Raw genomic sequence first — 72089 nt, forward strand, 5'->3', positions numbered from 1 at the left:
ATTATTTTGGAGGAAATTAGATATAATATGATTTATATCAAGTAGGAGGAGAAAATACTATAGTAGATATGTGATATCAAACTATAGGATAAAAATATAATATGATTATAATTATTAATTAATTAGTTGGTTAATTATATGATAATTAATCCAAAATTCACGTTCAGACGTGGGTTAGTGGGGCAACGTCGGTTATTGTAACCGATGAGTTAAAATGAAAAATGTTTTCATTTTTGAATCGTTCAATCAATCGCCCGAAGAGAAAAAGAGAAAGCGTGCGTTGGTGAACATCTAAACAATCGCTTATGTAAAATGAGAGCCTATACGATAGCTCCTTTCCGCCTAAATGATCGTCTACCTCGCGCCTAAACGATCGCACATTGTTAACTATACGATCGCATAGCTTCTCTAAAAGATCATATAGTGTGCTGATTTTACTAAACGATCGTATACCTTTTCCTAAACGATCGTTCAGTAAAACCTGCATGATCGTGTAGCTTCTCCTAACTGATAAGCATTTTGCTATGCGATAGCGTCTTTTTCCCTCACACTTGCTTATCGCCTACAAAATTCGTGTTTCCTCCTTTCTCTATCAAATTCACCAAAGACCACCCTTTGGGTTTTCTCTCCGAGAATATTCGGGGCTCTTTAGTGGTGGTGTCATCCCCATGGCGTTCATGTTCGTGCGGTTGTTCGTGCTGCTGTTGTTGACGCTGCTGCTGGGCGTTGGTAGATCGCGTGGAGGTTTCCGCTGTGTTGGAATTCCGAAGTGTGAAGAACGTCATTAACTGGTATGGAACTCTTTCCTTTGCTATTTTCTTGTTCAAAGCATGCCGATAATTAGTGTTTTTTTGCATAACTGTTCGTATGAATGTATAATGTTTGGGATCGGAGCGATCCGAACGCACTCATGGAACTCTTAGAAATGAGATCCTTCAATTGGTATCAGAGCCAGGTTCTGATACTCAGATTTCATCTGTTGCAACAAAATGAGATTTACATTCATGGTGGGTCCATTTCTACGTTGTTTAATGGTTAAACTTGTTGTAGATGTGCAGATTAATGGATGTTTTTTGGATGATTAGCCTCGATTTTATTTAAATCCTTTTACATTTTTGGTTGTTTGTAAAGGCCCCTGCATTTTTGGGCAGTAATAATCGTTATAAAATCTGTATTCAAAGTTTGTTTGAAGTTTTGAGTCATTCGTTGAAGAAGTAGATCTGTGCAAGCGTTGCATAAGGGTGGTATGCGATCTGGGCAAATGTTGCAGTTCTTCGAAGAAGGAGGCAATCTAAGGTTGATCACATCGTGCAGAAGATGTGTTATGCGATCGTTGTTGATCACATGGTAAAGATGAAGGCGTACACGATTGCTGTTGAACGCATCAGTTAAACGATGGGGTATGCAATCAAGAGTTGATCGTATCGTTTTGACGATCGGGTACGTGATCGCTAAGTATGGCATCGTGTAGATAATGAGATGCTCACAGATCGATTAACGCACGCGCGCGCTAGACGATCGTTTAAGTCAGCAAGCTTCATCGCTTAGTAACTAACTAAACGATCGCTTAGCATCACAAGGTAAATCGTTCACCTAGTTGCACGCATCGTGTAGATGATGAGATGCTCGCATATCATTTAAAGTGTGCGCGCTAGATGATCGTTTAGGTTAGCAAGCTTCATTGCTTAGTAACTGACTAAACGATCGCTTAGATCGCACAGTAAATCGTTTACCTATTGTTGCGCTACACGATCGCATAGACGACCAGACTTCGCAGTCTCATTGTCGTTTACGCGATTGTTTACTTATGCTTCTATCGTCTAGTGCGTGTTAAATGATCGTATACCTACTGGAGTTTACTACACAATGAAGACCTCATGGCGGTTCAAGACCCAGTTCGTCTGTGAATCGGTTTGCTCGATAAAAAATGTAATAGATAGGGTTTTTCATTCCGATTTTTGTAAAGGCTCATCTCGGTCCATTAATCCTTTATTTATTACATGCGATGTATGTTTTTATATGTCATATGATATGCACATATAGTAAATCCCACCTTAGGTTATGCAATGGTCATGCGTCATCTCTTTATTGTAATTGTTATAATTTAGAGAAGCATGATTTAATTTTGTAAGAGCATGCCCATGCATCATATAATATAAAAGTTATATTTATGCATGCATAAAAAGCATTGACAAGCATCATCTTTATATTATAAATATTATAGTATAAGAGTAAATGAGAGCTTGTTTGCTTGGTTGTTACACGTTATATAAAAGTTATATATAGTAATGATCAGACATTGCATGAAGCATGACACATAGGTTATTTTATAAATGTTATAAATGCCTCGTTGTGCGCAATGGTTTTAGTTGTTTCTTTTTAAAAGTTAAAAAGAAATTAGAACTAAAAGAAATAAGAAAGACATGCATGCTCACTTAGGTTTAATTCATGCTTTTAAAGTGTTTAAAACTTGGATCATATAGACCTAAGATCACGGTTTTAATACGATTAGCAACCCTAAGGCTTTAATCTTCTAATCAGTTTAATAGGATTAAATTGGCTAATAAAAGGTTAAAGTGTAGTAAATCTATCTATAAGGGACCTTTTGTCTAAGGCGGGTTCTGTCTAGGGAGGGGTATTTAAGTTTACAGAAATGTAACACCCCTACCTGGGAACTTACCTAAAAAGGTGAATTAGATAGATTTGATGCATGCATGCAAGTTAAGGACAGTCCATTAAAGTATTTAAATGTGACTACTTAAACTTGTTCATAATTTAAGACAAAAGTTGTTTATGAGCAGAGTTTAAAAAGATTACTTAGACTAAAATCAGTAGCCGGATTGTCTAGGTTAATGAATCCCTAGGTAGAACATTCAGTGGGAAGTACTTGGGGCATAAAATGCTTCACTTAAACCTTTCATGTTTCTTCTAAATAGTCCACATCGTGAGATCTACTCTCGGCCTCGCGGCACCTTTGGCGTGTCCCCCCAACGGATGGTGTTCGTGTAGGTCAATATCAAGGTGAATGGAGAAAGTGTTCATAATAAGTGGGAGCGAGAAGTGTGATAGCATATCCCTCGGTCTCCCTCGTTAGGTTGAATAAAGTTATTACACATCGCCTCGAGGCACCTTGGGAGTGTCCCCCTAAAGGATGACAGTTTTGCGCGTTTCTTTATTTGATCTCTTGTAAGAGGATAAGGTAACTTAGTCTCTTTTCCTAATCTACTTCTTCCCTAAGGTGGGCTCATTAGGGTGGGACTCTGGCACCGAAAGCGAGGGGTTACACTTACACGGAATAGTTAAAGGTTAATGATTCTGGACCGAAAAATGGTGGCTGTTAGGTACAGTTCCAAGAGTTGGTTCTGCCTAATGGTTGAGAATGTCTCATCCCAGCGAAGGGGCAACTGATCACCCCACCGGTGACGTTTGTCCTGCCTCACTGGGGCATCATTGCAAAATAGAAGTCTATAACTTAGGGTACTTGAAACTGTTTTGCAAAACTGATTGGTTTAAAAGTGGTTTAGTAAATTCTAATAAAGTTTTGTTTGTATTTTCAGCAACATTTTCAAAATGGAAACAGCCACGTTGGCATTGCTAAGCACCCAAAAACTTACTAGAGATAATTTCGCAACATGGAAACACATGATCACGACAATCCTGATCATCGAGGATCTTATGTTCGCTCTCACGGAGGCTTGTCCTCCTATTCCAGCTCCGAATGCCGCTCGAAATGTTCGGGAGGCATATGAGCGATGGACAAGAGCGAATGAGAAGACCAGAACCTACATCTTAGAAAGTCTTTCTGAAGTCTTGGCCAAGAAACATGGGCCTATGGTCTCAGCGCATGAGATCATAGAGTCCCTACGGGGGATGTTTGGACAACCGTCTGAGTAGTTTATGCATGAGGCTCTTAAATACATATTCAACTCCAAAATGGAAGAAGGCACCTCTGTTCGTGAACATGTGCTAAACATGATGGTCCACTTTAATGTGGCAGAGTTGAATGGGTCTACCCGATGAGGGCAGCCAGGTTAGCATAATCCTGCATTCTTCGCTGGAGAGCTTCCTGCACTTTGTTAGCAATGTGATTCTTAACAAAGTGAAATATAACCTTACAACTCTCCTCAACAAGTTGCAGACTTACTAATCTTTACTGAAAAGTAAGGAGAGCCAGAAAGGTGAGGCAAATGTTGCTTCATCCTCCAGGACATTCCATAGAGGTTCGACCTCAGGAACAATGTCTGCACCTTTTGCTTCTAACTATGCAAAGGGGAAGAAGAAGAAGGGTGGTAAGGGAAAAGGGAAGACACCTGCTAACCCACCGCCTGTCGCTCAAAGTAGGCGTTCACAGGTTGCTAAGGAAAAATGTTTCCACTGCAAACAAGATGGACACTGGAAGAGAAACTGTCCTCGATATCTGAAAGAGAAGAAAGCAACCAAGGCTAAGGCCAAGGTCGATAAAGGTAAATGTGATTTACTTGTGCTTGAAACTTGTTTAATGGAGAATGATGATTCTGCTTGGATAATTGATTCAGGCGCCACTAACCATGTTTGTTCTTCCTTTCAGGGGATTTGATCTTGGTGACAGCTGGAGGTTGGTGAGATGACGATGTGAGTAGTCACCGGGCACGTTGTCTCAGCTGTGGTAGTAGGAGGACTCTAGTTAGCTTTACATAATAGGTTTCTTGTTTTACATGATGTATATATTGTTTTCGAACTAAAGAGGAACCTTATTTATATCATTTAATGTGGATAAAGCATTTATTCATAAAGATGGTGTTTTTATTTGCACAGCTAATCTGGAATCGAATTTATATGTGCTAAGGCTGTTAGCCATTAATTCCCTTCATAATACTGAATTGTTCAGAACTGCCGTAACTCAATCAACATGTCAACGAATTTCTCCAAAAGAAAATGCCCAACTTTGGCATCTTTGTTTAGTGCATATCAATCTCAATAGAATTGAGAGATTGGTGAAGAATGGACTTTGAGTTAGAAGAAAATTCTTTATCAGTGTGCAAATCTTCCCTGAGGATAAGATGACTAAACGACCTTTTACTGGAAAAGGTTATAGAGCCAAGGAGCCTCTTGAGTTAGTATATTCTGACCTTTGTGGTCCTATGAATGTGTGAGCCCGAGGTGACTATGAGTATTTTATCAATTTCACTAATGATTACTCAAGGTACGGGTATGTTTATCTTATGCAAAGGAAGTCTGAATCCTTTGAAAAGTTCAAAGAGTTCAAGGCTGAAGTTGAAAACACATTAGATACAGATTAAAACACTTTGATCGGATCAAGGTGGAGAGTTTTTGGATTCAGTATTCTAGTACTATTTGATAGGACATGGAATCTTTTCTCAACTCTCAGCACCGGGTACACCTCAGCAGAATGGTGTACCGAAGAGGAGAAATAGGACCTTGTTAGACATGGTTCGCTCGATGATGAGTTACATTTTTTTATCGGACTCGTTTTGGGGTTTTGTAGTGGAGACTGCGGTATACATACTCAACTGTGTTCCCTCCAAGAGTGTTGCCAGAACACCTCTAGAGTTGTGGAACGGGCGTAAAGCTAGTTTATGTCACTTCCGCATTTGTGGTTACCCTGCACATGTGCTTGAGGCTAATCCCAAGAAGTTGGAACCGCGGTAGAGGTTATGCCTCTTTGTAGGCTACCCCAAAGTACACGAGGGGGTTATTTTTATGATCAGACGGAAAATAGGGTGTTTGTTTCAACACACACTACTTTCCTGGAGGAGGATCATATAAGGGAGCTCAGTCCACGAAGAAAGTCGTTTTGCGTGAGCTTTCCAATGAAACTACTGAAACTTTAACAAAAGTTGTTGAAGAGCCTGTTACATTAGCAAGAGTTGTTGATGGGAGTTCATCCAGTGGATCGGTTCCACCTCAAGAGTTGAGGGAACCTCGATGTAGTGGGAGGGTTGCGAACCCACCCGTTAGCTATCTGGGTTTCAGGAAATTCTTGCTATGGTAGCAGATGACGACATTGAGGATCCGTTGTCTTATAAGAAGGCGATGAAGTATGTTGACCGGGATGATCATCAATGCTTCAGTAGTCTTCTTAGTGTTGTATGTAGACGATATCCTACTCATTGGAAATGATGTAGGTCTATTGACTGCAATTAAGAACTGGCTAGCGTCCCCTATTCCAAATGAAAGATTTGGGAAAGGCTCAGTTTGTTATAGGTATACAGATCTTTTGAGATCGTAAGAACAAAGTGCTAGCACTGTCGTAGGCATCGTACATTGAGAAGATGTTGCTCAAGTACACAATGCAGGACTCCAAGAGGGGCCTACTGCTGTTTAGGCATGGAGTCACTTTGTCTAAGGACATGTGTCCTAAGATGCCTCAAGAGGTTGAGGAGATGAGACGGATCAGTCTAACCCAGGCCAGTTTAATGTTGCTAACCCGTTTACGATGGCTCTCACGGCTATAGTGTTTGAGGGTCACCTACGAAGCATGGGTCTACAGGATCGCCCGTGGTTGGACTAGGGAAAGTGGGAGATTTTCTTGTATTGGGCTTTTATGCCCTAGTTTATTGTTTTGTACTAGTTTTTTGTACACCCTACTTCGCTTTAAGACAAGTGGGATATTGTTGGGGTTGATTCCCTAAAGTCTTGTATCCTATAGTTTGTAAACAGTTTGTACGAATGCTTGTGTTGTTAATATACGATATTTACTTCGCATCTTATATTTTTTCTCAGTTACTTGTTTTATTTGCTTTACCAAAAACCAATAAACATAAAATCCCTGGTTATCTGTATATGACTCAAACATGTATGTGGTGTCATACAAGTGGATCATGTCTTGAGTGATAACCAAAACGGTCTGTAGTATATGGATATAGGAGGGAAATCTTATCCTGATAACACTACGAATGCAGCCCGCTTTGTGGAATGGTCATAAATGTTGTGACTTGTCACAGATGGTCTGATCCTGATCATTCGTGTTGAGGACATGCGAGCGGGGGCGTCTTATACAAAGAGTTTGTATAAGACCTGACCATGAAGTATTAACGTTTCATTATATAACATCGTTCATGACAGAGACTTCACTTCACTAGGATGACCATAGGTAACATGACCTCAATCCTGAGTGAGTTGGGAACTCCTGCAATTGAGGTGGTCCTTTGATTTGTATGGGTGCGAGTGGCCAGGTCACCGATTCAAACCTACCATTTTGGGGATTCGTCTGATTTGGAGCTCGAAACTCAGCTACACAAGATAGAATTCACTCCTTCCCCAAGGCAGGGGTAAGCAGATAGATAGCCTCCCTTAAGGTCTGATTCTGGGATTTGAATGATGTGGCGCCACACACCTTCTCTTGGCCCGAGAGATGTTCACACATATTTGGACTATGTTGTATTGTTCATTAAGAGGAATCAGTGGTACTTAAGGAGTGAGATGTAACTACAGAGGCAAAATGGTAATTTGGCCCAGCTGTACTTACGAGCATCTGTGAAGGGTCATCGTACTCATGATTGGTTATATCCGATGGACACAGAAAATATATCTGTGGTAAGAAGAGTTCAACTATTGGTCTTTAGTGGAATTCCTGACAGTTAACGGATGGTGGATCTCGTGGCTAAAGAGTTTAGTCAGCTATTCACGGACCGTTGGAGCTTCGAGCCATAGATCCATTAGGTCCCCTAGGTAACTTGGATAAAGTTGAAAACCAGTATTTGGGTTATTTGAAATGTTCAAATTGACAAGAGGAAGTTCGATTATATATGATATAATTGGACTGGTTAATTATGTATGATATAATTGGCTAAATGTATGAGATACATTATTTTGGAGAAAATTAGATATAAATATGAATATCAAGTAGAGGAGAAAATACTATAGTAGATATGTGATATCAAACTATAGGAATAAAATATAATATGATTATATTTATTAATTAATTAGTTGGTTAATTATATGATAATTAATCCAAAATTCACGTTCGGACGTGGGTTAGTGGGGCAACGTCGGTTATTGTAACCGATGAGTTAAAATGAAAAATATTTTCACTTTTGAATCGTTCAATCAATCGCCTGAAGAGAAAAAGAGAAAGCACGTGTTAGTGAACATCTAAACGATCGCTTACGTAAAATGAGAGCCTATATGATAGCTCCTCTCCGCCTAAACGATCGTCTACCTCGCGCCTAAATGATCGCATAGCTTCTCTAAACGATCGTATAGTGTGCTAATTTTACTAAACAATCGTATACCTTTTTCTAAACAATCGTTCAATAAATCCTACACGATCGTGTAGCTTTTCCTAAACGATAAGCATTTCGCTATGCGATAGTGTCTTTTTCCCTCCCACTTGATTATCGCCTACATGAATCGTGTTTGCTCTTTCTCTACCAAATTCAGCAAAGACCACCCTTTGGGTTTTCACTCCGAGAATACCCGAGGCTCTTCAGTGGTAGTGTCATCCCCACGGCATTCGTGTTCATTCGGTTGTTCGTGTTGCTGTTGTTGACGCTGCTGCTGGGCGTTGGTAGATCGCGTGGAGGTTTTCGCTGGGTTGGAGTTCCGAAGTGTGAAGAATGTCTTCAAATGGTATGGAACTCTTTTCCTTGTTATTTTCTTGTTCAAAGCATGTCGATAATTAGTGTTTGTTTGCATAACTGTTCATATGAATGTATAATGTGGTATTTCGGTCACTGTTAAATCGGAGCGATTCGAACGCGCTCATGGAACTCTTAGAAATGAGATCCTTCAGTTAATGCAACCAAAATAGCACATATTTATAGACAAAATGAGTAAAATATTATATATTTTATTAATCACATAATGATTTGTCCATACAATATTTACAAACTATAGAACCCTATGAGATTTAGGGCATCAACCCCAACACGTAGGGATAACCCCGAAAAGGTCTAAACAACCTAATCATACCACTTTTTAATCCACGTAGGGATGATCTCGGAAAGGTCTAACAACCCTACTATAACACTTATTGATCAACATAAGGATGACCCTAAAAAGGTCTAAAAACTCTAACATACCACTTCTTGATCAACGTAAGGATGAACCCGGAAAGGTCTAAACAACCCTACTATAGAACTTCTTGATCAATAAAGGGATAGTCCTAGGAAGGATTAAACAACTATATCATATCACTTTTTGATCAATGTAGGAATGACCTCGGAAAGGTCTAAACAACTCTATTATAATACTTATTGATCAAAGTAAGAATGACCCCAGAAAGGTCTAAACAATTCTATTATATCACTCCTTGATCCATACAGGGATCACCTCAAAAAGGTCTAAACAACCCTATTATATCGTGTACTAAGGATGATGATATTATAAGATTAATGCATGTTTTGGTGATCGCGTCCATTAGTGCTCTTCATCTACTTGGACTTAGAATATAATAAAGGTGTATGGAGCTCACCATATTTTTGGTCTTTCATGTCTAATTTCTTTTGGATTATGCTGTCAAGATTCATTCTTTAAGGGTGATATTTTTTATAGAACAATGGTTCACTTTTCCAAATACATCTTGTCTGGTGAAAGACACCCTGTGATTCTTGCAGATAGAGGTTAATTAATAAAAGATGAATTGAGTTTTCTTGTGAAAAAGTCATTAGCTGGCTCTTTTGCATATCATTGCCCAAGTTTAGACAAAAATCTGATTCTTTCTAAATTATCAACAAAAGTGTCTTTGACACAGGGAGAAGGCGTGTGGATCCTACAATCTTCTATTCATGACGAGGCCTCTAATCCTAACCAAGTGTTAACTCTCAGACATTGTATAATTGAGGGCTAGACTCGCTGGATTATCATAATGTAGGTCCCTAGGGAATTTAGCTTTACAAATTTCTATTGAGAGTGGCTTGAGTTCGTAGTTAGCCAAAACGAGTGATTCATTTATGATGTCTATTTATTTGGCGTGGTGATGGCTTCTCTGTACACATATGATCGTAATAGTGATGTAGTTCAAGCCCCTTTTGTGAAGCTTGATGTCCTATTGACTTCAATCTTGGTATATTGTTGGCTTGATCTCAGTGTTCCATTGGCTTCGATCTCAGTCCACGACCTGAGGATTCCGTCGATTCTGGCTTAAGTCCTTGACTTGAGCGTTTCGTCGACTTCAAGCTCAGTGTTCTACCGACTTTAATCCTAGTGCTTCGTCGACTTCGATCTCGGTGTTTTGTTGACTTTGATCTTGGTGTTCTATTGGCTTGAATTGGCTTGATCTTAGTGTTCCATTCACTTCGATCTCAGTTTGTGACATGAGGAGTCCATCGATTTTGGCTTAAGTTCTTGACTTGAGCGTTCCTTCGACTTTGTGTTCTACCAGCATTGATCACAGTACTGACTCTGATCTTATTGTTTTACTGGCTTTGATCTTAGTTTTATGTTGACTTCAATCTCAGATGATGCAGAGCTAGGAAGACCAAACCTAATCCCATAGGTAAGGCAGAGCTAGGCAAACCAGATGCAGAGCCAGTTAAATCAGACTTGATCATGCAATTAAAGTGAAGCAAGGAAGGTCGAAATTGATCGTGCAGATGAGGCAAAGCCAAGTAACCAGACTTGATCTCGCAGATAAAGCAGAACCTTATAGACCGAACTTGGTCTCGCATATAAGGTGGAGCTGATAACTTGTAGAAATACAAGTTATTTATACTGCTTTATTTAGATATTGCGGCTAAAAGAAAGGAAAGTTGCATCAATTATAGAAAAATTAGCTAAGAAATGCAAGAATTATAAATTGTCGTCAATACACCCACTGATACCATTGCGATGGTAGAAAAGAATATTTCAAGTTTGTTTTGTAGGAAATCAAGTCACCACATGCGTTCATGGCTCAAGAGAAAATAACAACGCATCTACGTCGCATTGTGCCCATCATTCAGAAATGAATAGACGATCAACGCAATGACGGCGTATGCGACAATCGATCAAGAGCTTTGCGATCAACACAACTTCAACCGCATGTGATAATAAAAAACAACACCGCATGCGGATAAACGATCGAAAATGAAAAAGAGCAATGCAATTGTGGAGGATTCAGACACGTGTACAGCTGACCGTTGTGCATTTCTGAAGGGATTGATCACGTAATAGAAGGAATATTCATTCCACCATTTCCGGAATTGCCATAACAATAAAGTGGAGTCCACACGTCAGAGAGTCAAAACTGAGCCTATAAATAGCCTCTGAAATTCCATTGCAAAATATATTTGAGACGGGCATATTTTGATACTTGTATATTGAGAGAAAGACTGGTCTAAGTGTTGATCAAAGAAGATCTGGGGACATGAGCTTGTATGATTCATTCTTTTGCCTTACAACAGCATCCACATTCCATTTCCAAGTTTCCAACATGAGCTTGTATGATTCATATTCATCATTGTCCATATGCTTTAAAGCCACACATCATTTTACACTGTTATAAGTTTATGGCGCCGTTACCGGGGAACATGAGCTTGTTTGATTCATTCTTTATACACATTCATTATTTTGCATTACAAGTTTATGGCACTGTTGTCGGGGACATGAACTTGTATCATGCATCATATATCGTAGTGCGTGTGCTTAAAATAGAAACAATAAAAATAATGTCACTAGGAGCCAAGTGGACTGAATTTGATCTCGTATATGAGGTGAAGCCAGGAAAACCAAACTTGATCTTAAAGAGATTAGAATTCCCTACAATGGAAGCAATTGGACACATTAATCTCTAAACTTCATTTTACATAACGTAGAAAATTCAGAGTGACTAAAACCATGGGAAAACATAAATCTAACATGCTTTCTACAATGCAAATTAGAGAGGAAGGGATTAAGAAATCACTTACCCATTGAAGACAATTCTTTGCGTTTCTTTTCAATTCACGTCGTCTTCTCCCAATCCCACGAACACTGCAACGGGACACCACCACGAGTTCTTCCCCTTATTCTCAGGGACGAGAACCGTGTAGAGTTTTGGGCTTGCACATAAGTTTGGTAGGAGAGAAGGAGAAAAGAATTAAGAGAAAAAATTTTCTCTGTAAACAACACATAGAGAAGGAGAAAAACCAGAGAGAGTGAGAGGGAGAGAACTTTCTCTCTCTTCATTTGTTACGTGAGAGAATGAGAGATTAAAGGGGTGAGAGAGTTGACTCCCCCCACGCACCCCCCCCCCCCGGCAATTAAATTTAGATTCTAAATTTGAATTTAATATAAAACTGTATATTATATCACATATAATATATAATCTATAGTTAATATTGTATCACATATAATATAAATTATAGTTTATTGTTCTCTCAAATAACCTAAGATGTTAACATGAATCAAATTCATTTTAATTTTAATCTATATGAATCACATTCATATAAATAACGATTGAATTATATTCATATAATTAATATTTGAATCATATTTAAACATTTATTTCTCTCATAAAACTATATAAATTTAATATGAATCATATTCACATTAAATTATAATATATAGTTTTTATATGAATCATATTCATATAATTAATATTGAATCATATTCAAATATTTATTTCTCTCATTAAATTATATTTAAATTTAATATGAATCATATTCACATTAAATTTTAACATGTAGTTTTTATATGAATCATATTCATATAATTAATATTTGAATCATATTCAAATATTTATTTCTCTCATGAAAATGTATCAACATACATTATATTATATAATGTATCAATATACACTATTTAACTGTATCTTATACAATTAATTCCCTTTAATTAATTTGAACAATTCAAATCACACCAAAATTAATTTGATTCCTATCAGTCCTCATTGAGCTAACGAAGGGACCTTATGGACCTATAGATTGAAGCTCCAATGATACGAGATTAATTGATTAAACTCTTTTAATCAAATTAATCAACATTCATTAACTGCCGATCACTCCATTAATGACCGACAACTGAACTCTTCGTACTATAGATATATTTTTGTGTCAATTGGATAAAACAAATCAATAGTGCGTTGACCCTTCACAAATAGTTCGTAAGTACAACTGAGTCAAATTATCGTTTTACCCCTGTAGTTACATCTAACTCCTTAAGTATCACTGATCCCTCTAATGAACAATTAGTCATAGTCCAACTATAACCAAACCCCTCTCAGGCCAGGAAAGGGTGAGATGCCTCATTGTTCAAGCCTTGGAATCAGCCCTTAAGGGAGCATTTTATCTTCTTACCTTAACTATAGGGAAGGAGTGAATTCCTTTTTGTGTTGTTGTGTTCCCAGCTTTCCAATTAAACAAATCCCTAAAATGGTAGGCTTATTGATTCGAATTTGGCCACTCTCACCCATACAAATCAAAGGATCGTCCTCATAGGAAAAAGTTTACAATTCACTTAGGATTAAGGTCAAGTCACCTATGGTCATCCTAGTGAAATGTAAGTCTTTTCTAAGAACGAAGTTATAAAGAGAGATTTAACATTTCATGGTCCGATCTTTATACAAACGCATTTCATGGTCTGATCTTTATACAAACTCTTTTGTATAAGATACCCCCGCTCACATGTTTCCACAAGAATGATCAGGATAAGATCATTTATAGTACTTTACAACAATTGTAACAACTACAAAGCGGGTCGTATTAGTAGGGTTACGAGGATAAGGCACCCAACATTATCCATATACGACAGACCATTTAGGTTATCACTTAAACATGATCCACTTGTATGTCTCCACATACATGTTTAAGTTACATCAGATAACCTTGGATTTTAGGTTAATAGATTTTTGCACAAGTAATATAAAATTAATCAACCATTGATTCAACTAACATAAAACTACAAGGCTTTAGGGCATACACCCCAATAGATCTCGCATATGAGGTGAAGCCAGAAAGATCATATTTGATCTCACATATGAGGCGAAGACAGAAGGACCAAACTTGATCTCACATATGAGGCGAAGCCAAACAGCTTGAACTTGATATCGCATATGAGGCGAAGCCAAACAGCTTGAACTTGATCTCGCATATGAGGCGAAGCCAAGCACATTAAACTTAATCTCTCATATGAAGTGTAGCTAGGTGAATCAAAGTTGATCTCACATATGAGGTGGAGCTAGGAGGACCAGACTTGATCTCACATATGAGGCAAAACCAGGCAAACTAGACTTTATTAAGCAAAGTCACATCAAACTTGTCTTTCTACTAGTTACATCGGACTTTATTTTCCACCTTTTGCATTAGATTTGACTTTTCGCCTTCCGCATTTAGCTTGACTTCGCGATTTAAGCATAAAGATGGCATAAAAAAGCCTCCAAACTTGATCATGCAGATGGAGTATCAACGAATCCTCTACATTTTAGCTTGATGAAATGTTAGAGAATCCTTCTCACTTGAACTTGAAAAAGCTTCGACGAATCCTCCATACTTGATTTTGAAGAAGGCTTTGGTAAAGCCTCCGAGCGTGCATTTGAATAAGCCTTGACGAAACCTTCAAACTTGAATTTAAGGAAGCATCAATGAAACTTCTGAACTTGATTTTGAAGAACTTTTAGACTCAAAGATGAAACATTAAACTTTAGATGAGTGATGCCCTTATAAGTATCTAAAATGCATTGTCTTGCTCCTAGTGTTGCACTTCTTTGATTTATTGGGTTGCCCCTAATAAGGATGAACATCTTCAATTCTTAATGACATTCTTTAATACAGATGAACACTGTCAATCTTTTAGCATCACAATTTAGGTGGTGGTGACTTTTTCCTTGGACTGAACTTGAATTTCTTTAAGTTGTCTACGTACCCTTTAAGAAAGGGATCAAGCCATAACATGGTTCAACTGATTTTTTTTTTCCCTTTTACTAAACCAAACTTGAAGTTTCCTTCAATTTGCCTACATATCCTTTATAATGAATAAGAATCAAGTCATAACGTAGTTCAATACAAAGTTTTTTTTTTCTTTGTTGGACTGAACTTGAAGTTTCCTTCAAGCTGCATATGTACCCTTTATAATGAATAGGGATTTAGTCATAACATAGCTCAATCGAATTTTTTTCTCTACTAGATTGAACTTGAAGTTTACTTCATGCTGCCTACGTACCGTTTATAATGAATAGGAATAAAGTCATAACATAGTTCAACTGAATTTTTTGTATGGGTCGTTTACCTTTTAAGCTCATGCGGGTTAGGAGCACCATGCAGTTTAGGCTCTTGCGATAATGAGTTTTTTTTTCACATTTAATCTTTAGCAGCTTTAATTTCATCACGACATAGATCATCTTATTCTCTTTTTGGATTCATTAATATGATGAGTTTTGGCTTTACCATCAAGGATTCTTCTGAAGGAACTCTTATACAAGAGTACCTCTGAGCGGAAGAAGATCTTTCCAAAAACATTGAGATAAAATTACCACATTCACATTCAAACAAATAGATATGCTTCAAACTATAAATTACCGGCATGCTTTAGAAAATAACCAATACGAGAACAAGAAAACTTAACAGTTGAAGACTCTCTTCACAACAAAATCACTCTTTCCACGAACAGATGCTCTCGCTCTCGTTGGAACGACAAGCTATCGTTTAGCAACACCCAATTGTCTGCCACAAACGGACTCCACACGAACAGATGAAGAGTGGGATGACACCACCACTTGGAACCCTTAGTATTCTCGGAGTGGAAATCCAAAGAGTGGGCTCCGTTTGGATTTGGTAGAGGGGAGGAGGAAAAGAGATCGTATACAATGATCAAGTAAGTGAAAGAAAGCAACGTCTATTGTATAGTAAAAGCTCGATGCTAGGAAATCGTTTAGCAAAAGGTAGGCGATCGTTTAGTAGGAAGCGCGCGCGTGTAAGCGATCGGGTAGTAAAGAGTGAGCTATCGTATAGTCTCTCAATTCACTAAGCGATAGGATACAAACACCAAGTGAGCAATTAACCGTGTTCTATGCAAAATGAAAACAATTTTCATTTTATTCTTCAGTTACGAAAGCCAAATAGAACTTCCCACTAGCGCACAGTTTCAGAGAAAACGGCGGCCAATTATCCCATAATTGACAAATTAATAAAAAATAAATATAATCATATTATATTCATTAACCTATAGTTTAATATCATATAACAACCATAGTGTTTTCTCCTCCACTAGATATAAATCATATTTATATCCCTTTTCCTCCAATTAATGTATCTCATACATAAAGTCAATTGCATCATATATAATTAACTAGTTCAATCATATCATATATAATCGAACTCCCTCTTGTCAATTTAAACATTTCAAACTGACCCAAAAATTGGTTCTCAACTTGAATCCAAGTTACCAAGGGGATTTTATGGACCTATGGCTCGAATCTTCAATGGTAAATGAATAGCTGACTAAACTCTTTAACCACAAGATCCACCATCTGTTAACTGCCAGGCATTCCACTAAAGATCGACAGTTGAACTCTTCTTACCACAGATATATTTCTGTGTCCATCGGATATAACCAATCATGAGTATGATAATCTTTCACAGATGCTCGTAAGTACAACTGGGCCAATTTACCGTTTTGACCTTATAGTTACATCTAACACCTTAGGTACCACCGATCCTTCTAATGAACAATACAACATAGTCCTACTATGTGTGGACACCTCTCAGGCCATGAGAAGGTGTGTGGTGCCACATCGTTCAAGTCTTGGGATCAGCCCTTAAGCGAGCAATCTATCTACTTACCTCTGCTTCGGGGAAGGAGTGAATTCCATCTTGTGTAGTTGAGTTCTCGGCTCCCAAATCAGAAAAGATCCTCAAAGTGGTAGGTTTGAGTCGGTGACCTGGCCATTTGACACCCATGCAAATCAGAGGACCACCCTCAATGGAAGGAGTTCCCAACTCACTCAGGATTGAGGTCATGTTACTATGGTCATCCTGGTGAAGTGAAGTCTCTATCATGAATGATGTTATATAACAAGATGTTAACACTTTGTGGTCAGGTCTTATATAAACTCTTTGTATAGGACGCCTCCTGCCCCCCCCCCCCCCCCGTGCATGTCCCCACACAAATGATTAAGATTAGACCATCTGTAGCAAGTCACAGCACTTGTAACTATTCTACAAAGCGAGTCGCATCCACAGCGTTAACAGGATAAGGTTTCCCTCTTATATTCATATACTACAGATCATTTTGGTTATCACTTCAAACATGATCCACTTATATGTCACCACATACATGCTTAAGTTACATAATGACAACTAGGGATTTTAGTTTATTGGTTTATGGTAAATCAAATAAAACATCCAATGTGCAAAGTCAAGTAGTGAAGAAAATATCAAATATTATATATCACAAGCGTTCGTACAAACTGTGTTTACAAACTACAGGACACGAGACTTTAGGACATCATCCCCAACAATCTCCCACTTGTGCTAAAGTGAGTAGGGTGTACAAAAACTAATACAAACAATAAATTAGGGCACTAAGGTTTAGTACAATATAATTCCCACTTGCCCTAGTCCAGCTGCGAGCGGTCCCATAGACCCATGCTCTGAAGGTGACCCTCAAACACTGTAGCTGTGAGAGCCTTCGTAAACGAGTTAGCAACGTTGTGCTTCGAAGCGATCTTCGTGACGATCACGTCCCCTCGATGCACTATCTCGCGGATCAGGTGATACTTCTGCTCTATGTCTTGGTCGCGCATGTGACTCCTGGGCTCTTTGAAGTTTTTCACGATACCACTATTATCACAATAGAGGGTGATGGGCCTAGACATGTCTGGAACAACATCCAGCTCTGTCAGGAACTTCCTGAGCCAAACGACTTTCTTAGCAGCTTCGCAAGCCACTACAAACTCGGCCCCCATCGTGGAGTCGGTAATGCACCCATGCTTAGTGTTTTGCCATACTACAGCTTCTTCGTTAAAAGTAAAAATTGACCCTGAAGTGGACTTGCGTGAATCCCTATCAGTTTGAAAGTCAAAATCTGTGTATCCAGTAAAGATCAAATCCCTAGATCCATAAACGAGCATGTAGTCCCTCGTTTTTCGAAGATACTTGAGAATGTTCTTAACTGCGGTCCAGTAACCCTGGCCTGGGTTAGATTGATACCTACTAACTATTCCCATAACATAGCAAATGTTTGGCCTAGTACAGAGCATCGCGTATATCAAACTGCCAACGATAGATGCATATGGGACCCGTCTCATCTCTTCAACCTCTTGAGGCGTCTTGGGACACATGTCCTTAGACAAAGTAACTCCATGCCTGAATGGTAGTAGGCCTCTTTTGGAGTCCTACATCGAGTACTTAAGTAACATCTTTTCAATGTACGATGTCTGAGACAATACTAGCATTTTGTTCTTATAATCCTGAAAGATTTGTATACCCAAAACAAACCGAGCCTCTCCCAAATATTTCATTTGGAATTGGGTCACTAGCTAGTTCTTAACTGCAGTCAGTAGACCTATATCATTCCCAATGAGTACGATATCATCTACATACAATACTAAGAAAACTACTGAACCGTTGATGATCTTCTTGTAGACACAAGGTTCATCAACATTTTGGTCAAAGCCATACGATTTGATTGTAGTATCAAAGCGAATGTTCCAAGATCGAGATGCCTGTTTCAGGCCATAAATGGACTGATTCAGTTTGCAAACTTTTTTCTCTTGACATTAGGACATGAATCCCTAGTGTTACACCATGTAAATGGTCTCCTTAAGATTGCCATTCAGAAAGGACGTCTTGACGGCCATTTGCCAAATCTCATAATTATAATAAGTGGCAATGGACAGAAGGATGCGGATCGACTTTAACATGGCAACAGGCGAGAAAGTCTCCTCATAGTCGACTCTCTCTACTTGGGTATAAACTTTTGCCACAAGTCGAGCCTTGAAGGTTTGCACCTTCCCATTAGCTCCCCATTTTGCAACCTATAGGTCTTACCCCATTAGGCTGATCTACAAGATCCCATACTGAGTTGAAGTGTATCAACTCCATCTCGAGATCTATGGCTTTGACCCATTCATCTTGGTCTATATCCACAATTGCCTTCTAAGAAGACAACGGATCCTCAACATCGCCATCGGCTACCATAGCATGGATTTCTGTGAAACCCATATAGTGAACAGGCGGATTTGCAACCCTCCCACTACGTCGAGGTTCCCTCAACTCTTGAGGTGGAACCTACCTACCAGATGAACTATCTCCAACAATTCTTGTTGGTGAAGCAGACCCTTCAATAACTCTTGTTGAAGTTTCAGTAGTTTCGTTGGAAAGCTCATGTAACACGACTTTACTACGTGGACTGTGCTCCCTAATATGATCCTCCTTCAGGAAAGTAGCGTTCGTGGAAACGAACACCCTATTTTCTGATGGATCATAAAAATAATCCCCTCGTGTACCTTTTGGGTAGCCTACAAAGAGGCATAACCTCGACCGTGATTCCAACTTCTTCGGATTTGCCTCAAACACATGTACTGGGAAACTCCATATGCGGAAGTGATGTAAACTAGCTTTACGCCCATTCCACAAGCACAAGATTGAGGTCATATTACCTATAGTCATCCTAGTGAAGTGAAGTCTCTGTCATGAATGACGTTATATAACGAGACGTTAACACTTCGTGGTTAAGTCTTATACAAACTCTTTGTATAGGACGCCCCCGCTCACATGTCCCCACACGAATCATTAGGATCAGACCATCTATAGCAAGTCACAACACTTGTAACTATTCTACAAAGCGGGCCGCATCCACAACGTTACTAGGATAAGGTTTCCCTCCTATATCCATATACTACAGACCATTTTGGTTATCACTTAAGACATGATCCATTTGTATGTCACCACATACATGCTTAAGTTACATAATGACAACTAGGGATTTTAGCTTATTGGTTTGTGGTATAGCAAATAAAACATCCAATGTGCAAAGTCAAGTAGTGAAGAAAATATCAAATATTATAAATCACAAGCATTCGTACAAACTATGTATACAAACTACAGGACACGAGATTTTAGGGCATCATCCCCAACACCTTCTGTGTTTATGTCAACAAACAGCCTTCTCTTAATACGTGAAAGGAGACGACTGTGAATCTTATCTTCATTGTTTTCTTCATGAAATGTTTTGGCCTTTAACGTTTTCATCTTTCTTTCATGTTGATTTCTTGTCATTTTGAGACGATCAAAAGCAGATGTTGAAGGTCGATCTTTCTTTGATATGGAGATACTTATCCTTTTGAAAGTTGAAATTCGAGTAGAAATAGACGTTGAACATTGGTTTTTTCTTCTGTCATGCCTATAGTCAATCTTTGGAATACTAAGGATCGAGCATTTGAAGTTTTAGTATGATCGAAGACAAAAGTTCTTTGTTTGATTTCTTTTGAGTCATCGACTTCTTCAGCAACTATATAATTATTGTCAACTTTCGTTATGCTAATAGTGTGACATGCAAACTTCTAATACTTCCTCTGGATGATTATCAACCAATTTTCTTGGGAAGAATTCTACCAAAGTTACTTGTCGTTGAAGTTGAAGGAAGCCCTCGTCTTCTTCCTTAACAAGTTTAGGCTTCCATGCCTTATTTTTATTTTCTTTTTTTGAGTCTTGCTTCCTCTTATGTAATTTCGATGGAAGCATAACTCCTTTTGAGCAGATCCTGACTTTCCTTTATTTCATTGAGTCACAAAAATCCACTATTCCCCGTCATCTTCAACAGGCTCATCTTTGTTTTAGGAATTTGTCGGTAGGATCACTTGATGGAATTGAAAAACTATAGGCTCGAAGGTCCCAAATTGAATCAAGCTTTTCCTTTGATCATAAAATGATGTTGAGACACTTGAAGTTACCGCCACTAAAACATGGTTAGTCTTAGTTAATTCATCAAGATCTAACTCAATCTTCTTTTCACAAGCCAACTTTAGAATTAGCTCTTTCAGTACGAAGCACTTTTCCACTTGGTGGCTAATGACTCGGTGATACTTACAGTAAATAGGATTGTTGACTTTCCCTAACTGCTCTAGCTGCTTGCACTCTAGAAGTTGAATGAGTTGCTTCTCTAATAGTTTCTCTAACATGTCTGCAACATCATAATCAGTAAGTGGATGAAATTTTTCCTATCATTCTTTAAGAGTTGGATGACATTTCTCGCCCTCATTGTGTTTTTTTCATACTTTGTTTCTTTTTCTTTAGAGAAAATTTTTATTGGAGTTGCATGAACAACCATAGATTTTTTGGTGGCACTATTAATGATTTTTTCAGTACCATTGGTTTCAATCTTGTCTTTTCTTACCTCAGGAACCAAGAAGCCCTTAGTTCTCCTGTTGGCGACACTAAACTCCATGTCATATGCACAAGTCGCCAGCTCTTCGAATGTACGAGGCTTTATCCCTTGAAGAATGTTGAGAAGTTCCTAGTGCATGCCTTGGGTGTACATTTCCACTACAGATAATTCAGTGAGTCTATGTTTGCAATCCAGACCCAAGCTCTCCATCGGTTGATGTAGTCAATGACTGACTCCCCTTTTCACTACTTAGTGTTTATCAGCTCCATCATACTAACGATGCGTCGTGTGCTGTAGAAGTGGTTCAGAAACTTCCTTTCCAATTGCTCCCAACTATCAATCACTTCCAGCTCTAGTTCAGTATACCAATCGAAAGCATTTCTTTTCAAGGTTTGAACAAACTGCTTAACTAGCATGTCTCCTCTGGTCCTCGCATTTTCACAAGTTTCAATGAAGTGAGCGACAAGTTGTTTTCGATTGCCCTTTCCACCAAATTACTGGAACTTTAGAGGTTGGTACCCAGCTAACATTCTCAGGTTGTCGATTCTCTTGGTGTATTCCTTGGAGTACATAAAAGAAGTTTGAAATCCATATTGAGCCCTTATGAATCTTGTGATCATATCCTACAGTTGTTGAACCGAGAAGGAGGCGACAGAGGTGAATTGTTGTGGCTAATTTTCCTGCAAGACAGACTTTCTTTTGTCATTGACTTTGGAAGCTGGAGTTTTACTTGTCTTAGCAGCTTTTCGAGCTCACATTTGTTCTCTTAAGGCAGTGATTTCATGATCTTGCTCCTCAATAGCTTTCGTTAGGAGATCTATTTTCCTCTCCATCTCCATAGCCAACTTAGTTGTTGTGTCAACCATCATGACAGACACTGTATCAAAGTGTGATTCTTTCTCAAATCGATCAGAAGCAGAAGTATAAAATGAGCTTAAATTAAGTTTGATTCATTGGATTTGGCAGCTAGAGTTTGACTAGTCTCAGCAGCTTTTCGACCTACATTTGATCTCTTAAGGCAGTGATTTCATGATCTTGCTCCTCAATAGCTTTCGTTAGGAGATCTATTTTCCTATCCATCCCCATGTCCAACTCAGTTATTACGTCAGCCATCATGATAGACGTTGTATCAAAGTGTGATTTTTTCTCAAATCGATCAGAAGCAGAAGCATAAAATGAGCTTAAAATGAAGCTTAAAATGAGCTTAAATTGAGTTTGATTCATCTCAGCAGCTTTTCGAGCCTGTATTTGATTTCTTAAGGCAGTGATTTCATGACCTTGCTCCTCAATAGATTTCGTTATGAGATCTATTTTCCTTTCCATCTTCATGGCAAACTCAGTCGTTACGTCAGCCATCATGAAAGACATTGTTCAAAGTGTGATTCTTTCTCAAATCGATCAGAAGAAGAAGCATAGTTGTCGAATAAGGTATTTTCTCTAATGAGATCTCACCTTTAGTAATTCCATTAGCTGTTCCCAGATTTTCTCCGAGATGACAAAGCCTTGTTTATGCTCATGCAAGATCCCTTTTGAGTGACTCCAAGTGACCGATCTCGTATAGAAGCCGCTTGCAACAGTTGCTTTGGATGTAGCTTTCCTTGGTGTCATTTGTTAATTTATTGATTTGGATGACGAGAGATAGATGAGAGGTAGAGATGTCCCACTGGGGATGCCAATTTGTTCACACGAGGTTCTTGGAGAAACTTGTTTCGTAGAGTTGAACTTTTGTTTGTATTAATTTCAGTATAGTAAGTACAATATATAATACATAATCCTTTGATGCTTTTAAAATAAAATTTAATCTTTAAGCTGGTTGATCTTCTTGAATGATTGGCCTTTGGGATTGTTGATCTTCTTAGATGATCGGCCTTTGAGCTTGATGACTTTCTTAGATGATCGACCTTTGGGCTTGATAATCTTCTTGAAGGATAAATGTTCGCATGAGGCTTCTGGAGAAATGTATTTATGGAGTTGAACCTGTGTTGATGTAGATTTGATGCGAATATGGTTCATTCTCTAGTACTTTATCATCTGATTCTCTCTTAGTTGAATGCGACGCTTGATGTATGAAAGAAGAGCGTGTGGATGTTCTTGAAGTTGGAGTCTTGGAAGAATGCTTGTATCTCCAAAGGACTTCAGTCTTCAAGTGTGGTCAACTTCAAAAGTTGGAGAATCTTCTGATTGTTGGAAGAATTCTCTCTAGGCCTCTAGAGTGTAAAATTTCCGATCCCCACAAATGAAGAGAGCTCCTCTATTTATAGAGCTCTCAGGTAGGCTTTGTGGGCTTGGGCTTGGTTGGTCCATGGACCTAGCCCTTGGGCCAAATTAATTGGATTTGGACCTTCTTTGACATTTGAGTCAAGTTAAGCATATTCTTGAGTCCAATTTCGCTTTAGCACAAGCTTTAATATTTAATTAAACCAAAATAATTAATTTGATCCAACGGTCAAGACGAAAACATAGGACATCGTTAGGATTCGCCAATTTAAATCTTCAATTTCAACTTAGGACACATGTAAACTTTTAGTTAGTCCCAAATTCAATTACTTGTAATTTCATTATTAATTTGGTAATGGCATGACAATTTATGATTGAACCAAAATTTCTCATTCACCAAATAGTGTCAGGAAATATGTTTTTTCCTGACGCCTTAGGCATCGAGAAATGTACTATTTTCTGATAGTTTTTTAGTTGAATTTGAAAGATAAATTTTCTTGTAGTGTTGGTTTTTAAATAATAGGTTTTAAAATTTTAAATCCCATTTATCTTTTAGTTTTTTTTTTTTTTCATTTAACATTGTAAAGTTTATATTTGTTCTATTTATCTTTTAAATTTTCGGAGATGTTCTATTTATTAGTTTGATAACTATTTTATTTTTAGTTTTTTGTTTTTAAAAATTATATTTATAAATAAAGATGTCTATTTTCCGCGTGAACTTGAAGAGGAAGTGGATATTTTTTTTTTGCTAAACAAAAATGTAGATGGGGAATGTTTTGTCCATGCTCCATTAGCCTATTCGAAATCTTTTTTGGCCTCTAATACATTTGTAAGCTAGTTAAACTATACTTGTTTTGGCCCATTAGCCTAATTTTTGTTTTTATTTATTTATTTTTTTGACAATGCCGATTTTTTAAATTTATTATAATAATCTAAGGTATGTTATTATTATTATTATTTACGTATTATATTTAAAATTCAAGCTTTATTGTTTAATGGTCAAGGTAATAAATATGTTTGATTCGAACATTTAGATTTAGTTTATATAAAAATAATTTGATAGATAATTATTTCATTTTTTCTAGAAAATTTGAGTAATTTCTTTTTAAATTCAAATAGTTCACGCAAAACTAATCATATAAAACTAGTGAGAATTTTAACTATTTAATTAAAATTTTTACCTAGAGATTTATGTTAATTGATTTTTTCTAATTAAGAAAAAAGGAACCGAGAAAAAGTCATTGCGGGAAACTCAATCACTACAAATTTTCCGTGGAGATTCCCTGTCCCAATCTCCGTAAAAGTTTTTTGAGAATAGAGATGGGGAAAACCATCCCCAATCCTGTTGTATGACATCTCTACTGGTTTGTATATAATAAATTTGTGATTTATAAAAATATCAAATAGGTTAATAACATGCTAGACACAAAATTGAAAATTCAATAAGTTGTTAGATACTAAGTAATCTATTACGTCCTATATTGAAAGTTTAAAGACTTGTTAAACACTTTTTTTTAGTTAAAACATTTATTAATTTAATTAACTCTTGAAAACAACTCATTTGATTTTTCCTATTACTCAATGCTCTATATAATCTATTTGCATAAAAAATCATATTTATATTAACTTGCTAGCTATTACAAAATCTTGAAGCAACCATTAATTTATATTTTAGTTCCTATATTTTTTGGATAATTGTTTTAAATAGTAAAATTGCTAAAAATATTTTCAAGTATAGTAAAATGTCATTATCTATCAATGATGGACTACAATAGACATTTATCAGTGGACGATAGACTGCAATAGACATTTATTAGACATTAATAAATGTTTATCGTAGTCTATCACGAATAGATAGTGACATTTTATTATATTTATAAATAAATTGGTTCATTTTTTTATTTGAAAACAACTCATACTTCTAAATGCCTCACTAAATTATTTTTTAATGAAGGATGACTAGACTATTTAAAAGTTTATAGAAAATATTGAAGCTAAATTATTCGTTGTAGCCTAAAATATAACATTGTTGTCCATTGTTTTCCCCCCTTTTTGAAGATATATTTTTTTCTTATCTATTATATGTTTTTTAAGACTTTTTTTTTTTTTTTTTTTTTATCTACTATCTTCAAAACTTTGTTTGAATTATAATTTTATCCATTCAAAATTACTCCAAACATGACATTAAGACTCACATTACATAAATGCATGTCAACTAGATAATAAAAGAAGAGCAACTAGGTAATAAAAAAAATAGTTTAAAATAATACAAAATTTCTTTAATTATAATATTTACCCAACACGTTCTATATAAATAAAATATATATATATATTTACCTAAGTAATTTTCCTTAAAATTTTAAGCCTTACTACATTTTTGGCAAAATTTCTTGTTGCATATATAAATTATAGGTTTTTCTTAGAGCCTATACATCATTAACCGTAGTATTTTTGGTCGAACTTATTTAATATGAAAAATATGTTGAAAATTAAATATGTTTTAATTAAATAGGTTATGGATGAATTAATTTATGAGAGTTGAAAAAATAAAAAAATGAGAGTTAATTAAGTATGTTAACGTAAGAGTTAATTTAGGAGAGTTTCACGTGAATTAAGTGTAGAATTTTAATTGTTCCATGTATATTTAATTAGGGTGTGAGTTATGCATTTAAATATACCGACGACAATCCTATAAATAAGATTACATTGGCATTGTTGATGTATCTAATTGTATAGAGAAAAACACACAAAGAGAGTTCAATCAAAAGTGTGAACCTAATTTGAAGAGACTTTCAATTAAAAGTGTTTTTGTTTTCTCTCAAATAACCGTTTGTTGGTTATTTATTTGTGAACGTCCATCACACGCTTCCAACAAAATAGTTATAGTTACGAGACACGATAACATTTTTCACTAACGTACAAATGACATACAAACTAAATGGAATCACAATACAATCCAAAATTTACCAAAACACTAATTAAAACATAAGTTTTAGGAAGTAGATATAGATGAATGTAGAGAGCAAAGTTTTAAAATAGAATTGAGATTTAATAATTAGATGGGGTGAGAATGAAAAGAATATATAGTATTGAAAAAAAGGAGTGAATTAAATAAGGAGAATAGGGATGTTGAGTTAAAAGAATGCATAAGGTTGGAGCCATTGGTCAGCATCAATGAAGGATAAGTTGAGGAAAGGGGAAGCTTGAGTATCATTAAGCCTCTGAACAAAGGGAGCCCTTGAGCTCATATTGGCTCCTGCTCCATTGCAGTTGTACTCTCCATAGAAGATTGTCCTGCATTTTCATTCAATTTCTTTTTTAATTGCATTGTCTCATCAATATATTCGTCTTTGATGTTAATTTAATTGCAAAATAACTATCTTTCTGTCTCTCACTAAATTCTTCCATCAAAATTTATCATATCGAAAATTCTTCTTACTTCTTTTTTAAAATATTTTAATTCATTGTGATGAGAGTAATTGCACCCAAGTATTGAAATAATACTTCGATGTATTAAGAACTACATCCATATTTGTACAATTCACTCCAATCACTAATAATAATAATAAGAAGAAAATACTTGTCATAGTTGGATAATTTGGATTGTTTTTGAAATGAAGATGACAATAATATAGTTAATAAATGCACTACGTGTCTTGCAAACATTTTCATCATTAAATTTAATGTTGAAAATCGACCAAAATTGTTTTCAAACAATCTTCAAATGTCAAAATAAAATTTTTAAGTCTCATTGGATAATTATATTTTATTTTTTGTTTTTAAAAATTTATATTTGTTTCCCTAAAATTTATTTATCATAATTTTTATTTTTCTTAACTAACCACTTGAATTTTTAGTTATCGTCCAAAAATGAAAATAAGTTTTTTTTTTTTTTTTCACAATTTAACCTTTTTTCCCCTAAGTTTAAAATTAAGAAAACGTATTTCCTCAAAAAATGATAAAAAAAACAAATAAATACATAAAATAAGAAAACGTACTGGTCCCTTGCAGGGTCATTAAAGTCATTCCAACCCTCCGGCGCAATAATATCCGTCATGACAGTGTTAGCAAAGACGACGCGAGAGAACGGACGCCACGCGCGGCCGAGCCACACTCTGCCCGTCCCGCCGATGCTGCAATTAACAAAAACAAATCCAGAGTTCTCGTCAGCGGAGGCTCTGCCGTGCGCCGTCACCGCTCCGTTCACAAACTTCGATCCTTGCGGAACCGGATTCGCCATCGAAATCAACTGGCAACTCTACAATGCGTTTTCAAGGTTGTCAAAATCGCGATTCTGAAATTCATCGTCAAATCGAACTCGCCGAAAAATCTAGGGCTCCGATTTACCTCGTAGAAGGATCTTCCATTGCCGAAGATGAAATCGATGGAGCCTTGGATGTAGCAATCTTTGAAGTAATGGCGGCCACGGTCGTCGTGGAGAGTGTCTTGAGCACCGAAGAATCCGCAGCTCCAAAACGCGGCCTGGTCTCCTCCGATTCTAATCGCCACCGCCTGTGCTCCGACGTCGCCCGGGCCTGGAATTGGCGCCACATTCTGCCAAAGCCCCAATAAAAATTGCTTAGAAAAATTTAGGGGCAAAATTGAGATTTAAACGTAATTTTTTTTTTCGGCCTAACATTTTTAGATTTTTGGTTTTTTAAAATGATTTCCTGTTTTTAAAAAACAAAAACTATACGTACTGTTTTTGTTGGAATGTTTTCTATTTGTTGGGAAAGAAAAAACATGTTTGATAATTGTTGTTTTTTGTTTTCAAAAATCAAAAAAAGTTTTTATAACATTTTTTAGTTTTATATATTTTTATAATAACAAAAGTAAACTATTTTTTACAATAATTTTTATTTAATGTATATAATCAAAGTCAAGCATCTCTCATTTGATCAACAAGCAATAAAATAACTATCCTTTTTCATAATCATTTTGTTTTTTATTTTTGATTTTTAAAAATCTCATTATTTACTCATTTCTTACAATGATTTATATGTTTATCAAACACAATGATTGAATTCTTAGCTAAATTCCAAAAACAAAAATAAAATTTCAAAAACTTTTTTTTTTTTAGTTTTCAAATTTTTGCTTGACTTTTAAACCATTGATAAAAAGTAGATAATTAAGGAAAAATTTTGGGAGTGAAAATAATGTCTATAAGCTTAATTAAAAAGAAAAGGACAAAAAAACCAAATATTTACTAAAAGGTCATTTATCCATTTATTTGAGTTTACACGGCCTAAAAATGAGTTCAAGATGTTTGGAAAAATAAAGAAAAGTCAATTCATATTATCATACAATTCAAGAATAACAAGGACAACATCTAAGCACAAACAAAAATAAAAATAAAGAGAGATTAAAATAAACACTCCAGATATTTTGGCTTTAAATATTAATTTTGAATTGGTATTATTACGTATGATGATTGATTACAAATGGTTACTGTATCGTTTTTTATCATAAAATATGTTGACAGATTGTTTTTTGTGGTAGTTTTGAACCACCATCAAAATTTTTTATATTATATAGATATTATGATGGTTAACTACCATGGTTGCTAACTGACATTAAATCCCGTGTTATCATATGTCTAAGAAAATGGTCCAAAGAACATAAAAACGCGTAAAACATTGTGTATAAAAGTATCTTTAAAGTTAAGAACGGTCTAATAAGTCCATAAACTTTAAAGTTGTATATAACAAATATATATATATATATATATATATATAATAGAACAATAAAGTTTCAACTTAATGACTAAATAAGTTTGCGAATATTTTTTTAAAAAATACCAAATAAGTCAAATACCTATTAGATTTGGAATTGAATTTCCACATAAAAATAAAAATTTAAAGACTTATCAAACACTTTTTAAAGTTCAAAAACTAAATTGATAAAGTTGGATTATTACATCTTTTTTGTAATGATTTTATTTTTAATTTTCTATTTTTGAAAGTTTTGCTTGTTTCCTTCTAAATTCCATACTATAGTTTTCACACTTCTTAAAAAAACACATTTAAATTCTTAGTTAAATTCTAAAGAGAAAAGTTATTTAGGCATCGTTTAGTAACCATGTAGTTTTTTATTTTTTGCTTTTAAAAATTAAGTTTATAGGCACTATTTTTACCTCCAAATTTCTTCATTTGTTATCTGCTTCTTACTAATGGTTTAAAAAACTACCCAAATTTTGAAAACTAAAAAATAACTTTTAAAAAATTGTTTTTGTTTATAGAATTTGGCTAAGAATTCAACTATTGTACCTAAGAAAGATGTAAATTATTGTAAGAAATAGAGAGAAAATTGGTTTAATATTCAAAAACCAAAAAAGAAATGATTATCAAATGAAATCTTAATTTTTAAATGATTTTAAAAAACAAGAACGAAAAGATTATAACAAAACAAATAAATTAACCGGCGTAAATAATGTTTATAAGCTTGATTTTTTAGAAAAGAAGAATAGAAAGTCGAATAATAACTAAAGACGTAAATTTGTAATATAATGAATATCAAACATTAAAAGATAGATAATGAAAGATATATATATTGATAATTAGAAATTACCATGAAGCTAATATTCTTGGCAATAAAATTGGAAGAGAAGACTTGAACAGAGCCACTATAAAAGGTGCCATGGGAAGAATTGGCAGTGTCATTCCAAACAATGGCAGTTGTTGTATACCCTTGTCCTTGAAATGTCACATTAGCTTTAGATTTTGGAACTATCACTTTCTCACTGCAACATTACTCAAAAAAAAAAAAAAAAAACTTTCAGATTTGTCATCGAAACTTTTCTTAAGTTTTACAAAACTATTATTAGAGTAAGATTCATTATATTTTTGGATGAAAATGCGTATTTGAAACAAGCATAGTCGTAAATTCCAATTTTTATTTTAAGATTGTCACACTGTTTTAAATCTCAAAATTTGGTCAAATATCTATAAAAGATTAAGAGAAAAATTGTAATGTTTAAAAGAATAATATAAATATTTTTGAAATAAGAGAGAAAGTCAAGGATTTTCATTTTATCAAAAAGGAAAAAAAAAAAACCATAGCTAGTATTTATATTGAGTTTACTAGTAAATTCCAATGTTGATCCAAATTATGTTTCGTTTGAAGCTCAAGATCGGCACAGCGTCGACTGCCGCTTGAACAGTCGTGAAGTTGCAACAACCGTTTCGATCAACACAAAATACAGAAGTGTTGGGGGTTTCTGGTGGGAGGAGGGTGATCGGGAAGGTATCACAAATGGAACTTATGGCTGCTTGGTCTTCTTCGTCGGCTGCGTTTTTATGATGACGGCGATGATGGTGGTGGTGGTGATGATGGTGATGGTGATGACAGCCGATGGAGTCGCGAAAGATGACAAGATTGGAAAGGAAGGGAGGGGTGGGCTTAATCATGAAGAGGAAAGCAAGGAGAGGGAGAAGAGATGATAAAGCAAGATTGGTGAGGACATGATTATACTTCATAATATTATTCATTGGTCCTATGTGTGGAGTATGGAGAAGGGAATACAAGAAGAAAAGTGTATAAATAATATGAAGAATGAAAGTTTTGGGTGTAAAATAGGTATGAAAGTTGAAGTATAGAGAAGATTGTATAAATAAATATTAGTGGAAATGGGGCAAATAGGATGCACTTTAAGTCAAAGGGTTGAGATGCCATGTCTTACAATTCACCCAGTCCAACTGGACCTTATTACTTATCCACCAATCTCTCTATTTCAAATAGTCTTATAATTTGTTTTAAAAAAATGCAGAACATAAGGCTAAAGTGTGTGTATATATATATATATCACCAATCAAGAATTCTCTGGACTTTTACAAATGTTTCAAAAAATACCAAACGAGTAAAATATTCTTTAAAATTTTAGATAAAAAATAGAATTATGAATAGTACAACAGTGACCTTGAAAGAATATTTATATCACCATATCATTTTAGATCATTACCACACAGTTTCAAGTATTGCTTTCTAATTGAAATTTCTAAGGAACTTCTATTGCAAGAGTTGTTTTGAAATATTTATGAAAGTTCAAGATAGTTGAAAGCATTAGAGAACATGAATATTTTTTAAACAAAAAGTAAAGTTCAAGTGTTTTTTATATATTTGTATAATTTACCCAAAACATAGAAGAATTAGTCTCCCTGGTCCACATATGGTTAGTTTCTTGTAGATTTTTTCCATAAAAAAATTTAGTCTTCGTGGGCATCCGTCTACATTTTTAATAAATATTAAATTATTTTTAATCGAAATTGATCTAATAATAATAATAATTTAAGAACAAAAATTGAAATTAAACAATTGAAAGTATATGAATCAAAATAAAATAAAATTCAAAGTATATTGATCAAAATTGTTTTTAAATCTAATAAGTTTCGCTATTTTTAATTTGTGTAAATTTATAGATTTACCAAACACAAAATTGAACATTTGCAGTTTCATTAAACATAAAATTTAATCTTAGATCTATTAAATCAATGAATTTTTAAAAATTATAAATATGACAATTACCTATTATCTATACAATTGAAAATTTAGAAATTTATTAATGTTTTTAAACTTCAAAAAATAATTAGACATAAAACTGAAACTTCATAGGGTTATTAAACATTTTTTTTTAAAAAAAAAATAGAGATAAAATAGACACAAATTGACTAACTTATAATTTAACAAATATTATACCATATGTGTATTTTTACTTAGCTTTTTTTTTAAAAAAAAAATAAAAGGTTAAATACTATTCAAGTCTTTCAACTTTTACACTTATTTTATATGACATGGACTGCAGTTATTTGTATTTAAAAAAAAAAAAGAAAAAAAGAAAAAGAAAAAAGAAAAAGATTTATTTTCATTGATTTTATTATGTTAATTTAAATATTGCATATGATCAACCATGGCAACAAGACAAGCTGCAGCCTACATGCATGGAAAACACATCCAAGTTGGGTTTAGTTTTTGGGCCTGAATTTAAGCCCATTTTAAAATCTTCAAATGCACCCTTCTACTTAATCTAGATATTAAAACTTATCCATGCAGTCTTTAATATGTCCAAGCTCAAAAGTATCCTAAAACATTAATGAGGTGTTTGGGACATTGAGATGAATTGAATTGAGTTGAGATAAAAACTCAATTCAATATTTGGCCCACTAACTTATGAAGTTAGTATAAAATAACTCAACTCCACTAACCTTTCTGGTGTTTATTATTGAAGTTTGTACATTTATCAAAGAACTCCACTTCACGTCTCTCTCCCGTGTTTCCAATAACTCAACCCTCCAACCACTGTCGATGACCAACTTCGACGATAAATTACCGGTGACATGCTCTAACGACCACTTTCAGTGACTACCTCTGACGCCAACGACTAATGTGATTACCTCCGACTCACTCTAGCAATATGCTTTGACAACCACCTTCGCTACCTCTGACAAGATCACCCTCCAACGTCTAACTTTGCAAACTACCACCTCCGGTGCCAACCACGTTTGGATTCCACCATGACTGCATCTTCTAAAGCTTTCCAATTCTTTGTTTGGCACCTGAAGACACTACCAACATCGCTAAGTTAGAGTCTAATGTCGATATCATTTGTTAGAGACAATATACCTCAAAATTCCACTTCGGGCATAAACCCTCGTGATTTTATTTTTGGTTTGCCCAAAAAGCCTTATACCATAGGTGACAATTGTCCTCTCTTACATATTCATGTAAATAAAAAGATATTTAATCTTGTTTTCTGTTTTACCTTTATATATATATATTTTGTTTTGATTCTTAGTCTTTAAATAAGTCATAAAGAATGTATTTTCGACCATAGTTATAAATTTAAGACATACCTTATGAAGCTTCTTTTAATTATTTTTTTGTCCAAAAAGAATTAGCAAAATGAGGACAAAAATTATACTCTAATCTCATTCCTCAAATTTGTTTAACATGACAACTCTTGTAAATTGAAGTTTTCGAACAACTTTGGATCTTAAAATTTTAAAATGTTGTATTGTAGTTTCTTAAATTTTAACTTGTTCTAAATTTAGTAGTTGATGATAAAATTGAAATATATAACATTACGAATATAGTAAATTTGAGCATAACTAAACTGACATAAATATTTTACAATTGACTTCCTTATTAGATGTTTGATTAACCTACACCCACATATTTATATGTTTGTGTGTGTATATATATATATATATAAGTGAATATTCATATGGCATACAAATTTATGTTATTTCTTTTATAAATTATATAAAAACACATTTAAAGTGATTTTAATATGTATTAATTCACTTCTATTTAATTATTATTATTCTATCTTCATTTCTTTTTCACTCTTTCTATTTCCATTATTCCTCCTTTTTCAATGCCCCTTTTTTGTCCCCCTTTTTTCGTACTAATCCATTCCCAACATTATACCTACTCAATGACTTATCAAATAATCAACTTTACTTTTTAATAAATGTGAAACCAAACAAATAAACAAGATAAAAAACAATGGCTTTGTTGCAAGACAACAAAAATCATTTAGAGAGCTCAATTATTTTTTATAAGAAATATATTTAAATAATTAAATATTGATTTGATTTTTCATATAATGATTTTAATCATCATGTGATACATGTGAGGTAAGAGAAAACGGAAGGAAAAAAACCCAAATTTTTGCGCGCGCACATATATATATATATATGTGTGTGTGTGTGTGTGTGAGTGTATGTGTATATGTGTATATGTGTATATATATATATGTATATGTGTATATGTGTATATATATATATGTATATGTATATGTATATGTATTTTAAGTTAAAGTCTAAATAGTTAAATGGTTAATTTAAAGAAGTAATATTCTTTATAAGATGAGTGAGATACCTATGAATCAAAAGAAGATATTAACATATAATGTACTATCAAATAAAATCTATCGATTTATTTTTGTTCAACAATCAGGCTAATCTATAGAACTATAAAAGCTGAAAACATACTATATTTATCTAATAAAGATGGTTCTTACTTGTATTATAAGTGATAAAACATATCACAAAGGATCCTTGATTACTTTTTAAGTAGTTGCATGGTCTTCTTGGAAGAATTAGGTTTAACTTTGTGTTCAAATGAACCTAGCGAAAGTACGTGTACGAATTACTATTTCTAACCATTCACGTAGAAAATTTTAACTAAATTTAGTGTTAATATTATTCTAGTTTTGAATAATCAAATCTCCCAAACGAAAAATATAGTTAAAAAGAAAAAAAATGGAAGGAAAACGTAGAAGGGTTAAATGGTTAAATGGTTAAATGTATAATATTAATTTGCAAATCCACGTGGTTGACCTTATGAAAATTATGACTTGATAAGTTTGAAAACAAAAGAGGACCCAAATTATGCCATTTCCACCAATGAAGTTTAATGAAGATCTTTAGTGAATCAAAAGGCATTTATATATATATATATATATATATAGCAAAGGGGGATTAGTGTTGAGGATTTTGACTTGGGCCAAAGCACCCCTTTTCGATGGGTTTAGTGGGACCTTAATTAATGTGTGATTTGTGTTGAGTGGTGCAATGACATTGGATTCACCCCCTCTTTCCAACTTCTATCCCATTTCTATATCAATTTTTTTTGACAATTTCATCACACATTTTCTTCAAGGACAAAACAGGATAATAATAATAATAATAAATACTAATAATAATAATAATAATAAATACTAATAATCCTACAACTTTTCCCATAAACTTATGCATCTTATTTTTCATAGAAAAAAAAAAGTTAAAATCTCATTTTAGTTGGTTGAATTTTAATACTTATTTTATTTGGATGAAAATAGTTTGGAATAATTTTTTTTTTATCTTTAAACTTTTGTAAAAATAATAAATATATTAATCGATGAATTTAGTTACTAATGATTTAGTTTATGTACTTTCAAATTTGTAATAATTTAATCTTTATATTATGAAACTCGTAACAATTGAAGTTGATGGCGTGAGATATTATAACCCACTCCATGTTTCGAGTTTCATATATAATAGTAGTGTTTACAACTATTTATAACCTAAAATTAAGTATGGTAAATTCAAAACCCTATTTGCTATACAGTATTTACTCTTCTCCACTCGTCATCTCTAGAATAGTCACTAATTATAATAATCAATTCAGTGTACTAAACGTTTCTAAGTGTCAAATTTTATTATGAAATGACTTAGTTTTTATAATTTATAAAAAAAATGAGAAACTTTAATAAATCTTAATAATATTTTTTTAAAAAAAATAAGGACTAAATTGTTATAAATGATAAAGTATATAGACTGAGTTGTTACTTATTAAAATTCAATGACTATGTTACAAATTTAAAAATACGTAGATTAAATTATTATCAATTAAAAAATATGGACTAAATTATTACTTCTATAAAATTTTCGAGACCGAAAGTGTTTTTTAATATTTTATTTACATTGGTCCATATAACCTTAATGTTGTAGAAGATCATTTTAATTAAGTCTTTATTATTAAAAAGATTCAGTATCTTTTTAATATAAATGTAAATTTATTTTGGAATGTATCCTTTGACTCCCAATACTCGATCATATATACACTCAGGAGTTAAAATGAACATAATATGTTTTTAATAATTAAAGTAACAATTAATGATATAGTAAATATCAAAAGAAGATATTAAAAAATTAAAAGAAAAAAAAATGAGAGTGAACTTTGAGGTTGTTATTACTGCCTTTATTTATTTATTTATTTTTTTATAGTAAGCTTATGAAACAAGGAGAGCAAAATTAAAAACAAAATCATGTAAACTTCCAACATCATCAAATAAGTTTTAAACAAACTCATGGAAAGTATTCTTAGTTTGTTCTATAATAGTTCTTAAAATTGTAAACCTAACTTAAAAATTTTGTAAATTTCTCATGAAATTAATTATACTAGTCATAATATTCACATCTATAATAATAATAAAAAGTGATAATAAATTTTAGGTTATTGATTTTAAGTTAACTTATACAAAAGAAAAATTTGAGGTGGGTTTTAATTAAGTTCATAAACTATGAAAATTTTTATTTTAACTGTTAAAATTTAAAATAGTTTTTTTTAAAAATATTTACATCATTAATTTACCTTAATAATATTATGCATTGTTTTCAAATAGAAAAATGAGTCAACTTATTTGCAAATATAATAAAATGTCACTGTTATGTCTATCAATGATAAACAACAACAATTTGTTATGTTTAAAAATATTTTCAATAATTTTATCATTTAAAACAACTATCTTAATATTATTAGTGATGTATATATAGATTATAATACTTATCCTAATTAATTTTTAATCAGCTTCAAAAATGTTTTTCTTGAGAATGATTCAACATTTAAATATTAAAATAAAACTTTTCAAAGATTTAATTGAAACTTACTTAATCAATTCAAACTGTAGAGGTATTTTGTCATTTAATCTAAACTTTAATTAAAATAAATAGTTCTTATTTTTATAATTACAATAAGGCCCCACCAATATATGTATTTTAGTACGTTGTTGGCGCGCGTGACAATGGAAAATCATTGCTTTTTGTATTTTATTTGGGTGAATTATTAATTTATTCCATGATTCTTAGACACGCCCTTGCATTTTATTTACATTAAAAAAAAATCTATAGTAGACGTTAGACAACAAATCAAACTACAACAAAATAAAAATATATGGTATAAAATAAACCCGAACAAATTAAAAATATATTGTATAAAATTGATCTCGTTTCATTATTTCAACGAGAAAATTTGTTTTTATTTTCTAAAATAAAGGTCCAATTTTCAAACCTCTAATTTTTCAATTGAGAGTATACATATTTAAATTTGTTGAATTATATTGAACAAAACCAAACCAATGTTATATTATATTAATTGGTTTAAACATGAAAAAATATTCAAACACTAGTGTTCGAAAATAAGAAAAAATAATTTGATAATTATTTAGGTTTAAAATATTGATTGAAGTATTATTTTAGTTTTTGTATTTCGGAGTTTATTTTTCCGTGTATTTTTTAATTTCTAAATTTGGCATTTGAATTTGAATAAATCTTAATATAAGTCAATTAAAATTAATTAGAAATCAAACCTAGCTTAGTTAAATAATAATAATAATTTTTAGGTAAGAAAGGACCTAAGGTAAATATGTTTTCAATTTTATAAAGAAAATATTAAGAAAGATCATTTTTGCAAGTTAACAATAAATTAAGAAATATTTTAAAGATATATTGAAATCACTACAAAGAAAGTACATAAACTAGAACAAAATAAGTCCTAAAATACAAGAATTAAATTAGTATTTTAACCAAAGTCCTTCAAAATTTTAGTTAAAAGAAGAGAACTAAGCTCAATATGTGCATAATCAAAGAAAATAATATGAAAGTACCAATGAATTTCTATTTTCACCCATTTTCACCTAGAGATTTTTTTTTTTTTTTTTTTTTTTTTTTTTTTTTTTTTTTTAGTTTAACACCGAGATATTAAACTTAGAATATCTAACTTCTTGAACGATTCGATACACGTCTCAACCACGAAAGTATTTAGATTTACTTAAAAATTAAAAATATATTTTAAAAATTACCATGATGTTGTGATAAATTATATAAAATCAAAATTTTAATGCCACAATAGTTTAAAAAAAATTACTTTAATTAATTAACCAATAAATAAATATCTATTTATACTCTCAAACTTTAAAATCTTCCATGCATGTATCAATTATAATCGTCTACTTTGTTAAGCCCATATTTGAGAAGTCTACAAGTTAGAAGCTTCAATCGAAAACTTCCATCCTTGCTATAAGATCTATGAAAATTTCATACCATACCCTTACCCTTATTCTTTTACAAATCTCCACTAGATTAAAAAAAGCTATGTGGGAAGAATCTTTACATCGCCCCTTCTACCTTTACATTTTTCATAAATTTCTATATTACCTTTGTTGAGTGGTTGTGACTTTTCGAGTGTAAGTAGTTTGTTTGAAATATAGTAGATGTGACTTTTTCAATTTTTAGTTTACAAAATAAATTTACATATCTAAAAATAAAGACGTAAGTCAAATAATTGCAATTGATGTTAATGAGATGCGACTGATCATCGAGATAGAATGCAATAGATGCCAATTTTGGATGCATCTTTTTGGGGTGGAGGTGGCTACACACATCCAATTGATGCATTGATTATTCCAATATATATGTGAGATGCACGTGTAAACAAAAAATAAATACTTACATTTACGTTCTTAAAACCATGAGGTTCAAGGTTTAGAGAAAATAAAATAATAATAATAATAATTAAATGAAGGTAATAATTAATATGGTGAAACAATATATGCTTTATTTGTGACTTCACAGTAGATATATAATAACATTATAACAAAAATTATTGCATTATGTATATTATAATATTAGAATATTAACATATTAATTCGATAATTTAATTTGTATAACGATTTTTCTTATTTTTCTCTAGATATAAGATTTTTTTTTTTGAAAAAAGATGATAATATGAAAACAATAAAATAAAAATTTAACTTTTAAAGGTTAATGATAACTAAAACAAAGTTGCATGATATTTATTTTTATATGTTAAAAAATCATCATTTAAAAAAAATAATTAGAGCTACAAGATTTCACATACATTGCACGTGTTTCTTGACTAATCCATATAAAAGTTTTGGTATAAATGTACTTTAATCACTTGTAAATCTTCGGATAAAGACTGTAAGAATCAGTTTTTGACAAATCATTCCCAAATTTTTTCTTCTTTTTTAAAGTAAAAAAATTCAGTAAGAATTAAAGCAGAGCCACGAACTACTAAAACACCACATAACTCTCCTTCAAGAATAAAGGAAAATAACATAAACTAGAAAGACATCCTTTTATACCGAAGAGATCTAGAAGACGACCTAAAATTGATTCATTTTGAACAACTTTGTTTCCCTCTCTGAAAATTCCTTCACAAAAGTCAATAAATTTTTAATTTGGGCATTTAGTAATTTTCAATTGTCATAATAGAAATTGTAGGTTGATAGATGTCATCGTTTGACTTATGATTGAAGTGGCTTTACACATTTAACTAGGGTGCACACGTAATACCTTAAATAATTTAGCACATTTAACATTTAGGATGGATATATAATATATGAAATAATTAAATTATGTTCTAAGATAGAACAAATTGCCCTCATTTTAAATTTAATAATAATGACGGAAATTGATCGTTCATGCACAATTTAATGCTAAAGTAAAACATAAGAAAAATATACCAATGAAATGACTGTGAAAGTTGAGAATTAAAAAGAAAAAAATTGATACGAAAAACTAATTTAATCATCAACATATTTTGGTGCATCATGAACCGTACCTATTTTTGTAGAGTCCATTTAATTGTCCGATTATAAATTACTGCATGTCAAATTAATTTCGAGTTTGACCATAAAAGAATTATGTTAATTGAGTTATACTCATTTTCATATTCTTCACATTAATGATCTATATAACTATCATCAATCTTTTATCTCACAAGTTTGAAATTTGTGTCGATTTAATTTCTAAATTTCAAAATTAAATGAAGTCCCAATATTTAGAAAATGCTTGATTTTGATATCTATTAACCGTTGTTAACTTTAACATTTTTAAAATAAATAATAAGTATTATAATTAAAATACAGTAATTTTAATAAATACTTTTTATTTTAAAAATTACTAGCAAATTTTCACTAACTAGAACCGATTCCATTAATTCAAGAATCAAAATCAAGTATTTTTTAAATGTGACATTTTGTTCCATTTTGAAATATAGGACTAATATGATACAAATCCTAAGTATTAGAGAACAAAAGTTAAGACTCGTTTGATAATTATTTTGTTTTTTGTTTTTATTTTAAAAATTAAGTCTATTTTTTTCTTATTTCTTATAATATTTTGTATCTTTATTGAGTACAGCGGTTGAATTGTTAACTAAATTCCAATATATAAGCATTTTTTTTTTAGTTTTTCAAATTTTGATTTGCTTTTTAAACTATTGGTAAAAAGAAAAAAAAAAAAAGATAACAAAAGAATGAATTATAAGATGGAAATTGTATCTATAGATTTAATTTTTAAAAACAACGAAAATTAAAAACCAAATAGTTATTATACAGAACCTAAATTTACCCCATTAAAATCTTACACGATACAAGTTCTACATATTTACATTTTCTTTTAAGAAAAACTTTATTTATTTATCTAACCAATAGATTATCTAATGTAGACATAAATATTCAAACCCCTCAATAATAATAATATTTCCTTTTTAATAAATATTATTAATAATAATAGATAACTTATGTGATTGAAAACAAATATGAAATTTATGGATAGTAATCAAGGACTAAAATACTTTTTATTGTTGTACTATCCTAAAATAAATTTTATATCAGCACTAAAATGGGCATAATTGTTATGCTAAAAAAATTACCCTGATTGTCATAAAGTTATATGGTTAAAAAAACATTCATTCGTTATCCTCTTTTCTTTTTTAAATAAAAATATTTTATAAAAAAAAAATTGTGCAAAAGGTTAAAATTAAAACAAGATATTTTAAATCCTAAAATAAAACCAAAAGGAAAATTCAGCATCAATCTAAGTTTTTTTTCCCACATAAAAGAATCAATCTAATCCATATTAGATGATCCTGAAATAAATTATTCATAATTTATACAATAATTTATACCATATAATCTTTTTTCTCCTGTAAAAATAAAAAAAAAAAAAAACATAAACAAATGAAGAAAAATCAAAACACAAAAGCCAAAACCCAATTTCTTCTAACATTATCTCAATATTCCACCCAATAAAAACCTAAGAAAAAAAATTAAAATATATATTTAGGAAAAAAAAAAAAAAAAGGTATAGTCTTCGTCTTCTTCACTTCACTTCACCATCACCGTTGCCAATGACTGCAGGTAATTTGAATCCGAAAAAGCCCTAAAAATTTCTACAGATCCCAAAAATTATTCAGCTCAGTCATCGGCATCGGCGCCGTCGGTGGAGTAACTTCCCCGTCGTCAGAACAGTAAGCGACCATTACCGCCATTGCTCTCGTTAGAGGAACCAGCAGAAGCTCCGGCGGGAGGAATTTGAGAAGGAACCGCACTTTCCGTCAGAAATCCGTCTCCGGAAACTCCGCCATTAGCCGGCCTCGGCGCGGATAGCCTCTGAAGAAAGTCGCCGCCGTGTGCGTCTGTCGGAAACAGGAACGGCTGGGGGTTGTGATTGTAAAACTGTGGCGGTTGTTGTAGTAGGTAACCAGACGGCGGAGAAATCACGGCGTTGGGCGGAGTGGAGAAATTGGATTGACGAATCCCGCTGAACCCTAGCGAAAAATTGGGGGAAATCGATGAGGCGAAAGGTGGAGTTGGACCGCCGGTGAATTGTTGAACCATGGCTCTGAAATTAGTTGTGTCGGTGTTGAGCAACGTCGTTGGAGTCCGCCGAGATGCCCTGGACCGGCGGCGAACCGGCTTTCCTACACGACCTTCCGGATTCAATCCAGTTGAACCGGCTGTGGTTCCGGAGGCGGTGGTGGTGACAACGGCGGTGGCGTCAGAAACTCGATCGGCGAAGATCATTTCGGAGGTGGATTGATCGGAAGGTGGTGGCGCCGCCGTGGAAGAGAGATTTTGATGGTAAAATTGAAGCCAATCGCCATGGCCGGACATGGTTTAATATGTGATCTCTTTTTTCTTATTTTATTCCTAATTTTCTCTGTGTTCTTATTTTTGGTAAGAAGGAAGAAAAAAGTTGAGGAGCAGAAGTCATATTTATGGTTGGAATCACTCTAGTCAAACTAAAGACCAAGCTAATGGAACAATAAAATATAATATAAACTCTTTATATATATATTTATCTATAAAGTCTATAATTATATCTATATATATATTATTTGGTTAAAATAATATTTTGGTTCTAACATTTTTGTAGTTTTTTATTTTCATTCCACTTACTTTCGAATGTTTAATTATAACATATATATATATATATATATATATATTCAATAAATCTAAAATTTACATATTCTACTTTTATACTTGAAATGACTACTATTATTATTTAACTAATTTCGTCAAAAATTAATTTTTAACTATTAAATCTAAAATTTCTTATAAGCACATTGACTAAAATTCTTAAATGATATTTTTGACATTTTTTTTTGTAAAATATTATTTTAATATAATATTTTGTATTTTATTTAGTTTAATAATATAAAATTCAAACTAATTCAAATATGGTTGAGTGAATAAGATATGTAAATAGGATCGATAGGGTTGATAGGAGAATGTGTACAAAAAGTGAATGTGTTGACTAAAGCAAGCATTTAAGGGGTAAAATAGTATTCATCTTTTTTTTTTTTTTAATAATAAAGTATTAATATGGAATGTATTTCACGGATTAGAAAAATTGGTCACATAACACGTGAACGTGAAGAAAGAAAATAAATAAATAAATAAATAAATAAATAAATAAAGCGAAATTTATTTAGATGTATACTTGAAAAAAAAATGTCACATTCAAGTAATTGCAATGGATAGTAGGATTAGGTTTGATCTTTTTTTTTTTAAAAAAAATATTTTAGGACTAATAATTAAGTATATAGCATCGATTTTTGAAAATTACCAAAATGGGCATAATTCAAATAACATAAAACTTGTACTATGAGTTTCAAAGTTAGAAGTTTGATTCTCCCATCTGGCCATCTCACATATTGTCAAAAAAAAAAAAAAATTGTAAATATAGTAAAATCTATTAGGGATATGTTCCTATTAGCGATATAGTCTTCACTAATAGACTTCGAGGATTGGATCTAAATTTTGTTATATTTGTAAAGTCTTTTACATTGTATTATATTTGTTAATACTTTAGAGTTGATTGCTATATTTGCAATTGACTCTACTATTTTATTTAAGAACAAATTTATTTAACCAAATACTCGATTTTAACTCTTATTAATCTTAAAAAAAGGTTGAGGGACCAAAGACATAAAGTTAAGAGGTTTAAAGGAAGAATTTGTAATTTAACTGTAGTATGCGACAATATATTACATTTGAAAATGCTTTAAGATCAATCTTAAAAAAACAAAAAGAATTAAAAAAAAAAAGTTCAAGATATATGGCAAAACTAAAATAGAAATTTAAAGTTAGATCATTAAACTCTAGAAGAGTATAGTTCAACCAACATAAAATTTATATAAAGTTGGATTCTTTATTCTACACATATGTTGAAAAAAAATATAGAGTTAGTAGTGAAATGAATGCAGAAGAAAAAGAAGAAATGAGGAGGGGAAAAAAAGTAGGCAACAGTCCACTTCCCTAAGTTGCTACTCTGACCCAAAACAACAAAAAAAGAAGAAGAGTGTTGAATCTTGATGGTGAATTTTTGAAATGGTTTGGTGTTTTGATTAAGTTTTTGATGGGTTATGAAAGAGGAGTAAGGTAAGGCAATTGAGTTGCAGGGTTTCCTGGAAACACATCAAAAGGGCAGCATTTATTAGAGTGCAATCCTAAATTGCCAATGACATCATAATCTTCAACTTCAACAACACACATCAGTGTGATGGAACTGATGGTGGTGGTAGGTGGCTTTTGCCTTGACTTTAAGGATTCTTTTGGATTTATAGCCTTTCATTTCTTTTTCCTAATATGTATTTCACATGTTCAGTTTTATTTATTTTAGATCATCCATTTTTTATGTTGTTGTAAATATTCGTTCAATGGGTCAAGTTACGCTATTTTTAGAGTGGATCAGTGTTTATTTTTGTCGATGTAACCAAATATATCAGTAGATCTAATTTTTCTTCACTTCTTTTTGTGTGGACATTTCTATCTTTCTTCTGATGCAAGGGAATGTGTGGCAAAAACTTTGGTGGATAAAGCGACACTTGGTAGAACACAACGTTTAAGATGTTGTTTATCGACACAAAGGGACTTGAAAATTATGCACCTAAATCCATTTTGGGATTTAAAGTACACTTGGGCTATGGGAGCCGGTAAAGGGTTCAAACCTTGTTTTTAGAGGGCATATACCTCTATGACACTTTTATATGTTTAAGGGTGGGTAGAGAGCCAAATGAATTGAAAATGATGCAACCCTGGTCCATTTGAGACTTTCAAATACACTTTAGCCCTTCATATAGAATTTTTGGCTACTTTCTGGGTTTATAGCTAGTAGAAGGCTCAAACTTGTTTCATATTCGCTTCACATTTATGACATTTTTATATATTTCGAGGTGGTTAAAGAGCAATTAAAACTTGAAAATCATGCATTTAGGTCCACTTTGAGCTTTAAAGTACATGGGACTCTTTTAAGGAAGTTTTTAGTAACTTTGTGGGTTTTGGGAGAGAATAATGGGAATATTTGTTACTTAAATAATTATTCCATTAAATATAATGGATAACCCAAAATTGTAAATAAAAATTTCAAAGATGAATTAAAATGGGACAAAATCTCCTCATTCTTTTATCAATCTCCCAAAGAATAATTTGGGTTATGGGTAAATAGTATGATCAAATATTTAATTATAAGAGAATGACCCAATAGATAATTCCAAGCTAAGTATGATGGTGGACCTATAAGTTCAAACCATAAGAAGTATAAAGATCAATTCCCATTGTAAGATCAACAAGGACCATAAGGCTAACTCTAGGGTTGGCCATAAAGGTAGACTATGTAGACTTCATGAAGGCCGACTCATAGAGTCGATCATGAGAGAAAAATAACGCCTAGATCACACCTATAGAATGGAGGTCAAACCTATAAAGCCAAAATTATGCATAAGTGTTTAGCTTTGATAGTATTTGGATCTGCAATTTAAATAATTTCGACAATTCATAACAATTAATAATGATCCTAGAAATTAATTAGCAAATATCTACTGTGAAACTACATTTGTCTATAACAAAGAAGGCTTGAGACATTGGAGATACACTGAAAATACTCCAAGCTTTTCATTTCTCTCTGCTCTTTAAACTATTACTACCTCAATTGTAAGAGTGTTTAATGGCAAAACACCACATCACTACAAGGTTTTCTCTATCATACAGGACGATTGTCTCATTCCTCCTTAATATTACAAATTCATTACTAATACCAAACTTTGATATCAATCATTATCTTTTTTAAAGAAAATAAGTATAGATTAATGATCTAAGTAGTCAGTGATTTAAATCTCCCCCTACTTAACAAAAAAAAAAAAAAAAAGAATAATAATAAAAAGGAAAAAGGGAGGTAGAGAATATTATGTATAAGTTTTGAAGTTTATCAAGTTGAAGTATACACAAATTCAAAGTTTGCTATCTATATACGATACTCTCGAGTCTCGAGTCTTGGAGTCCATTTCAAATTGCCAATAAGATTAAAGTGCACTTTGAACTTGACCCTCTTTAAATGGAAACAACCCACCTACTTTCCCAATTACTTTTCTTTTTAATCTTTGATTTTACTCTCATTAATCCTACCACCACTAATTTACTACTTAGGGAAAATATCATTTTTTTCTCCCACTCTCTCACTTTCATTTTATTGCTTTCTAGACTTTGACAATTAGATTTTCATTTGAAATGTTGTCCATGAAAATATTCTTCTATGCATTTAATAATTTTTTTCAATTACTATTTAATGACTATGGATTATATATGACTAGAATAAAACCGACGAAATTTCAAACTAAAACCATTCGCATTGAATTTTTGCTCAAAATTAGTCCATAAAGTTAGAAATAAAGTTGTTTTTAAATAAAGAAAAATGAACCAACTTATTTATAAATATAACAAAATATCATTGTTTATCAATGATATATCGTAATAGAATAGACTTCTTCCATCGAGTGATAGAAGTCTATCACAATCTATTGCATAGTGATAGAAGTCTATCACAATTTATCATTGATAGACAATGACATTTTGCTATACTTAAAAATATTTTTCAGAAGTTTTACCATTTGAAATAATTACCTTAAAATAAAGTTATGTTTATGTTTAGGATTTAATTTGATGAAGGAAAAATTAGGTAAAAATTAATTTTCTTTCCGTACGTTTTATTTTTAATTTTACATTTTTCTAAAGAAAATAATGAAGTGATTATGGTGAGATGTTTGGTTCCTAGCCTTTTCTATTTTGTCTATATTAATAGGTTAGTCAAATTTCATACATCATCCATGTTGAAAAGTCATTAATGCATTTGAATAGTTGACTCATGTTCCCTTTTATATGGCAACAAAATAGCGTTTTCAAATTGAGCAAAAGAAAAAAAAAAGTTGGCTGATTTACTATGATTTTAGAGACCAAAAATTAAAATTTTTAGAGGTAAGAACCATATTTAAATGTGTTGTGATAAATGACCAAATGATAAATTAAGAGTGTATTTGACCATAATAACCTTTTTTCGCAAATAAAATAAAACAAAGTTTAAAATATTATTTTAGTCACTTTATTTTTAGATTTGTTCAACGTTAATCTTTGTATTTTAAACAAATATTAAATTTAGTTTATCAAAATTATTTTTTATTGAATTTGACTCAATAATAATAATAATTTTCATGCGAAAAGATATAAAACATGAATACGTTTTCAAAAATTATAGTGAAGAAGTTAATAGATGACAAAAAAAGTTTTTGAAAAATCTAACAATAAACAAGCATATGAGGTAAGTTTAAGTTTTATTGAAAGTACATGGAAAAAAATTGTGAAAAAACGATAGGATGACTCGTCACTCAATATATGGATGTTAAACAGAAAGCACTGTCAACAACTGTAACAACAAAAATACCAACAATAAGTAAACAAGTAAAGGCGAACAGTAGTTGATAATCCAATTCAATGATAAACATCTATGTCTAGGGGGCAGAGTGCCCAGGAAAGATAGTCCACTAATATTAAAGAGTTATGCAGTTTACAACATAGTACTTATCTGTAATATACCAACTACTACAGTGGCTTACGTAGAACTTAACTCACACATCATCTAGGCTCTCCTTAGATGTAAAACTCCATCTCAACAGAACTTAGGCTCCCCATAAGTATGTTAATATTAGTGTCTGGCACTTCGACACCCAACAGTATGTGTGACTCCTCTCGCGACGATATCTTTCCTCACTTCAACGAATTCCCTTCATTGATGAATCTTAGGATCTCCCTAAGACGAAGAACTCCTCTTCGGAAGCTGAGTCCTAAGCTTTCCTTAAGAATGAGAATCCCTTCTCTGGCAGTTGTGACTTAGGCTCCTCCTAAGTCCTTGAAAAATTTTGATGTGTTGCACTCAACGGATGAAGAACTTGCACAGCGGAATAGTGAGCAAACAAGGAAGAACATGATGTAGAATAGTTTGGTCGAAGTATAAAAATCATCTTACTCAATTAAACAAATATGACAGTCCTAAATGGTTTGCAAAACTCTCTTTAAAAAATCGAATCCAATAAAGGAAACAAGTACTTATTTGTAATAAAAAGTAGCGCTTCAAAAAAGGAACATATCAGACTACATACCACAGCTGGATATTTTCAGATAAGAAAAATATTTAGCAGGAAAATATTTTGAAGCCACAACTAGATCTTAAGACTTTATTTGCAACATCTGCAGAACCATTGCATTATATAAAATTATAAAACCAGCAAAACAAATTTCTAAAAAAAAAAACTCCCAATTTGGCTTATAATTTCTTTTATAGGCAGAACAAAATAACCTACTAGATGTATGAAGAAAGGCTTGACAAAAATAATAACATCAACAGTACAATGCAAAATAAGCCAAAACATATCAATCCCTAGAGCAAAACACAAAACAAACCAAAATCATGAACAAAATTCATAATTATAACCAACCAAGAACAACATTCAGACAGAATTGAAACTGACTAACCACTTCCCCTTCTGGCTGTAAAAAGAGCACCCAAAGACATCAACTCCGTGGGTGAGAAGAGGAAACTCCTACATCCCTAGACAAGATGGATCGCGTGATAAAAAAACCTCATCCACTTCAGCTTTTCTCTCCTGATGTTGGCGCACTAGAGATGTAATGTCACGAGATTTAGTTGAAAGCACAGTTGAAGAATACGACCACCAAACGAAAAAGCTATTAAAGCTCGACTTGAGCCATCAAGATGATAAGTTGTCATGGTAGTTTCCAGATCAAGAATATGTTGACCCTGTAGGAGCTTAGGGTTGATGGAGAAGAGACTTGGAAATGGTCCAACAACTTTTGAAGCAATAAGAAGATCAAGCTTTTGAGACAACAAGATACCATAGATAAGGCGAGGAAAATAAATAAGCAATTTTAGAGCTGTGCATCCAATGTGTCGTTTAATCTGGTTGAGTAAAAACACACCACAATTGAACTGTGCTCTACTCCCAATCAAATACATCAAAGTTGCAAGAGCAATGGTCAAACCAGATTTGTGCGAAGAAGGGCACCAATTATAAATCCCAATTATATGCAGAAGGGCATATTTAACACTCAAACCAGCTGTAGGCAGTTGATCTCTTCGTGGCCAAGTAGAACGATTTCCTCCAGTCAATTCAAACACCAAATCTCTTAGAGAAGGACATTATTCCCTCACATTTTCAGGCATATTTTGACAAAGAAATTGGTTGATCACAACAACAGAGAAAACAAATGAATGATGCCTAATGTGCACCCTCTAAAAATCTGGGCTAGTCGAATATGCAAAATCTTAAGGAAGATTTACAATGAATTCACACACTAGCTGGGGATAGTAGGGCCCAAAGTTCAAAATAGTTCTTTCAAGACCAACAGTTTGAATAAACTCCATAAGCTCAACACACTCTTGATTACGATAAGATAATTCTTTCTTATCTACAATATTACGTTTAACAACATACTTCTATAGGTTTGCACTTTCTTCAATGTGAAAAAAGACCTCATGTAAAGGCAAAGAAGGAACATTAGTTACAAATGGTTGTTTTTTTTGGTTCGAGTCGTGGCCCTAGTGAACCAAACAGAGGTTGTAGTTTCATTGTCTGAGCTACTCTTCAAACCCCAGTCAGAGGCTTCCTCAGAAGTGATTTTCTTAGTATCATTATCAGATGACTCAGAGAAGATATCAACACCAACATTAACAATGCCAGAAACACCAGCACCAACAACAACTTTCTTAGATCAAAGAGCAACAATAGCGATATTGTCTTCATCATTAGAATGAGTGGAGCATAGAGAATTCTCATGACTCGGATCGTTGGATTCAGTGGCAACTTCAGCTTCAACAACATTTTTTACATTCTCAAGAGGCAAAAAAATCAGCATTATCAAGATTTTGTTCCGATAAAGTAAAAGACTCATATGGAGTCTTGACATTTTCTTCAACAGTTTGAGCCTCGTCACTAGGCCTAGTACCAGTAACAGTCGAAACCACAAAAGCAATTTATGAATCAATGACATCGAGAATAAAGGAGGCAAAAACGATATTCTTAACAACAGACTTTAAAATATTTTTATAAGAAGCATTCGCACCTTCACCTCCTTCTAACTCAACAACAGTCTCAACATTATTAAGTACCGACATTACAGTTGAAGTAGGAATGAGCATTTTTCAGACTCGTAACAACCCGAAATAGTAACATTCAAACCCAAATCAGCGGCAGAAGTGTGAACAAAAGCATCGGCAAAACCAGAACCTAATTCAAGATTATCTCTAGCAACTAAACTACCTTCGGAAACCCTAGCATCTACATGAGCTTGAAAGTACAACAAATTCCTTAGGGTTTCTAGGTAAGGCGATGTATTCATGCATGTCATCGGACTCATCACTAGAAGGGGATTTGGTTGGAATAATTACAACACCAGCCCCAATTAAATCAACCATCGTTAAAGACAATGAACTTACTTTTTCTCTCTCTTCAGTTTCATATGGTTGGTTGGCTTCTAATCGTCTTCTTTTTACTGAGGAAGGTGGAACTCCAACTTCCTTATTTTCAACAGGAATACCCATACATGAACACCGTATTTGTTTGTAGACATCGGTGGAACATCATCTACAACATGCATTTTGCATTTGGCTTTTTCTTTATATTTCATCACTTTGCTGTCAGAAGTGTGAGTCCCTTCACAAGTACTCACCATTATAGAAGGCTAAGTAAGATAATTAAGAACACAAGTTTTGAATAGAGACAGTTGAGGGAGAAGGAAGCCTACAATGTAACAAGGAAACTTGTCATGATTAAATCTCATGCAATTTGAATTCAAACAATACTTTGAAAATCGGTTAGACTTTTCTGAGTTCTCAACTGTTGGGGTAGATGCCCTAAAGTCTCGTGTCCTGTAGTTTGTAAATAGATTGTACAAACACTTGTGTTGTATAATATATGATATTTTATTTCACATCTTGTTTTTTGCTCAGTTGCATGTTAACGTCTCATTATATAACACCATTCATGTCAGAGACTTCACTTCACTAGGATGACCATAGGTAACATGACCTCATTCTTGAATGAGTTGGGAACTCCTGCCATTGAGGACGATCCTTTGATTTGTATGGGTGTGAGTGGCCAGATTGCTGATTCAAACCTACCATTTTGGGGATTTGTCTGATTTGGGAACTGGGAACTTAGCTACACAAGATGGAATTCACTTATTCCCCAAGGCAGGGGTAAGTAGATAGATAGCTCCCTTAAGGGCTGATTCCAGGGCTTGAACGATGTGGCACCACACCCCTTCTGTTAGTCTGAGAGGTGTTCACACATAGTTGGACTATGTTGTATTGTTCATTAGAGGACATCCGTGGTACTTAGGAGTCAGATGTAACTACATGAGTAAAATGGTAATTTCGTCTAGCTATACTTACGAGCATTTGTAAAGGGTCATCGTACTCATGATTGGTTATATCCGATGGACATAGAAATATATCTATGGTAAGAAGAGTTCAGTTGTTTTGTCTTTAGTGGAATGCTTGATAGTTAACGGATGGTGGATCTTGTGGCTAAAGAGTTTAGTCAGCTATTCATGGACCGTTGAAGCTTCAGCCCAAGGTCCATTAGATCCCTACGTAGCTTGGATAAAGTTGGAATCAGTGTTTGGGTTAATTTAAAATGTTTAAATTTACAAGAGGAAGTTCGTTTATGGTATTAGTTACATAATTGGACTGGTTAATTATATATGATATAATTGGCTAAATGTATGAGATATATTACTTTGGAGGAAATTAGATATAAATATGATTTATATCAAGCAGAGAAAAAATTACTATAGTAGATATGTGATATCAAACTATAGGGTAACAATATAATATGATTATATTTATTAATAATTTAATTGATTAATTATATGATAATTAACCCAAAATCTCGCTCGGACGTGCGTTAGTGGGGAACAACGTCGATTATTGTAACCGATGAATAAAAATGAAATCCGTGTCATTTTGAATTGTTTGGAAAAAGATCGGAAGGTTTGCATTGGTGTGAAAATGTAAACGATCGCTTAAAGTTAAGAGCCTATACGATAGTCGCTCAACACCTAAACGATCACACACTAAGTCCTAAACAATCGGTTAGCTTGCCTAAATGATGTATAGTGTGTTGTGTTTGCTAAACGATCGCCTACTTTTTTCTAAACGATCATTCAGTAAAATCTACACGATCGTGTAGTTTCTTCTAAGCGATAAGCATCTAGCTATGCGATAGCTTCTCCTTCCCTCCCACTTGCTTATTGTCTACACGATCAGTTCTTCCTCCTACCTCTACCAAACTCACCGAAGATCACACTTTTGGTTTTCAATCTGAGAATACCTAGGGCTCTTTTCTGGTGGTGTCGTCCCCACTGCGTTCGTGTGTTTGCGGTTGTTCGTGCTGCTGAAGTCGACGTATCTGCTGGGCGTTGGTTGTTCGGGTAGAGGTCTTCCACTGCGTGGAGCTCCATAGTTTGAAGAGTATCTTCAACTGATATGAGAACTCTTTCCCTTGTTATTTCTTGTTCAAAGCATGCCGTTAATTATTGTTTATTTGCATAACTGTGTGTTTGAAGGTATATGGTGTATTTCGGTCACTGTAAAATTGGAGCGATCCAAAACGCTTATGGAACTTTTCGTTAAGAGATCTTTCAATTGGTCCCAGAGCCAGGTTTTGATACTTCGATTTCATATGTTGTAATGAAGACATTTACGTTCTTAGTGGGTGCATTTCTACACTGTTTAATTATTAAAATGCTGTAGATGTGCGGGTAAAAGCCCCTGTGTTTTTGGGCATTAATAATCGTTATCGAGTCTGTATTCAAAGTCCATTCGAAGTTTTGAATCGTTTGTAAAAAAGATCGGAGCAAGCATTGCGGTTCTTCAAGGAAGGAGGCGATCAAGGGTTGATCGCATCGTGTTGAGTATCGGGTACGCGATCGTAGAGTATCGGGTCGGGTAGACAATGCGATGCTCGCGTATCGTCGAACGCGTGCACGCACTGGACGATCATTTAGGTCAGTAAGCTTCATTGCTTAGTAATTGACTAAACGATCGTTTAGTAACACAAGGAAAATCGTTTACCTGTCGTCGCGTTAAGCAATCACATAGACGCTCAGGCTTCGCAGCCTCGTTGTCATCTACGTAATCGTTCAATTTTGCTTCTATCGTCTAGTGCACACTGGGCGATCGTTTACCTACGACATTTACTAGACGATGGACACCTTCTGGTAGTTCAAGACCCGGTTCACCTGTGAATCGGTTTGCTCGATGAAAAATGTAATAGATAGGGTTATTTCATTCCGATTTTTGTAAAGGCTCATCCCGATCCATTAATCTATTATTTATTACATGCGATGTATGTTTTTTATATGTCATATGGTCTGCACATATAGTAAATCCCACCTTAAGTTATGCAATGATCATGCATCATCTCTTTATTGTAATTGTTATAATTTAAAGAAGCATGATTTAATTATGCAAGAGCATGCTCATGCATCATACAATATAAAAGTTATATTTATGCATGCATAAAAAGCATTGACATGCATTATCTTTATATTATAATTGTTGTAGTATAAGGGTGAATGATAACATGTTTGCTTGGTCGTTACGTGTTATATAAAAGTTATATATAGTAATGACAGAAAATTGCATGAAGATGACACATAGGTTACTTTATAAATGTTATAAACACCTCGTTATGCGCAATAGTTTTTGTTGTTTCTTTTTAAAAGTTAAAGAGAAATTAGAACTAAAAGAAATAAGAAAGACATGCATGCTCACTTAGGTTTAATTCATGGTTTTAAAGTATTTAAAACTTGGATCACATAGACCTAAGATCGCGATTCTAATATGATAGCAACCCTAAGGCTTTAATCTTTTAATCAGTTTAATAGGATTAAATTGGCTAATAAAAGGTTAAAGTGTAGCAAATCTATCTATAAGGGATCTTTTTTCTAAGGCAGGTTCTGTCTAGGCTGGGGTATTTAAGTTGATGAAAATGAAACACCCCTACCTGGGAACTTATCTGGAAAGGTAAATTAGATAGATTTGATGCATGCATGCAAGTTAAGGACAATCCATTAAAATGTTTACATGTGACTACTTGAACTTGTTTATATTTCATAGACAGATGTTGTTTATGAACAGAGTTTAAAAATACGACTTAGACTAAACTCAGTAGCTGGATTATCTAGGTTAATGAATCCTAGGTAGAACATTCAGTGGGAGATACTTGGGGCATGAGATGCTTTATTTAAACCTTTCACGTTTCTCCTAAATAGTCCACATCGTGAGATCTACCCTCGGCCTTAGGGTACCTTTGGCGTGTCCCCCTAACAAATGGTGTTTGGGTAGGTCAATATCAAGGTGGATGGAGAGAGTGTTCATAGTAAGTGAGAGTGGGAAGTGCGACAACATATCCCTCGGTCTCCTTCGTTAGGTTGAATAAAGTTACCGTGCATCGCCTCGAGGAACCCTGGGAGTGTTCCCCTAAAAGATGGCAGTTTTGCACGTTTCTTTATTTGATCTCCTATAAGAGGATAAGGTAACTTAGTCTCTTGTCCTAATCTTCTTCTTCCCTACGATGGGCTCATTAGGGCGGGACTTTGGCACCGAAAGCGAGGGGTCACACTTATGCGGAATAGTTGAAGGTTAACAATTCTAGACCGAAAAATGGTGGCTTTTAGGTTCAGTTCCAAGAGTTGGTTCTGCCTAATGGTTGAGAATGTCTCATCCCAACGAAGAGGCAACTGATCACCCCACCGGTGATGTTTGTCCTGCCTCACTGGGGCATCATTGCAAAATAGAAGTCTATAACTTAGGGTACTTGAAACTATTTTTGCAAAACTGATTGGTTTAAAAGTGGTTTAGCAAAATCTAATACATTTTTTTTTTTTGTATTTTTAGCAACTTTTTCAAAATGGCAACAGCCACGTTGGCATTGTTAAGCGCCGAAAAACTTACTGGCGATAATTTTACAACATGGAAACACATGATCATAACGATCCTGATCAACACATAAGTGTAACTCCTCTGTCGGCGCAAGCCAAATCAAGCAAGACAAGATTTGAGTTGAATACGGAACGCAACCGAAGTTGGATGCCAGCATGGCACACGTGGGCGTAATGGAGAAAATCTTTTTGAAGAAGCAGCCGAAGTGGAGAAGAGCGTTGCGGCCATGGTTAGAGGTATGAGTAAATTATATTCTGAGAGGTTGGTCATCGCAAAGGAAAGCCCAACGGTGAGTTAGAATTTCTTGACTATAACGCATGCTTGAAGACAAGCATGGTTTTAAGTTTGGGGGTGTGATGACGGGCAGAAATGCACGTCATCTTAGGTCTTTTATTTAGAATTATGAGGATTGTTAAGTGAAATATGGGGTGAATATGTTAGGAATTCATGAGAAAATGAGTTTGCGTCGTTCAGCATTAAGAATCTCGGCTAACCTACTATTATGTGTTATTATGCATTCAATTGTTTATCTTTGTAGTTAACGTAGGAAGTGGATGCATACACGGAAGCCGGGCTATCGCATAGATGACGGCTTGTGGAGAATTTCTCCATCGTAAAGGCGAACGCATATGTTTGACGCATGGATGTTGTGGCCATCAACCGCATGCGTGCATCATATAGGAGTTGCGATCGTCAAACGATTGTGGTCATCACATAGAAGTTGCGGTCATTAAGCGAATGCGGTCATCGCAAGATTACGGCTACATAATGATAACTGTAATAGAGGGATGAACGCAAGGTTGGTGGAATGTAACATGAACGCATATCTTGGGAGAATCAAAAGATGATGTAGAGATTCAGAAAAGGACTATCGCGCCGCGAATGTCAGAATTAGAGCAGGTCCATTAATGCTGTCGACGATCCAGCTCTATAAATAGAAGCCGATGAGTGGAATTTCATTTCATCCAAGGTTTTTTGCTTGAGGCTTGCCTTAGGGCGAATCCTTTGATCTAGATGAACGTGTGAGAAGAAAGCTTGAGAGTTCTTCATCTTCTTCATCCATTCCGAGTGACGACTGGAGTCTTCACTAGAGTTAGATCTCGAGAGAGTCAGCTCCATCGCCCTTCCATGGCACCACCGACAGCCTTGACACACATCTGCTGGAAGCAAGACATTGCTTCCAGCTAGCCTTTTCCATTTCTCTTCTTTTCCTATATTGTATTGTATTACATTTTGGCTTAAGGAATTAATACATTTTGTGATCAATGCATTTATGTATTTCCTTTAGTTCCATCTCTATCTTCATTACTTAGTATCCTTAACTTTTATTTCATCACTTAGTGAGACTGTTAGAGTATCGCATACTTAATCATGCGGCATAGGAATATGAAGCATGTAGCAAACCACCGGGAGGTGTGCGTTGCATGAGGGTTGTGAGAAAACCTTATTTGCTTAGTGTGAAGCTGTAGCAACACTTGTCTATATGCGGACGCAGTGCTTGTCTATGAGTAAAATCAACAACAACTAACTGCCTGAGAGGGTAAGTGGCTGGTCGCATTAAGCAGTGTGAATAAGTGTTCAGTAGAGATAGGAATAATCTTATGTCAACCAGGCTTTTGTGGTTACCTTGTCTTATGTATGCGTCCATCACACCTTTAGAGCTACTCAAGAGAGAGTCTAAAGAAAGAACTTAAGACTTGAGAGAGCTAGATTAGAATCGATGCTTGGGAGAGCTAGATTAAGATCGCATAAGCAAGAATGAAGACTTAGAAATAAGTTTCGTTTGCTATTACACTTTATGTGCATCTACATCGGGCGTGTATGGCATGATCGCATTAGTTTCCGTTGGCTGTGGTTGCCCTTGCGGTCAAGCTTAGAGTTGCGATGAAGACATCCTCATTTTTTATCTGTTTTTCCATGCATTTACTATACGTCAACAGTTGTCATGTCTCTACCTCTCATTCTTATTCTCACCGCTTAATCTGTTAGTTAGGCGTAGAAGTAGTGCTTAGCTTACAACCCACATCATTCTTTTATTCATCCAACGCAAACACATCACCACATACATTTAGCTATAAGTCCCTGAGTTCGACCTCGAATCACCCGAGAAACTTGCATTCGCGTTATACTTGGCGTGAGCGCAAGAAAACTTGTGACAGAAACGCATGGTCATTGCATATAAGAGTAACACATATTTTCATTCCAACGCTTGACCACCGACGCATGATCATAAACGCATAACTTAAGACATGCATCGCGCATTTCATCCACATAATTTTAGTCATCAATTCTTTGACGACTAATTTCACGTCATCAACGATCGTTCAGTAAAATCTACACGATCGTGTAGTTTCTTCTAAGCGATAAGCATCTAGCTATACGATAACTTCTTCTTCTCTCCCACTTGCTTATCGTCTACATGATTAGTTCTTCCTCCTACCTCTACCAAACTCACCAAAGATCACGGTTTCGGTTTTCACTCCGAGAATACCTAAGGCTCTTTTCTAGTGGTGTCATCTTCGCTGCGTTCGTGTGTTTACAGTTGTTTGTGCTACTGAAGTCGATGCATCTGCTAGGCATTTGTTGTTTGGGTAAAGGTCTTTCGCTGCGTGGAGTTCTATAGTTTGAAGAGCGTCTTCAACTAGTATGAAAACTCTCTCCTTTGTTATTTCTTGTTCAAAGCATTCCATTAATTACTGTTTATTTGCATAACTGTGCGTTTAAATGTATATGGTGTATTTCGGTCACTGTGAAATTGGAGCGATATGAACGCGCTCATGGAATTCTTCGTTAAGAGATCCTTTAATTGGTATCAAAGCCAGGTTCTGATACTCCCGATTTCATATGTTGCAACGAAATGACATTTACGTTCTTGATGGGCACATTTCTACACTGTTTAATTGTTAAATTGTTGTGGATGTGCGAGATTGATGGATGTTTTCATGGATGATTAGCCTCGGTTTGATTTAATTCTTTTACATTTTCGGTTGTTTGTAAAAGCCCCTGCGTTTTTGGGCATTAATAATCGTTATCGAGTATGTATTCAAATTCTATTTGAAGTTTTGAGTCGTTCGTGAAGAAGATCGAAGTAAGCGTTGCGGTTCTTCAAAGAAGGAGGGAATCAAGAGTTTATTGCATCGTGTTGACGATCGGGTACGTGATCGCAGAGTATCGGGTCGTGTAGACGATGGGATGCTCGCGTATCATTGAACGTGTGCGTGCACTGGACGATCGTTTAGGTCAACAAGCTTCGTTGCTTAGTAACTGACTAAACGATCACTTAATAATGCAAGGTAAATCGTTTACCTGTCGCCACGTTAAGCAATCACATAGACGATCAGGCTTCACAGCCTCGTTGTCGTCTACACAATCGTTTAGTTTTGCTTCTATCATCTAGTTTGCGTTAGACGATCATCTACCTACGGCGTTTACTAAATGATGAACACCTCCTGGTGGTTCAAGATCCGGTTCGCCTGTGAACTGGTTTGCTCGATGAAAAATGTAATAGATAGGATTACTTCATTCCGGTTTTTGTAAAAGCTTATCCTGGTCCATTAATCCATTATTTATTACATGCGATGTATGTTTTTTATGATGGAACATGAGACATACGTAGCGGAATTAGGACATAATTACACTTTAATTGCTTTTAATTTAAAGGGAAAAAATGCATGCAATTGAAGGAAAAACAGTAATTAAAATTACCTTTGTAGATCCCAAAAACCACTCTTCCTCACTGAATCTCGACCCGAACACGAACGGACCACCACTAGAGTTGTCCTACTTTCCTTTGGACTCAGAACTGGGTTATGGGACCCGATGGATGAAGAAAATCGAGAGAGAGAAAGGGATGAAAAATAAGAAATGGACTTTGGGTAGGTTTTTGGGTGTGCTTTCAGCCCAATTTTAGAAAATAATTTGGCAAAATTGGCAAAAACTTTTTAATCCAAAACAGAAAGCCCAATTTATAGAAAAAAGCCATGCAACAATTGCATGAACCAAATCCATAAAAACCCAATACCTATAATCTACTATCTTAGTGGGCTTAATGTCTCCACTATAAGCCAACACCTAGCCCACTATTTTGTTAGTGGAATTATCCAACAAAAGTTTGTATTTTCCCACTAACTTTAGTCAAACGGCAAAATAGTCAACATTTTGACTTTTTATGATTTTTTTCGTGTTGACTAATTTTGACCTCCCGAGCATGAATCCGCATTCATTTTCTCGAAATTCAAATCACATTTGAATATAAGGTCAGTCAAAGTTTGAATTTTCAAAGTCAAAAGTCAACTCTTTGACTTTTTACATCTTTGACCATTTCCATTATTTGCGAGCTTCCGAATATGAACATATTTATATTCTTGATATTTAAATCATATTTAAATATTAAAGGTGTATCTCTAAACTGAAAAAATCTGACCATTATATCACATATACTGGTCGGTTTCTCTCTTTTCACCTAATTTTAATATTTAAATCACATTTAAATATTAAAGGTGTCTAGATAGACTTATCCCTCGCGAGACGAGATGACTTGCAGTCTTTCCCTTGTTTGATGCAATGGATGGGGTCGCCTCAAAGCAAAAACTAGAATGAGTTGTGAGAGAGAGTTGGTCGATCATGCACGACGTTATGTGCTCGGCCTCGCTTGATGACTCTGCGTCCTTGCTATAGGGTAAGGGTGCGGATAGTCGAGTGTTGTTCGGGCTCAGATGGCGTATGGCACGTGAGTGGTGATCCGATAATTTGGGTTGGCAGGGTTGGTGCTCGGGCATCGAACTGTCGACGTCGACTCCTCTTCATTGACGTGCCCCGAAGAAGTGTTTCGAGCAGCTGAAATTGATTGGTTCTTGCATTGGTACCTCACGCGATGGAAGTGTCGCTGTCTTCGTTAGTCTCTTTCATTCGGCAGCCTTAGTTGAGTGCACGACGAACCCTAAAGCTCGCATCGCATTCCGCTTCAGCCTTTCCAAGGCTTTTTGGCGCCCGCATCATTGGTGCCCGCTCTCTCGAATGCGGTGCATTTGGCGACATGATATGCTCGGGAAGTCTCTTAAACGTGTTGCCTTTGCATATTGCTTGAATGAAAGCGAGAGTTACCGGTTCGACCGGTTCTCTTGAGGTCTAGTTCGATTCAGCCTCAAATGGTTTTGGCTGGTCCGGTTCAGACGGTTTGGGTCCGATTCAAGTAGCCTGGAGCGGTTCGAGCGGTGTTGAAGCTGTTTTTGTAATAGTTAGGCTTTCGTTTGCCTGTTTTTGCCAAAACTAAAACCATTTCAGTTTGTGTTTAATTATTTATGCATTGGATGTTTATTATAATTAAATAAATCTTGTATGTGCACATAGTATGCCATTTAGATTTAAAATTCCACCATAGGAAGCATGTAACATGCATTGAAAGTATGTTATAATTTGTTATAATAAATAGTATGCATGTTTGAGTTGCTTGTATTTAATATAATGGTTATATTAAATATTGCATGCATGTATGTTGTGGATGTTTAGCATGTCTATAGTTTTATAAGTTGTTATAAAATTGGCTAGACATTTAAAATCTATAACAAAGAACAGTTGCATGCTCACGTAGGTTAACCACTTGTTTTAATAGTTAAAATAGGTCGTTAAATTTGTAAAACTAAGGTCACAAACTCAATCGGTATATAATCCCATCGAAGGTTGGGGGTATTTAAATTGACGGACTACGAAACACCTCCTACCTGGGGATTATAGCCGAATAATTGAGTGTTGGTAATCGATTTTGAGGACTATTTGATAAAATATGGAATGCAGTCACAACTCTCTACACCTGACGCCTTAGTAGAACGGTGTATCGGAAAGAAAAAAGAACTCTGTTAGATATGGTTCATTTGAAGGATGAGTTATGCTCAGTTGCCTAAATTTTTTTAGGAATACGCAGTAGCGACTGCTATATATTTTTTGAACATCATTTCATTAAAGGTATTTCTGAAACTCCATATGAGTTGTGGAGTGGTTGTAAAAGCTACTTACGACACGTAAAGTTTGTTTACATTATTTCAGAATTTGGGAACGACCGACACATGTGTTGGTACAAAATCCTAAGGAATTGGAATGTTGTTCACATAGTATGCCTATCCGTCGGCTACCCAAAAGCACTATACTTCTTCAACCCAGAAGAAAATAAAATATTTGTATCAACAAATGCTATTTTTCTCGAAGTACACATGAGAGATCATCAATTTTGTGATAAAGCTAGTATTGTGTTGATTTTCCATAGTAGTTATAGAAAATCAACAAGAGTTATTGATTAAGCTAACCCTAAAACAAGAGTTGTTGAGACTGGTCAAATGCATCTTTCTCAAAGTGTTGAGAGTGCCCTGACGTAGTAGAAACTCAAGTCATCAATACTTGGTGATGACGTCAAAAGACCATTGACCTAAAATTAGGTAATCAATATTCAAAGGAATAGTGTCCTATCACACCTCAAGAAGTTGAGGATACAAGACGCATCCCCTATTTGTTGATAGTTAGAAGTCTACTATTTATTGATGTTTACAGAGGTTCTCTCAGCTAAAGTCTTTGAGGGTCACCTAGTGAGTCTAAGACTACAGGTTGATTAATCTAGGGCAAGTGGGAGAAAAACCCATAGGTATATGATACTTAGTGAAGACAAACTATGGGTATGTGATGCCTTAGTTTATTGTGTTTCTCTCTAAAAACTAAAAAACTCAAAAATATGTGTTACCACTAGAGTTTTATTTCAAGTGGTAGTTTGTTGGGTTTTATGTCCTAGAACTCGTGGTTTGTAAACAATAAACGTATTCTGTTAATCAATATAGATGCTATTGAAGTTTTATTCAATAAAGTTGTTATTGAATGTATGAATTGCTCATTTTGTTTTAGAAAGAACCTAAATTCAATCATCTAAGATCCATGGTTATTACATGAGTACTTGGACTTTATGTGGAGACATAAGAGTGAATCAAGTTCGAGTAGATAGCCAAAATGGTTTATAGTATACGGATAAGGCTGGGTACCTTATTCTAGGGACACTATCGGATGCGGTCCACTATGTAGATATTACAATTATTGTAAAGTGCTACAAACGATGCGATCCTAACTCGTTCATGTGGAGACATGCGAGGGGGGCGCCCTATGCAAAGAGTTTTTATAAGACTGGACCAAGAAATAAGTCACTCTTATTTTATAGCGTTGTTTACTATTTAAGACTAACCATTTTAAAGTGATGACTTAAGTAACTTGACCATAATCCCGAGCTAATTATGAACTCCTATTTATTTGAGATTATCCTCAGATTAGCATGGGTGAGGGTTGACGGTACAGCGTCGGCTCAATAAGCCTCCCATTTCAGGGGTAAACCAGGTAGATAACTGGGGACATAGAGTGCAAGACAAAATTCACTCCTACCCGCTTTTAGGGATAGTAGAGAGGTATTCCCTTAAAATTTGACTCCAAGTCTTGAACAAGAGGTCCCACCCTTTCTTTGGCCCGATAAGGGCTCGCTTTGGTGATTAGATCACAAATCAATTGTTCACTAAAGAATCAGTGAGACTTAAGAAACAAGATGTAATCTCGGGGGTAAAACTATTGGGCTTTAGTGGAGCGACCCGATAGTTAACGCATGTTGATTAATTTGGCTTAAAGATTTTAGTCAATTAATCTTGAATCGTTGGAGCCCATGATCTATAAGTTCATTAGGTCCCACTAGCTCACAAATGGATCAAACCTTAGAATAGTGTGATGAGTGAATTTGAAATGTTGAAATTCGAATTATGGGAGTTATTAATTATATATGACATAATTAATGAGTGAATTTGAAACGTTCAAATTCGAATTATGGGAGTTATTAATTATATATGACATAATTAAACATTTAATTATTGAATTAAACAAGAATTAGAGAATTAGATAATTAAATTTGATTTAAATATTAATTACATGAATAGGTATTCATGATTGTGTATTTGGTATTTTAATAATTTAATATTGGATATTTAATTATTTTAATTAATTAAAATGTCTAATTATTTAAAATTAATTATTTGAATTAATTTCATTTAAAAATTAAAAATTTTAATTTTATGAAAATTAAAATTTATAAATCAATTTTTTAAATTTATTTTTTTGGAAAATTAAATTAAAATTGAATTTTAATGAAAATTCAATAAAGAAATTGATTTTAAATCAATATAAAATTCAAAGTGGGTTTCTTCCACTATGAACATTCACAATTCCATTTTCTTTTAGTGCTTTGAGGTGTCAAGGTTTGATGCAATCTGGTTACATGAAGTGGTTGAACAAAATGCAGTGGAATGTTCTGAGTTGTAAATGCTGAATTTTAGAGAAAATTAATTGAAGAAAGTGTTCTTCAATATTTGACACCAAAAACTAGTTTTTTTTTCCCTCAAAATTCCCTTGAATTCAATCTCATTTTGGATCACACAATCCAATCTAAGGACCTAGAGGATAGTAGGGAAGATCAAGTGGTGGTCTACAATATTTTGGAGTGAAGTTTGAAGCTGAATTCAAAAATTGAAGTGTTCTTCAAAGGTAACTTCAGAAACACTATATTTCTTGTTAAGAATATGCTTGCTTGTTATCTAAAATTAATGTAATTAGAGTACTTAATGATTCTGTCTACTTCTGTTAATTGCATGCTAACTCCAACATGGTTTTCATGGCTCTGCCTCATATGCGAGATTAAGTTTGGGTTGTCTGGCTACGCCTCATATGCGAGGTCAATTTCGGTCCTTCTGGCTTTGCCTTAATGTAAGATCAAGTCCGGTCTTCCTGGCCTCACCTCATATGCGAGATCAAGTCCGATCTCATGGCTCTGCCGAGATCAAGTTCGAGCTATCCGGCTTTACCTCATATGAGAGGTAAATTTTGATCCTTCTGGCTTCCATTCACTTAAAGAACTATGTACAATAAGGTCCTCGCAGAAAAATTCAATCGTCTTTCCATTCACTTAAATAAAGAGGTAGTGTTGGGCGTTGGTTGCTTTAAGTTCAAGGCATCACTCGTCTATCGTTTGATTCTTCATCTTCAGCTATAGATATTCTTCAAATTTAAGTTCAGAAGTTTTTCTGATGCTTCATCATATTCAAGTTTGACGGATTTGTCAATGCTTCATCAAATTTAAGCTCAAAGACTTTATTGTTGCTTCTTTATCTTCATGTTTAAGGCATCACTTTATCTTCAACATTGGGGCTTTGCTCATCTAAAGTGGCATTTCATCTTCAAAGTTAGGTATGGCTTGCTTCACTTCACTTGCTCAAGATCGGAGGCTTCGACAATGCATCTTCAATATCAAGTGTGAAAGGTTTACCGATGCTTTTTCAAATTCAAGTGTGGGGATTCTCCGATTCTTCATCAAGCTTATGTCCAAAGATTTTTTTGTTGGGTTATGTGTCCTAAAACTCGCAGTTTGTAAAGTTAAACTCATTCTATTATCAATAAAGATGTTATTCAACATTTCTTCGATAAAGTTTTTATTAAATCTTTAAATTGCATTCATACAGTAAAAACCCAATAAACTAAGATCCATGTCTATTACATGAATACTTGAACTTTATGTACAGACATAAATATGGATAAAGTTCGAGTAAATAACCAAAAAACAATCTATAGTATATGATTAAGGTTGGGTACCTTACTCTGGTAACACTATTGGATGCGGCCTACTCAGTAGATGTTACAAGTTGTTGTAAAGGTACTGTAAACGAAGTGATCCTCATTCGTTCACGTATTGACATGAGGAGTGGGGGAGTCCTATGCAATGAGTTTGCATAAGATCGGACCAAGAAATAAGTCCACTACAAGAATTTTGGCCTTTAATGTTGTTTGAAAAAAGTGAAACCGAATGTATAATGTCGGTGTTTTTTTTTTTTTAAAGCGGATCTTTAATGTCAGTTTTAAACCGATATTGTAGGTATATCTTTAATGTTGGTGTAAAACCGACATTCAAGATCCTATTTTTTCTTTTTAAAAAAACAAACATCATACATCCAATATGTTGGCTTCCCCCCACTTTTTTTATTTCCCTCTATTCTCCTAAAAAACCCTACCTTTCGCTGGCTTCCCCTTCAATCTATCATCACTGATCAACACATTTTTTCATCAGGGTGCAGTCGGTAGCCCTCACAATTGGTAGATTTTCTTCTTCCAATAGATCGACGTTATTCGCATGCATCTGTAGCAGATCTGGCATTCTTCACGTGTAGCCGTAGCAGATCCGACGTTTTTCGTGCGTAGCCATAGTAGATTTAGTCGTCGTCTTCTAGGAGATCAACCATCCATTCCGTTGAAGCCCAACCGTTCATTCTATTGTTGAAGGTACAATCCCAGCTTCCATTCAGTTGAAGTCGAGCCATCAAAGGTACAAGTCAGTCGTTGTAGCTCAGATGCCTTTCGTCATAGCCCAGTCGGTCATTGTGGCTCAGATCCTTGTTCTTCTAACTCATATCTCAGCTCAGATTTATTTCAATTTTCGATCTATAGGTCAAATTCGTTCAATGGCGAAATTTTCTTTGTTCCCACTCCATATTTCAATCTGCAATCTTCAAGGTACATTTTATCAACCTATTTCATGTCGTAGTGTTTTCTACAAGTACGAAGATAGGCCCGAAATCAATCTACTTTGCTTTTATTCAGGACACTTTGCAAAGATTAGACACCTTATTACTACTAGAATTAGTACTTAATCTGCTATTTTTCACTTGTTGAGAATCAAAGATGGCCAAGAAATGATCATTCTACCATTAATAGAGCTTTTAGATAATGAGACGTCCTAAAGGAGAAGAAAGTCGGCAGTCACCTGGAAACCATTCATTTTCATTTTCAAATAAACATATAACATACAAAAAAAAAAAAAAAAAAAAAGAACTCCATCTATGTATAAGTTCAAAAACAGTTCCAACCAAGAATTACTTCAAGTCCCTGACATCTTTTTTTGGTAGCTCTGACATAAAAAATAAAAAATTTCTTTTTTTTTTCCCTACCAAATACTTGTTCAAAACCAGTCTTTCTACCTCTTTCCAGAGAGTGACTACAAGAATGAATCAATATATCCATATATATGCCTCCTGTTATATTGTAGTAAGCTTGCATAAGTCCTATACCATATTCCCATGTACAGAGACTCATCATCTAGACTCAATGACACCCCGAGATCTCTCCAAAGAAATCGATTTCTTACCTCTTTTTGTAATCTACATTCGTGCTATACACATGTACAAAATCTACAGGTTCAACAACCACCATGAACTGACCATCAAATGAATAACGGATCGATCGAGCAACGCCAATATGCCCCCTTCAGAACTGCAATGGATGTTGAGAAATTCCTAACATCTTGTGAGAAATTCCTAAAGACAGTGTTATTAAAGCCCTTTAATATCGGTTTAAAACCGACATTAAAGACAACCAATATTAAAGGGCTTTAATAACACTATCTTTAATGTTGGTTATCAACCGACATTAAAGCCCAAAATTCTTCTAGTGGTCACTCTTACTTTATAATGTTGTTTACTGTTTAAGACCGACTATTTCGCTTAGATAACCTAGGTAACTCGATCTTAATCTTGAGCTAACTATGAACTCCTGTTTATTCAAGATTATACTTAGATTTTCATAGATCAGGGTTGGCTCAACAGCGCCAGCTCAATAAGCCTCCTATTTCAGGGGTAAGACTGAGAAGATAGTTGGGGACATAGGGTGTAAGACGAAATTCACGCCTACCCGATTTAGGGATAGAAGAAATGTTGTTCTCTTAAGTAACTGAATCAGGTCTTGAACAATGGGCCTCACCCTCTCACTAGCCCGAAAGAGATCCGGTTTAGTAATTGGATCATAAACCAATTGTTCATTAGAGGATCGGTAGGAACTTAAGGAGCAAGACATAATATCGAGGGTAAAACAATATATTGACCCAGCCGTTATTACAAACAACCTGTGAAGGGTCAACTTACTGGTTATGGTTAAATCATGTGGAGACAAATACATCTATAGTGAGGAGAGTGCAACCATCGAGCTATAGTGGTGTGACTTGATGGTTAAAGAATATTGGTTAATTCGGTCTAAAGAGTTTTAGTCAATTAATCTTAATCGTTACTCATGATTTGTAGGTCCATAATGTCCCTCTACTAACTCGTAAAACATGAACACCTTGAATTATTAAATTAAGTGAATTTAGAATGATATCAATTTGAAATTGTTCGAATTGAATTTCAATTTTAATTATTTGAATTGAAATTAGGGTTTTAATTTGAATATGTTCAAATTCGAATTAGTGTTTGTTTAATTATATATGATATAATTAACGTTTAATTTATTGAAATTAAATGAAATTGAGGAGTTTATTATATTTAAATATTGATTTAAATATTAAATTACATGAATAGGATTCATGTTTAAAATTAGGTGTGTGACTAATTTAATATTTGATATTAAATTTAATTAATTAATTAAATATGTTTAATTAAAAATCAAATTAATTTCTAACTTTTATCCAATTTGAGAAATTGGATTTTGAAATTCTTGAATTTGGTTAATTATAAATTAATCAAATTCATTAATTGGAATTAATTATAGAATTAATTAAATGGAAATCAATTTGAATTTTGAAATTGGGGTCATATGAAGTGTTCCTCATGCATAATCCTTCCTAATTCCACTTGATTTCTCAAGTAGCCACTGGCCTTGATGAAGAGCTTCAGTGGTTGCATGCCGAGAATGTTTAAAAGTTCTTAAATTAAAAAAGAAATTAGAGTTTGGAAGCTAGAAAATAAGTTTTCTGCTACTTCTTCTTCTTCCTCTTCAAACCCACAAAAATACCTTCACAAATTCACTCAAATCTAAGTTCCACCACTCAAATTCAAGATTGAGAATACTAGAGAAAATCTCTTAGTGGTTCATGGTTGATTTGGAGCTGAATTGAAGTGAATGACAGCTTGGAATTGGAGGAATTCATCAAAGGTAAATTCATTTTGAAACCCTTTGTGTTTTTCTAAAAATGCATGCTTTAGAACTCAAATTAAATATAATTAGAGTGCTTATTGATTTTGTTTGCTTCCGTTGCGTGCTTGTGTATTCCATCATTTTCAATACTTCATCAAACTTATGTTCGAAGAATTAGGCGGTGCTTCATCAAGCTCAAGTTTGGAGGATTTGTCAAGGCTTCTTCAAGTTTAATGTGAAGGATCTGCCAATGTTGCATCATGCTTAAAATTAAAGGTTTTCGATGTTGCTTAAGTCACAAAGTTTGATGCAAGAGGCACAAATTCAAGGTTGAAAGTCGATTTAGACCTTTCTAAGCTCGAAATAAAATATTGGTGTGATCGGTAAATCATTCAGACCTCTCAAAGGTCAAAGTAAAATATTGGTGTGGTCGATAAATCATTCAGAGCTCTCTAAGGTCAAAATAAAATATTAGTATGGTCCGCAGATCATTCAAACCTCTCTAAGGTCGAAATTAAATATTGGTGCGACTAGGAGATCATTTAGACCTCTCTAAGGTTGAGATAAAATATTGGTGCTGTTGAAAGATCATTCAGACCTCTTTAAGGTCAAGTTAAAATATTGGTGCGGTCGAAAGATCATTCAAATCTCTCTAAGGTCGAAATAAAATATTGGTGTGGCTTCGCTCCTCCATCTCCAAAACATTGGTGCGACTTCACTTCTCCATCTTTAGAACATTGGTGTAGCTTTGCTCCATTTCCAAAACATTTGTGCAGCCTTACTTAACCTCCAAAGTATTAGTGTGGCTTCACTTCATCTCCAAAGTATTGGTACGGTTTCTCTTCATCTCGAAAATATTGGTGCGGTTTCTCTTCATCTCCAAAATATTGGTGTGGTTTTGCTTCTCCATAACCAAAATATTGGTGCAGTTTTGCTTCTTCAATTGAGCTTGGTTCACTTCTCCATTTTCAATCAAATTTGACATGTTCCATTTTCAAGTTTAAATTGAAATAATGATAAAGTTGAGACACAATTGTTCAACTCCTATAAAGGAAAAGAAAAAAACTTATAAAAAAAAAAAAGAAAGAAAAAATGTGAAAAAAAAGAAAAAAATGTGAGAAAGAAAAAGGAAAAACCTAGGGAAAAAAAAAGAAAGAAGAAAGAAAAAAAATAAGAAAAGAGAATGAAGAAAAGAAATAGAATAGAGCAGGAATGAAAAATGAAAATAAGAAAGATATATATGTTGAACCCTATTTATAGAAGTTAATATAGATTTAAATTCCTAATTTAATTTGGATTTTCTACTAAAATCTTATCTCTCTAAAACACTTTGCTAAGATTTGAATCACAATATCTTATCTTTTAAATTTAAATTTAAGATTCTCGGTAGGTTTGAATCGATTAGCCTTAAATTAAATGATATCAAAATCTATTTACATCAATTTTAAATTTGGGTATATTTTAAATTTTATCTCAAAATCATCCCAAATTAAAATTTGACTATATTCCAAAATTCAAATTACACGAGCTTTTATCCTCAAGTCAAATTAAATTGAGGATAGAATCTCTAATTTATATGACAATTCAAATTTGGGCATATTCCAAATTTTATCTAGAATTCATCTCAAATTAAAATTTAGCCATATTTTAAATTTTTTGCTAAATTTTTAATCTTTTATCTCCAAATCAAATTAAAATGGGGATAAATTTTGAAATTTATCTCAAATTAAAATTTGGCTATATTATAAATTTTATCTCAAATTCAATCAAATTTATCTTTTATCCTCAATCCAAATGGTAAAATATCAAATTTATTTCAATTAAAATTTGGCCATATTTCAAATTATGTATCCCAAGTTCAAATATTCAAATTTAGCCTTTTATCTTTGAACTAAAATTAAATTAGGGATAAAGTCTTAAATGTATCTCACATGAAAATTTGGTTATATTCCAAACTTTTATTTCAAATTCAAATCAAGTTTAGCTTTTATCCTCAATCCAAATCAAATTGAGAGTAAAAGCTCAAATTAAAATTTGGTCATATTCCAAAATTTATCCTAAATTCTAGTTAAATTTATGTATTAAATTTATAGTTTGACTGACACATCAATTGGGTCAAATTTAAGAACAAATAAATTTGAATTTTGATTCCAAATTTATATTTTTCAAGATTCATCCACCCATATATGCACATAAATCTCAAAATTGTTTAATGAGAAATTTTTTACCAATCACAAATTGTCACATCATTTACTAAATTAATGACGAAATTCCAAATAATTGAATTTAAGACTAATTAGACGTTGACATGTTTCCCAAATTGAAGTTGAAGACATAAATTCACAAATTTCAATGATGCCGCATATTTTCTTCATGACTGTTGGATTGGATAAAATTAATCTGGTCCAATTTGATATTATAATTTGGGCTAAAGTTCGATTGAACCCAAAAATAGGTTTAATTTGATCCAAATGTCAAATAAGACTTAAATCCAATTAGTTGTGCCTAACAAGTCCATAGATCAATCAAGTCCAAGCGCAGCTGAGAACTCTATAAATAGAGGAGTTGTCTTCATTTGTGGAGATTAGCAATTCTACATTACAGAAAGCCTATAAGAAATTCTCTACCATAAGAAGATTCCTTGACTTTATCACTCCTTGAAGCTCAAGCTCATAATTAAGTTTCATTCACTTGCAAATTTTTCTTGTATATGTTGTTTTCATTAAAAATAATAATTAAATACCTAACTAATATCTCGTCTTAAAGTAAAAAGACTAAATTATTACTAGGGATGATTAAAAAAAAAAAAAAAAAACTGATGACCCGAAAAACCTTGTCAACCCTACCCAACTTCTACGATTTGAGTTGATTGGATTAAGTTTAAATAAATGAGAATTTTATAGTTTGAGTTGGTTCATGAGTTGATCTAAAATAACTCGAACTAACTCGTATTAGTTTTTAAAAAATGTCTTTTTACTTATGATTCAATTATATATACATATATTTATTATAATTTGATTTAATTTCCTTATTTTTTGGATAATTTATTCTCTGACAACTCCTAAAAATATTTTTTTAACACTTTGGAAATAAACTTTTCATAATATAAATTGAGATAGAGTTGTTACCTTAATTCGATATATTAAAATAATTAATAAATTTTTTACTTATTTTTAAAACAAGAATTTAAATAAATGATCTAAATAATCCAAACCAACTCAACCTAAAATGTTTCAGGGTTGGTTTAGGTTCATTTTTTAATAAAAGTTATTTTGATTGAAGAAACTTTCAGTTGAATTTAAAGAATGCTCTAATCCAACCTAGGAAGATCCTAATGGTTACTCACTCAAAATCAACCATCTAAATTTGGATAATAGATCTTTTTTGTGTAAGGTGAAAAGTGGTATAATTTATTGCCTATAATTTTGAGAAGTGAAATGATAACTTCTAAATGATGAGTTGTATTTTAAAATCTTTCCAACCTTTTTATACTTTTAACCTCCACAATTTTGCCTTGCTTATACGTCAAGGTATTCATATATATTATTATAATTTACACCTAAGTACTAATTTGGTCACTTACTTTAATTATTATTTCACTATGCTTTTTCGTAACCATTACAAAATTGATGATGTTGACACGACTTCTCCGTCATTTAAACAATACATAATTGATTGAGTTAGATTATTAATTTGTTCAAAATAATTTAAAAGGGCCATTGCGATTTTAATTAAAAAAAAATTAAAATTTGGGTGCGTGTTCCTAGATTTTACTTTTTTTATAAATATGTCAAAAAACTTTCGTTTTGAAAATTTGATTGTTATCTGATTTCTATGTGATTGTTATGTGATTGCTATTTGAATTCTATATGATTGTTATGTGATTGTCACACCTACGATTACAAAAAAGTTGAAATCATGAATTTGATTTCTTAAAATATATTTTTCATATAATGCAATTTCTCTAATTTAAATTCAAATAAATAGAATTCTTTTATTTATTGGATTTTTTTTTAAAAAAAAAAAAAAAAAATCTCTTTCGTAGTTTCTAAAACTACTTCTTGAGAACCAAGCTTAAAATATCTTTAAAAGTTCTAAAACCACTTAAAATTATTTAAAAATGTTTTTAGAAAAAGCAGCAAAGTGTTTTCCTAAAGATTGTTTGTAGGGGAAAAGTCATTTGAAATTGAGTATTATTAAAATTAAAATGTGTCTAATAAATTTCTAAATTTCAAATGATAGAGTAATAATACTCAATTTCAAATGACT

The 72089-nt window shown here is 33.6% G+C and overlaps 2 protein-coding genes across 2 annotated transcripts; both read right to left on the reverse strand.

Moving 5' to 3' along the window:
- Nucleotides 1-26343: 26343 nt before the first annotated feature.
- On the reverse strand, nt 26344-30997 carry LOC120090174 (probable pectinesterase 8). Its single transcript, XM_039047701.1, has 5 exons — nt 30520-30997; nt 30007-30178; nt 27787-27993; nt 27438-27697; nt 26344-26733 (listed from the first exon to the last, which is right to left on the reverse strand). Exons 1-5 carry the CDS (start codon nt 30924-30926, stop codon nt 26574-26576), a joined length of 1206 nt encoding a protein of 401 aa, XP_038903629.1. The 5' UTR covers nt 30927-30997; the 3' UTR covers nt 26344-26573.
- A 10111-nt stretch (nt 30998-41108) lies between these two features.
- Nucleotides 41109-42321, reverse strand: LOC120087881 (VQ motif-containing protein 22). Its single transcript, XM_039044885.1, has one exon. It carries the CDS (start codon nt 42176-42178, stop codon nt 41525-41527), a length of 654 nt encoding a protein of 217 aa, XP_038900813.1. The 5' UTR covers nt 42179-42321; the 3' UTR covers nt 41109-41524.
- Between the last annotated feature and the right edge of the window lie 29768 nt (nt 42322-72089).

The sequence above is a fragment of the Benincasa hispida genome, chromosome 1 (genome assembly GCF_009727055.1).
Source record: "Benincasa hispida cultivar B227 chromosome 1, ASM972705v1, whole genome shotgun sequence".
Classification (NCBI taxonomy): domain Eukaryota; kingdom Viridiplantae; phylum Streptophyta; class Magnoliopsida; order Cucurbitales; family Cucurbitaceae; genus Benincasa; species Benincasa hispida.

What these genes read in the sequence shown, in the direction of transcription:
- LOC120090174 (XM_039047701.1), bottom strand. Translation starts at nt 30,926, where the DNA reads ATGAATAATATTATGAAGTATAATCATGTCCTCACCAATCTTGCTTTA. An exon ending in ATCAACATTGGAATTTACTA is followed by an intron (nt 30,179 to 30,519) that starts GTAAACTCAATA and finishes GTAATGTTGCAG; the next exon opens with TGAGAAAGTGATAGTTCCAA. An exon ending in ATGGAAGATCCTTCTACGAG is followed by an intron (nt 27,698 to 27,786) that starts GTAAATCGGAGC and finishes AACGCATTGTAG; the next exon opens with AGTTGCCAGTTGATTTCGAT.
- LOC120087881 (XM_039044885.1), bottom strand. Translation starts at nt 42,178, where the DNA reads ATGTCCGGCCATGGCGATTGGCTTCAATTTTACCATCAAAATCTCTCT.